General features: G+C 38.7%; 2 protein-coding genes across 7 annotated transcripts in view; both read left to right on the top strand.

The window, feature by feature from the left end:
- The window catches only part of U2AF1 (U2 small nuclear RNA auxiliary factor 1), a 22,339-nt gene extending 13,136 nt beyond the window's left edge, over positions 1-9,203 (top strand). For all 3 annotated transcript variants that reach the window (XM_026713599.2, XM_026713600.2, XM_026713601.2), the window contains 5 exons: positions 352-401; positions 888-986; positions 4,820-4,953; positions 5,087-5,179; positions 8,926-9,203. In XM_026713599.2, coding sequence (XP_026569384.1) covers positions 352-401; positions 888-986; positions 4,820-4,953; positions 5,087-5,179; positions 8,926-9,082 — 533 coding nt within the window. In that variant the 3' untranslated portion in view covers positions 9,083-9,203. The remainder of the gene's footprint in view (positions 1-351; positions 402-887; positions 987-4,819; positions 4,954-5,086; positions 5,180-8,925) is intronic.
- A 2,677-nt stretch (positions 9,204-11,880) lies between these two features.
- On the top strand, positions 11,881-52,078 carry LOC113444718 (cystathionine beta-synthase-like protein). Of its 4 annotated transcripts, XM_087937673.1 has the most exons (18): positions 11,983-12,025; positions 13,394-13,464; positions 22,547-22,757; positions 22,922-23,028; positions 24,485-24,619; positions 25,452-25,531; positions 25,818-25,952; positions 27,041-27,110; positions 35,511-35,602; positions 38,997-39,122; positions 41,110-41,194; positions 42,829-42,934; positions 46,073-46,150; positions 47,400-47,534; positions 48,765-48,873; positions 49,736-49,820; positions 51,372-51,416; positions 51,901-52,078. In XM_087937673.1, the coding sequence occupies exons 2-18, from the start codon at positions 13,452-13,454 to the stop codon at positions 52,008-52,010; spliced, it is 1,722 nt and encodes a 573-aa protein (XP_087793799.1). In that variant the 5' UTR covers positions 11,983-12,025; positions 13,394-13,451; the 3' UTR covers positions 52,011-52,078. The 4 variants fall into 4 exon arrangements, with proteins under 4 accessions (XP_026569361.2, XP_087793801.1, XP_087793799.1 ...); XM_026713576.2 differs by lacking the exon at positions 13,394-13,464 and having other exon boundaries at positions 11,881-12,025; XM_026713577.2 differs by lacking the exon at positions 51,372-51,416.
- The last annotated feature ends 20,011 nt before the right edge of the window (positions 52,079-72,089 follow it).

Here is a 72,089-nt window from a genome sequence, read left to right as displayed (position 1 = left end):
TTTAATATATTTTCTTATTTTAGTCCTAGAAATTATATTTGAAAGATTCGTACAAAAGCTATAATGTTGGAGTACTTAACATCAGATTAGTTTCCTTAGTTACCACTCATCTATTATGAAAGTGTGCATTTGGGTTGTTGATTGAAACTATAAAAATTGCTGTGTTCTTTTTTAGGGACTTGCAGAACTGCTCATGGTCTACATCTAATTTTTAGCTATATTATATATTTTTTACTCCAGTAGACGGCTTCTACTGTCATTTCACTAAAAATAATTAACAGTATGCCCCCAAAACCTTTGTATTGTTACAGTACAAAACAGGTTCTAATTAATGTGAATTGATATTTACAGGTGCTGTGAGTGATGTTGAAATGCAGGAACATTATGATGAATTCTTTGAGGTATGTTATACTGAATAACGTTTTTGACATTTTTGTAAATGCAAACATCAAGAACCCTTTCTGGTATTTATAATGGAGTAAAATATTTTAAAAATTAAATTTCTGCCCAGTGCTTTTTAGGCTACATGTTGAATGCAAACCTGAGTGAGTAATTAAATTTGAATTTATTATGGTTGATCACATAGTCAGCCAGATGTGTAAACTGGATTTGGCATCTCCATTTACCCATTGATTCTTTTCCAAAGACCTGGAATAGGCAGGTATTACTGTTTGATGCTATTAAAGGTATTGCAGGATGTAAACTGTTCCAAGTAAAGATGCCTTTTGAGTTTATTCTTATTATTTGCAAACCACCAAAGCCATTTGGTAACTGGTGGGAAAAAAAGTTTAAATGAAATAATTATTGTGATGGCCCTTTATATTTTTAAGAATTTTTGTGCCATATTAAAAATAATTCAGTGACAGTAAGCTTTTTGTCTTATCTAGGAGGTCTTCACAGAAATGGAAGAAAAATATGGTGAAGTAGAAGAAATGAATGTCTGTGATAACCTTGGAGATCATTTGGTTGGAAATGTATATGTAAAGGTAAGATGTAGAAATGAATATAGATGTAGATCAGAGAGGCATACTAAATGGAGTATGTGATTTATTTGGAACTTAAACTATGCTGCATTTGCTGGACTATTGCAGATGAGACTATGATTGGTCAGAAGACAAATATATTTTATTATTTCAAGACTAGAACAAAACCCAAAAAGATTGCAGGGTGTTTTACAGGAAGTACAAAAAACCTGTTGCTCATTGTCCTTTTTCAGCAGCATAGTATATCCCACTACCTTTTCTCCAGTTTCCCAACACTTTCCATTCCTCTAATCCTAACCCATGCCACACAATTTGAGAAGCAAATTGTGATTAAAAAAAATATTTATCAAATAGTCCTGTCATTCTGATGTTTATTTTTGCTCAACTGTAACATTAATCAATTCATTAATTTTATTCATAGGGAAGGCAGAGGGGTATATAAGTTTATACTTTTCAGAAATTGCTGTACCACAAAGTTTGAGCTACTAACGTAGTACATTTCAGGGCCTGAGTCCTTTATCAAGAATACAAAAAGCTCCATTTCTATCCCTGGATGTTTTCACTGCCCTTTATAAAGAACTTGGAATCTGAAATACATTAGATTAAACAATTAAAAAGCATCATTTTAGTATTTCCAGATCACTTCTCTGTCATAAGTACAGTAAATTTTCTAAGCGTATAAATGTATGTTTTCACAGTAACATGTCTTAACTATAGGCAAAATCCACTATAAATGACTGATACATTATGCATCTGAAGAGAATGCATACTGAATTCTGGTTAGAATACAGAAACGTTCTAGAATCATTAGGTTCCAATGAAACTTTGTTGTGGCCATCACACTTCATAGAGCGCTGAGTCATCTGGAGAACAAACAGAGCTATGTGAGGATGCTCTTTGTGGACTACAGCTCTGCGTTTAACACTATCATCCCAGATATACTAGTAACCAAACTGTATAATCTGCAAGTCCCCACCCGCTCCTGGATTAAGAACTTTTTGACAAACAGACCACAGTCTGTTAGACTTGGCCCCCACCTTTCTTCCACTATTACACCCAGTACTGGTTCCCCCCAGGGTTGTGTCTTGAGCCCCCTGCTATATGCCTTGTACACCTTTGACTGCTCACCAAGCCACGCAACAAACACCATCATAAAGTTTGCGGACGACACAACCGTGATTGGTCTCATCTCCGGAGAGAATGAGACGGCATATAGGGCAGAAGTAGAGAACCTGTTTATCTGGTGTTCACAGAACAATCTGTCACTGAATGTCCATAAAACCAAAGAACTGATTATGAACTTCAGGAGACATGGACAGGACCATGCCCCACTCATCAACGGAGAACGAGTGGAAACTGTCCCTACGATCAGATTCCTTGGCATCCATATTTCAGCTGATATCTCCTGGTCCCCTAACACCAAGGCCATAGTGAAGAAGGCTCAGCAGCGGCTGCACTTCCTGCGAGTTCTCAGGAAGAACAATCTGGATAATCTGTTGCTGGCTTTCTATAAAGCCTCTGTGGAGAGCACTCTGACATATTGTCTGCGTGTGGTACGCAGGCTTCACAGCTGAGGACAGGAAAACTGTACAGAGGGCGATAAACACAGCTCAAAAGATCATTGGTTGCCCTCTGCCTTCCCTGGAAGACTTAGCCAGATCCCACTGCCAAAGCAGAATCAAGGCCATTATAGAAGACCCCTCACACCCTGGCAATTATTTTTTTGATCTGCTGCCATCTAGACAGCGTTTTAGGTCAATAAAATCCCACACCACTAGACTAACAAATAGTTTCTTTCCCTGGGCCATCCGAACCGCCAATAAACATGAAGTCACTACCTCATTAAGATGTGAAAAGATGTGAAATCTCAATACCTCATTCAGATGTATAATAACATATTACAGTACAATCCGTCTCTTGTGTATTATACTCGGCTAAGCATTACAGTGTTGGATGTATATTTTGTGTATATTTGTAGATATTGTACTCTCAAATTGCAAATGGAGACGTATCTTTCTTCATTTTTAAGTGCTTTGGTTTTATTGTATTGCGAACAGTTGCTGGGGTACATCCACAGTTTTGTTGTACTTGTACAATGACAATAAAGTTCTTCTAATTCTAATTCTAACTCTAACTTTGTCTTGGTAACTTTGTTTTTGTGCTTTTTTTTCTTTTTTTCAAGACACAACTGGACTTTCTGGTTTTTCTTTGAAGACATTTTGCTTCTCATCCAAGAAGCTTCTTCAGCTCTAACAGGATAGTGAGAAGCAAAACTTTTTCAGAGAAAAACCAGAAAGTTTAATTGCCTCTTGAAAAAGAGAAAAAAGCACCTTTGGGGCAACCAAGACCCGGATGACTGAGAATCTCTATAGATATACTTTAGTTCTATTAAAATGCTAGATGCTATTAAAAGATTATATACTTTCTAAATCAGCAATTTCTGACAGAGTTTTATTAAAATCTTATTACAGTAGACAATTAGATTAGAAAAAAATATTTTCCTCTCCCTTTTGAAGCTTTAGTTCAGGGGTCTCCAACTTCGGCAACTTTACGACTTGTGGACTTCAACGCCCAGAATTCCTTAACCAGCCTTCTGGGAGCTCACGTCCACAAGTTGTCAAGGTTGCTCCAGTTTGAGCTAGTTTTTATGATCCCTTATTTGTGTTATTTTAGTATTGTCACAAAATATTGTTAGGTAGCTTACACTTTACATGTATAGAATTAACTGATTTTTATAATGATAAGATGACATTCTTTTTAAATTCATACTAAGGCTAGATTTTCAAAATGTTTTTGAAAACGTCTATTTTGTTCATGGAAAAATTAATATTCTACTATTAATTATTCTACCTTCTCCCCCGTCCCCAACACTGCTTCTCCTTTTCAACCTTCCAAAATATTGCCACTGTAGGTTGGTTAGGGTTTGCTGCTCCTCCCACAGGAAGATACCCCCACCCCCACCCCAATAAGACTCACAATTTATTCCTAACTGGAAAGGGAGACATTTGGGAAAAATTGGGTGGGGGAGGTGGGACTGATTTCTCAACCAGCCCCCTGAACTGGAGCATCCTGCCCAGGCTGCTGTTAAGATATTTTTTCATAAGCCTATTTTCATTTTGGAAAATATTTATGAATAGTTTTATATGATTATGTGGCTAAAACAGGGAGCAGATGAAAAATCAGGATAACAAAAGCCATGTCTTAGATTGCAGCAGCAAAATTCTATGTCTAAATGTTTCAGGCATGAAACTTAATAAAACATTTTAGCAAAAAACGTTTTATCATTTTAACATACAATATATGGAGACAACATTGGATAGAAAATCCCTCCCCCCCCCCATATGTCAAAGTTTGCCTTGCATCTTGGAAAAGCCAACCCCTGCGATATGAACAGCACTGAACTGAATTCGCACTGGCCGCGGTAGAGGCACAGGCAAGTGGGGCCAAATACCATCACCAAATCGTTACTGTGGGCCTGAAAAACAAACTATTCAATGTATAGTGACAGAGTACCAAAATAAAACCTATAATGGAGACTTTGTTGATTTCTTATCTGTGACAAATGAAGCAAAAAACTATTTAATCCAGACTTACATTTATACTATTCTAGATTCTATATTTTGTATATATGTTTTTTACTGAAATGTAATGTGAATGTGCCATGTGATCAGAAAATGGTGACGTTGTGGCTTGAAACACTTCTAGAATGTTTGGGAAAGCTCATTTCGTGCTCAAAACATTCTGAAACAAATATTTTGCGCATCTCTATTTTTTGTTCGGAATATTTCCTCTCTGATTCAATTCAGTTAAATAGAACCTTTTGTAAAACATTTCAGTTTCGACGTGAAGAAGATGCAGAAAAGGCTGTAATTGATCTGAACAATCGGTGGTTTAATGGACAACCAATTCATGCTGAGCTTTCCCCTGTGACAGATTTCAGAGAAGCTTGTTGCCGTCAGTATGAAATGGGGTAATAAACCTGTCTTTATGATTGCTTTATGTCTCTTAGAAATTATCTTATGTGACTAAAAGTAATTAATAAAATCAGAGAAAAAGTTGTAATGTTCTTCATTAATCAGTTTGATTAATTTCTTTACTCCCAGAGAGTGTACAAGAGGTGGTTTTTGTAACTTTATGCATTTGAAGCCTATTTCTCGAGAATTGCGACGTGAGCTGTATGGCCGCCGCCGCAAGAAGTAAGTATTTCTGTATTGTAAAACTTCAATAAGTATTTTTAAAAAGCATGTTATTTAAAAAGAACTGTCAAATTGTGCAAAGAGGCAGAAGAAACAATAGCTCATATACTCGGCTTGTACAAGAAGATTACAGAAACTGATTATAAACAATGACATAACACAGTTGCCAAAATGAGTCACTAGAGCGTCTGTAAAATTATCATGTGTCAGTAATGAAAAATTGATGGGAACATAAGAGTGGAAAAAGTAGTTGAAATGAGTAGGTTGAAATATTGTGGGATTTCCAGTTAGAAAATAATAAAATCGTGGGACATAACATTCCAGATTAATGTAATAAAAAATGTGTATGCCACTCAATTCCCAATGACTGGATGGTTTACAGCTGTTAAAATGCAACATTTAATGACAGCTATTAAAATGTAAAATGCAACAAACAGTAGAAAACACGCACATGGCACAAGACAAGAACAACTGCAAAGAAAATAAGAAGGGAACAGAAACAAAGATTTATCGGCTCCAAAACGTAGGCTAAGGGCCAGGTCTTTAAGGCCCATTAAAATACTAGCAGGGTGGGAGCCATTAAAGTCGGAGGAACTTCATTCCAAAGGATAGGTACTGCTGCAGAGAAGGTATGCTTCTAGCCTTGACAGATGGCTAAACAATGCAGTTGGTGGGTGCACTATTAATCCAGAGTAGACCAGTCTTGCCAGATCAAGCTGGTCAGTCAAAAACTATGGGAGACAGGCAGTTTCTCAAGTAACCAGGCCCTATGCCAAGTAGGGCTTTATAGTTACCAGCACCTTGAACTGCACCCAGAAATAAACTGACAACCAATGCAAATTGCAATTCACGGGTATTGCATATTGCGGGATGCCCATCATTCCCTGCACTGCTGCATTGTGGACTTGCTTCTGGTGGTCTTCAAGGGCTGACCCATTCAGAGCATGTTATAGTTATAAAGCTGTGAGGTGATCATGGCATAACTGAATGTCTCAAAGGGACCCACATTCTTAATGGTGTCTTAAGATATGTTACACTACAGTTGATAGCGATCACATTTGTATAGAGATTGAATATCAATAATTCAAAATCTTTGTTTCAGATTGATTGATTTAATTTTCTGTTCTCACAGGGTGGGGGTTTTTTTAGCATAGGGTGTTGCTGTAACTGGATAACTTTTACATGTGCCAAAAATAGATGAAATAGGTAATTTTTAATAAGTCTTAAATGTAAACAAAAGTTGAAACAAATGGCTCATGATGATGGCTTCTAAGGCCATCTTCATGTAGTATATTTGAATATTGTTATTCTTAATCTATTACTTACTGTTTTGTGGTTTCATAAAACTATAATATTAGTAATAATAAATGAATTGTTTGTATATTGACATTAGATTGAACAACTTTTTCATATCTATTTCTATAAAATACTGCTGGAAAAAATTAAGGTTGCAAAGCTTGAATTCTGCCATTTCCTTATCAAAGGAAATATGTGTAGTACATATGTAAGTGCTGTGATTTGTATGTCCAGCCAGTATCAAATTCCATGCGAACAAAAATAATCTTGTCTAGAATATTTAGGAAGAAAAAGTCACAACAACTGTCTGAAAGATCTTCAATCTCATCTTTCCCAATAAAGTCCAGGACACTTTACTGTTTTCAAAAATTGGATTAAGTTTATCAGGATATAAAATTAAAAAGAAAATGAAATTAGTAGGAAAATGAAGAGGAAAGGGGGAAGGGAAAAAGTTTAAGTTAAAGGGAGGGAAAGAAAGAAAAACATTGACTTTCAACACTTTTTAATACAGTAGAATAAGGTAACATTGCAGCGTCAACTTTTTATTTTTACATGGAAGTCCAGGATACTTTAAACAATTGCCCTCTGGATCTAGAATTTGACATGGTGCATGATAACAGATAACAAATAATCAGAGTTGGAAGGGACCTTATAGGTTATCTAGTCCAGGGGTCGCTAACCTTTTGGACCTCAGGGACCACCAAACTCATAATTTTAGACCACTAACTGGTTCTGTGGGCATGACCTAATTTGTGGGTGTGGCTTGGTGGTCATGTGACTGGCTGGGCATGGCTTGTATGTAAATATTATAAATATATAAATATTGAATTTATAAAAAAAAAGAAAGAAACTTTTACCCAAAATCAGGCAAAGCAGGCAGGCAGATTGAGTTGCTCACAGAATCACAGATTCATTCAGAGATCTATGTATCTGCCATCGCTAGCTCAGTCTGTCACATAAAATTTGCTTGCAAGCAAACTCATAAAATTAACTCACAACACACCATGCATGTAAATATTAAATTTTTTATTTAAAAAAAGAGCAACTTTTACCCAAAATCAGGCAAAGCAGGCAGGCAGATTGAGTTGCTTACAGAATCATTCAGTGATCTATCTGCCATTGGCTAGCTCAGTCTCTCAAATTTGCTTGCTGTGAGTCTGCACTGAATTTGCTTGCAAAATTCAGTCCTAAGGGAGGTTTGGCTGTGCTTCGCTAGAAAGCAAGAAATCCAACCATTTCCTGCTTCCTAGCTAATCTAAATCTCCTGGCACAGCAGAACAGATGATGGACAGAAAAAGGAAAAATAGCAACTTAGCAGACAAGTGTGCCAGGTAAGGAGTGAGTGGGCGGAGAGGGTTCCCGTGGGCCATGTGGGCTGCGCAGAGTTGTGTTTCTGCGCAGCCTGGATTAATTGCTTTTGGGGGGTGCTCTGGGGGTGAGATTTCTCTGCCACCCACCAAAATTTTCTCACAGCCCACCAGTGGACCGCGGCCCACCGGTTGGCGACTGCTGATCTAGTCCAACCCCCTCCCCAATCAGGAGACCCTACACCATTTCTGACAAATGGCAGTCCAATTTCTTCTTGAAAGTCTCAAGTGATGGCGCTCCCACAACTTCCGAGGCCAAGCTGATCTAACTGACTGCTAAATTGCTGGGGATTCCTAAAAGTGGCAGCTGAAAATTAGACAAATCCACGAGGAGCAATGTCCTAATGGCTCCTACTTCCCTAGGGAGGGTTATTGTGGCAACTAAAAAGTGGCTTGATATAATACTTTATAATTACAGATCACATTGCATAAATACCAGATCAAGAATATGACCACTTCATTATTTGGCCCCATGCTGACATGGGACAAGTCCATAATATTTATGAAATACCAAGTCAACTCTGACCTCAACCCCAGGGAAGAAAGGCTAACATCTTCTGACACAAACAACCCTGGAGAAACAACCATAAATCTTTTAGTGAGATCAAGCAGTTCATAAAAAATAATGATGTTGAGCAACCAGATAAGCAATTCAACAATACTCCTGTTGAGCTTACTTTAATAAACAAGGCTTCATATCTTGTTAACCTGTGGTACAGTGTATCTGATACCAATCAAACTCTCCCAAAGTATTGCCAGGATCTTTCTCCTACTTAGTACTCATGGAGAATATAGCAATGGAAGCCAGGGCCAATTTCAGATGGGGAAAGTCTTTTTCCTTGACCTATCTGCAAGGAACTGAATAAGAGGATAATCATTTCCCAGCAAAAGGTCATTCATCTCTGCACATTATTAAGAATACAGGTAAACAGCCTTCAATATTTATGTAGTTATGTAATGATGCAAATTATGTCATGTGGAATCCTTAAATTATATTTAATATTTTGCACTTATTCCTTGTATATTAGTATTGTGCATAGGCCAAAGTGAAGTAGTTACACATTGCTTATTTTTATTTTATAGGCATAGATCCAGGTCAAGGTCTCGTGAACGTCGCTCTAGATCCAGAGATCGTGGTCGTGGAGGAGGTGGTGGTGGTGGTGGAGGAGGAGGAGGAGGAGGGGGCCGAGAACGTGATAGAAGGCGGTCAAGAGATCGTGAAAGATCTGGACGATTCTGAGCCATGCCATTTCTACCTTCTCTGTTAGAAAGTGTTGTAGTTGATTGACCAAACAAGTTCATAATGAAACTTTTTTTAAAAAAAGATGGGCTTCTGAATAAAAATTTGTAGTGATACAGTTTTCTTTGTGTAACTGATTTCTTATAGAAAAACTCTTATCAGTTTTGACCCTGATGAATGATTTGGGTAATTGCAATGTACTGCAGATACCTGATTTTTACATTTAGATATGGATGAAACTATTAATGTGTATAATAAAGTATTATATACATTAAAATACAGTTAAGGCGTTTAATTTGTTCCTCTTCTGTTTCTGCTTATTTAGGTTAGCCTAGGCACATTAAACTAAAGCTGTGCAAGGAGCATTTCTTTACTCCGTCAAATGCTTAGTTACATTAATCTGTATGTTTCTTTGTTACTAAGAAAATTGTGCTCTGTGGATGTGGCATTTACAATAAATCCAATTTTTGACTTAAAAATTTAAAGCCTATTCTCTAAGCATTCCTGAGTAGTTGCAACTCCCAAGTATGCCTCCCCAGACAATCCAATAAAATCATTTTTAGTTATCATACTCTGTTTTATCATAAGTGCCGTAGTAAAGCTAAACTTGTTGGGGTAGGGTTATCTCATAAAAGGATAGCAAGAAGTTCTGTGTTGCAGTTTGGTTGTAGGAAAACTGATGGGCAAAAGTGATTTGCATTAGATTCATAATTCAGATTTTTACGAACTCCATAATCAGAGTTACTAGTTCACCCACAATTGATAATCATATTTGTATGCTTTCACTTAGTAATTTATACAGTATACCTTCCTACAATTGATTCCAAAAACAGTTAACATGATGAATAAATTATACAGAACAGTAGCAACATAAATATTGACAATTCCTGGCCATCATTAAAAACAATTTTGAAAATGTAACATTTAATGGCAGAAAATTTATCTTCATCATTAGAAACTTAATATCAGTGAGACACCAAATCTTGAATGCTGTTTTTGGCAACTATCTCATTTTAGCTAGTTCTGGAACGAATGGAACAAAATAATCCTTCCAAATTATCAGTTTGCCTAAACTTTGTTAGTTGCTGATGAAAGAAGCTGCCAAGGAGGCAGATTCCTACAGAAAGAAATATACAGTTGATTGCTTCCAGTTCAGAGTCTTGCTTTTCATTTGTTACGTTTATATATTTCCTATAGGACTCCTAAGGCAGCATACTAAAAACCTTGTTTTCCTGTATCTCACAAACACCTTTGGGAGATAGATTGGATTGAAACAAAAGAACGTCTTTCCTAGATTTTAGAGAATTTTCTAAAAATAAGACTAAGACACTTAATAAACCTGGGCTACTTTATTGGGAGTGCAAAAATCTGAGATAAGACTGCTGCAGCAATGAGAAGTCTGTTTTTCTTCGTTGCCATCTGGTGGTAATTCACAAACCGTGGAAATTTTCAGCAGATTGCCTATTCCATCGTTTGTAAAATGGAGCACTGCGGAAGGTGGGAACAGTACAGTGTTACCGACGTACGTTTGAAGAAACGGTTGCTTGAACTACGGCCGAGGATGAATCAGCAAAGGAAGAAACAGGTCAGGCGTTCGTGTAGAAATTAAAGAACCTGTCATGAGTCAGCAGACTAGCGAATCGCCGGACGGGAAGGGTGATCCCGTGTGTAGACGTAACTAGACGGATGTCACACTTCGCTCTTGCGCAAAAGCTCCGGCTTCCTTCTTCGAAAAACGAGCCGGAGGCGTAGCCAGCCTGACGCCTTAAAATAAATCCTATGGGGCGTCTTCCGATTGGAAGACGACAACCAAAAACTACAACCTGCGTTCCTCGCTGCTGTTGGGAGATTTTTTTTAAAAAAAAAGTATAGCGGAACAGGTTGAAAATGCTAACAAGCAAGCTTGACGCTCTGATGTTTAAGAAACAAACCTCTTTCGCTAAGCCGACCTCTGAGGCTACTTCACTGGAGACTTAATAAAATATACTAAAATTGCTATATCTGCAAAAAAATGGCAAATAGGTGGAACATGGTAAATGATGGAATTTTCTACCTCAAGATGAGGTAAAGATTGTCAGCTTGGATAACTTTAAAAGGAGAATTAGATCAATTTCTTAAATCAATGGCTACTAATCATAATAGGTTCATATTAGGTACATAAGATCTTGAATATTAGTTGCTTTAACATCCAAACTGGAGGGTGCCAAAGCATTTGATTTGATGGGTTCTTTGACCCAGCAGAGGTGAGCTCTCCTAATATTTTTATGCTTGTATATAGCATTTAACCGAATATTTAACGAAGCGTTTAAAATGCCTTCCAAATATTTCTCCAATTTTTTTAAAATATTATTTAAATTTTTATCTTGTCTCTCAAGGTTCTCAAAATGCCCAGCAATAGTACACAGAAATAATTAAACAGGTAAAGGAGCGCATCAACCATAAGTCAAATATCAGATGGTGCTGTAGCTGTCTCCTAAGCCCCTGCGTTAATAAAGGACAAAATGTATAGATGAGGCAAGACATTGTGAATTCCAACATTCAAGTTCAATCGGGAACTTCTGAGCAGGGCACCGGAGAAAAATCTCCCCATTAGTTTGCCTGTTGCTTGGCTTGGAGAAGGCGTGGAAATATGGCGTAAACCCAGAGTAACCACAAAATTCTGAGCTCCATCCTAACTCAACGTTGTCTCATTTTAACGCCCTGACGAGAAAGCTATATAATCCCACCCACCCCCAACAGAAAATCCAATCGTCGTCAATCGCTGTGCAAGACGAACAAGCAATGCGCGAACATTGCTGCACTGAGGCAGTACCTTCTCATTGGTTATTCTCATTGGCTATTGCCCCTCACGCCCTCCTTCCAGCCAATCACGGCTTACTCTTTCCCTAAAAGATAAGGTGGGTTGGGAAAGAGCTTCGCACATGCTTCGCTCCGGGTTGGCCGGTGAGTATCTTCTGCGGAGAGCGGTTTCCATCTACCCGCGTGAAATTTGTTGCCCCTTTTCTCATTTTAATAAAGCATGTAAGAATTAGTGGTGCAGTAGTAATAGAAGGAAACACACTTATTTCTGTAATAATGGTGTTTATGATACGGTTCCTGTGTTTATCAGGGCACTAATAAAGTGCAGTCCCTATCCCGAGTTCGGTTGCTATTTCCTATTTTTGCCGGTGCCGCCTAAGCCTGGTAGAAATGGGGAGTACATTAGCAGCTGGAAGGCCAGTTTCCCTACCTCGTAGTAAAGTTCCAGCTCAGGAGCTTATTTCATCTAATAAGGGGAGGGAGGAGACAAATAGTGAGATGTGGCAACTGCAGCTCTAAATTTACAGAGCTGGTGAGGAGGGTTCTTTGTTCATGAAATGCTTGGCGAGAGACCTCTATTTCTTCTCCCCCACTTTGTGGTTGCATCATCCTGTAGTAGGACAGATGAGGTGGAGGCAGAATCTTGAGGAAAACGTAGTGGCATTCAATAATTGTTTTAATTCTCCTTTTTAATATGTTCCCCAAACATTCTTAATGAGTAGTGAAGAATAGCATATTGGAAGATAAAGTTCTACTTTTCTTGACGGCTCCTATACTTCTGCTTCTTCTTTTAACATAAAATAGACATGTAAATTGAGAGCTAGAGCTGTGTAATGATATGTAACTCAAATGTCCTATTTGCATTTCCCAGGTGTGTTTGAGGGACCCCTAGCTGTGAAAGAGTTTTCTTAGGTTGATACAACATGGTTATGTTTACTCAGCACTAAGTTCTGAGTTTATTGAGTTAATTCTTAATTAGCTGTATGTAACTTGGGGTAGTTTAACAATTGATGAGACTTTAGTTCAGATTTAAAATATGTGAGATTAAGTTATAGTCACTTGTCTCTATTGTCTTAGCTCACCCTACTCAAACCAACAATGTTAGTGCACTCCGGGTGCCCTTTATTAGGCAGGATCATCTTGTGGGACCTAAGAATCATGCCTTTGTCATAGGATCCTCTTATGGAACAGGCTTTTGAGCATTATCTTGTTTTTCCCCATATATTTATAAAGAAAATGAGATCTGCCTTTTTTAATAATATGAATGTTTAAGCAGATGCAGAATTTAATGGTGGTATTGAGTTATATCAACCTAATATTAATTTGGATATATAGTACTTGTAAAGTTGGGGGCATATACTGGGATTCTTAATCTACAAACAATACCAAAACACAATAGGATGGAATTTTTTGTCAAGTGGAGCCAGAGCATATATGTATAAAACAATATGACTTACCTATACTTGACATGTGCTGAGTACATTTCTTTTTCTTTTTTTAATTCCTGTGAAGCAAAATAAAAACAGATCCGTCCTTGGATTCCTTTTGAACCAAAAAAGCAAATCCCAACATGAGTGGAACTGGTAATAGAGATGTTGCATGGAATTGCAGGGACATGTTTTAAAATGATTAAGATGATTTTGGAATGTAATTTACAAAATGTTTAATATGAAGGGATTTAATAGCCCAATTTAAAAGTATCTACCAATTTGGTGTTGCAAGGGGTTGCATGCCATACCCACCCTTCAGGCTAAATGTCAGTCTTTCTCAGTTAATATGCCAATGGTGGTGTTCTGGTTTTGTTCTCTGCAAACTACTTTCTGCCAAGAATTTAACTGCTGTCCCTCTGCCAAGGAATAATAAAGTGTAGAAGCTAGTATAATACAATTCTTTCAAGTTATAAAGATAACATAGTTATGCATAGTCCATCTATTTGTATATAAAATGTCATAAAGATGTTGTACATAATTGGTTTCTTTTCAGTAATTGGGAATCTTGACTAAGCATAGTATTATCCATAGTATTCTTTACAGCTTATTTATTTTTATTAGTTGGATAAAATGATACAGATCAATGAAATCCATTTTCTGCTCTTTGATAAAAAGTAACATGATGCTGTTGCATGATCTCTTCATATTAAATTTATGAACCTGTTACATGTATTTGTTTGTTTTATCCTGCCTTGTTATTAACTTATGGAAGTGTGCATGCCAAATACTTCTGTCTTCTATTTTTCCCACAACAATAAACCAGTAAGGTGAATTGGGCTGAGGAAAACTGAGAATAGGTCCAAAGTCTCCCTGTTGGCTTTCATATCTAAGGGAAGACTAACAGAGCTTCTAGTTTCTAGCCCAACAGCTTAACCATCGCACCCAACTGACTATCTCTTTTAAACCTTTTTACAGTTAAAGCAACTTTGGGTTGAATTATAGTAGTTTTAATTTTAGGATGAATGAAAGTATATCATAGATACCAGAATTCTTTTTTACTCCAATCTCTCTATTTAAAAGCAGATAACAGCAAATACTGTTTCAGTTTCCAAACAGCCCTCAAATCTGTCACTGACAGGACGCTAGCCAGATTAATAACATCAAGTACAGTGTTTTTCAAAAGTAGCAACTTTAAATTGCATGGGCTTCCCATATATTGACATGCTGATTGGAAAATTTTGGAAGTCCCCACATCTTAATGTTGTCAAGTTTGATAAGCACTGATTTAGTGGTTTTCCTGGTTTAATAATAATTTCTATGGTTTTAATCTTTTTTTGTTTTAGTGTATTTGAATGGTTTAAAATTCTGTATAAAACTGCCTGATAGGTTTAGAAAGAGTGATATGAAATGAAAAAAATACAATATTACAGTAATATAATAATTATGGAATTTATCACAATAATGTAATAGAACAGAGTTTTCCAACCTTGGCAGCTTTAAGACTTGCGGACTTCAACTCCCAGAGTTCCTTAGCCAGCTTAAAGTTGCCAAGGTTTGAGATCCCTGTAGTAGAATATGGAAAGATAACAGTATGTCTTATCTTCTGATAGGGCATCAGATAATTGAGGCCTCCACCTCAAAACCTTTTTGGCACTTGACTTCAGTTTCTCTTTTCATCTCCAGAGCTCACTAGTTCAGACCTCTTTTGCCCTCTAGACAAATCAGTCCCATCTTCTACCAGATAATAATTTCTCCTTGCACACAAGTAAGCTGTTTTACCCACTGAGTTCCTTAAGCTTTTTTGGGGTGTGTGTGTGTGGGGGGGTGTTGATGTGTTATTTATAATTGGAAATTAGACACTGAATTAGAAAAATGTAAAAAAGAACCATGAAGTATCATTTACACTATATACACTGACCAATGATTTCTGGTTATTTACAAAATTGAATAATTGTGGTGTTCATATGTCTGCTTTTGCCCCCATCTGCCTATGGATGACTGTATCTACCATAATCCTGTTCTTGAAGCTATGCTACTTTTTTCTAATTACCAATATGCTTGTAGTTAACTGTTTATCCCATAGATCCATCACTTCATCATAAAAATGTTACATTACTTGGGGCGGGGAGAGGAGGGAGAAGATACTCTAGATATAGGCTTTTGATTTTCTATAACTTAAAAAACGTAAAATTACTGAACTGGTAGTAATGCCAGTTGAATCCCACCCCTGCCTACTACCACCTCCCATCCTATATCATAAGCCAACAGCCCATTATAGTTAACTTATTCAGAAACTATAACTACAGAAAAATATGTAGACCCATGATCTGGTAACACTATTCAAATTGAGACTCCATGTAGTTTACTACCGCTATGCAACCAATATCCTGAAAGCCTTTGGGCAGCCTCTTTATCTCAGATTGGGAGAGTCTGTTCTTCATACTCCATATGGCTATCTATTAGCTCAACACCACACATCCGTCTGATCTTGATAATAGGAAAAACTTTCCATTAGGAAGAGTATGGCTAATAATCCATGTCAGCCCCACTAGACAGTGCAAATCAGAAAATCAATTCCACTGGAATACTAGAACTATGCTTTATTAACATAGGCTACATAACAATCTTCTAAGTCTAATTAAATCATTTATCTCCCCTCAGTGAATCAGAGAGATGTATGCCTGAGCTGCTCTGAATGTCATTTTACTTTTCTGGTCTTAAGAGAGTTTCAATCCTCTTTGCCTAAGTAACAGTTCTTAAATACTTCTGAGAATATCATCTTCCTTAGTTTGTAGAATGGGGATAGCCATAAGAGCCATAATCTGAACTGGTTATTTGTAGCGCTTCAAATATATAGACTCCCATGTAACCTGAGTGGAAAGAAATATAAGCCACCCTAATTTTTGAACCATCTTCCCTCTGTTTGGTGCAAGCATGTGGTATAGTGCCACATAGTCCCTAGCTTTGCCTTCCTTGTTTTGAATCTTCTGGAAAGAAGAAATAATTTTTAAAATCCCCACAGATTCAACCAATTTAAATGTCTACTATCACCACTTCTGATCACCGAGTCAGCAAAATCAGTTCTGTTGGTGATGGGTCTTCTAGTTGGTAGATCAGTACTCAGAATTCACTGTCCATGTTGTAGTGGATCCCTCCATGTTAATCACTTCATAAGAATTTTGAGGTCTTTGTAGTAATAAATTATTTAAACTTGCTTCCAATCATAAATTTGCAGCCTCATTTGGTCCATAACCTGCCCAAAAACTTTGTACATGTCCTAATCTTACAACTAAATATCTTTCTTAATAACAACAGATAAGCTTATTCTGATTATACCTCCGCCAAAACCTTACATCCTTAACTAAACTGACCAGTCACCAAACAATATGGGAAAACATTGTACATAACATTTGATGACCTAAATGTCCCATTCCAATTTTATGATTGTTACATAGGCTTTGAACATAGCACTCTCAATTGTACGCTGAACTAAAATCAGAATTTCTGGTACATTTATTAATCTGCAATAGAAAGGCAATTCATCTAAATAATTAACTGGACTCAAGTAGTCAGTTTTACGGTTAATATGTGAAAGGTACAAATAATTTCAAACTTCCGGCCATGAGAAAAGTCTGACTGTGGATATTCACCCACTTTGTAATAGAAAAGCAGAACTTTTTAAACTTCCCTGTGTAGCCTTCTTGCATCATTCATGTCCATCCTGTTTATTTTTCAAAATTTCTTTTCTTCCTTGCCTACACCTCTTTTCCCCCTTATTCCTATGGTGGGATTCAGATTTTTTTACTACCAGTTCTGTGGACGTGGCAGGGGAAGGATATTGTAAAATCTCCAGTCTGAAGTGGTATTTGCCGGTTCTCAGAACTACTCAAAATTTCCGCTACAGGTTTTCCAAAACTAGTCAGAACCTGCTGAATACCACCTCTGCTTTATTCCCCTTATCCTAACAGACAGGAAGCAGCAGGTAAATCTAAGCAAAATCACATTTGATACCTGTACAATTAGCACAGCCCCCCGCCCCCAAAGGCTGTGTGCTCTTTCCACTTCTCCCTATATACCAATGACTGCATCTCAAACGATCCATCTGTTAAACTACTGAAGTTTGCAGATGATACAACAGTGATTGGTTTCATAAGAGACAATGATGAATCCGCATACAGACAGAAGGTTGAACAACTTGCCTTGTGGTGCGACCGGAACAATATGGAAGTGAACACACTCAAAACTGTAGAAATGGTGGTAGACTTTAGGAGAAACCCTCCCATACTACCACCTCTTACAATACTAGACAACACAGTATCAACAGTAGAGACCTTCGAATTTCGAGGTTCTATCATAGCTCAAGACCTAAAATGGAAACCTAACATCAAAAATGTAATCAAAAAAGCACAACAAAGAATGTTCTTTCTGTGCCAACTCAGAAAGCTCAAACTGCCCAAGGAGCTGTTGAGACAGTTCTACAACGAATGATTGAGTCTGTCATTTGCACCTCTATAACTGTCTGGTTTGGCTCTGCAACCCAACAGGACAGACAGAGACCTCAGGATAATTAGGGCTGCAGAAAAAACAATTACTACCAACCTGCCTTCAGTCGAGGACCTGTATACTGCATGAGTCAAAGAGAGGGTTGCAAAAATATTTACAGACCCTTCACATCCTGGACACAAACTGTTTCAACTCTTTTGGCATGTGGCTTCTGATATATGTGTATTTGTGCATTATACTTGCTTATATGCACACATGTGTCAGATGCATATAATTATGCAAAGGAGAAGATCTCCAAGATTTGTTTCACCTGAAATTGGCAACCAAAGTTGACATGTTATAGAAGTTGAGTATTGTAAAGCTTTCTATCAAAATTTAAAAATGTATTTGGGATGAGATCATTTTCAACAAATGGTAAACACAGGTAAACAGGAACAGTCAGATTTCTTTTAGTTTAATCCATGAACAGTATTTAGTAAAGTAAGTTGCTTTATAACTGATATAGTATGTGTTTATAGCTAGTATTTGAAGAAGAGCAACAAAAAGCTTGTTCAGACATTTGCTAACATCATGGAAATGGTTCATTTAAGTCATCAAGTTCTGCCTTTATTTAATGTAGAATACAAATACAAATCTAACCCCTGCTTGAATATATTTAACAAAGGAACTAAAGAACTCTGTTTAATTACTTCCTCTTCCTGCCCTCTCATATCATGATGGTTTTCGATGGAAATGTTTTTCTGAGCATTCCATTGCAATTTTCTTGTAAGACAAGTTATGGCTTCTCTGGCAAGATTCTCAATTAGAACTGGGGTGGAAGTACTGATTTAAACCCATTAACCAAGGACCACTTGTCTAGGTATTATAAGCACTCTGCAATTACACCTGCAAGCAAACTGTTAACCAGTGCATCTTAATGATATCCAGTTATAAATCTCTAGGCTATAAGGTGATGCTATGAAGATTTTTTTTTTTTAGTGTCTGGAGGCAGTGTGGGTCTGGATAGAGAAAAACAGGCTTCGGTTCAATCCGAGCAAGATCAAGTGGTTGTGGACTTTTTGATTCCCTGATACTGGATGGGATTATATTCCCCTAGACAGATTTGCTGTGTAATTTGGTGGTCCTCTTGGACTCTCAGGTCCTATAGGAAAAGCAAATGGTAGCCATGACAAGGATAATCTTTGCACAAAACCATATTATGCATCAATTTGCTAATTCCTAAATTGGATGGCGCTATGCATACTCATGTCCTGTTCACCTCCTGTATGGACTAGTACAATATGATGCATATGGGGTTGTCCTCCAAAACCACCTGGAAACTGCATTTGGTTCAGAATATACTACAAGGATACAAGTGGTTATAAGTCCACTTTGGTATCACCCTGCAACACCGCTGCTTTACAAGCTGAATTGGTTAGTTTCAGCACCTGCACTCGATATTTTTGACAGATATATTAATCAAAGAGGATTTGATATAATCCCTTTGTGCTTATCTAAAACAACAGTTGGTATCCAATATAGCAGTCAGATTCCCAGCAATGAAAGTATGACAAGGTCATTTTATTACTCAACCACCCCTCCCACAAAAAAGGATCACAGTGCATTTTCCCTCTCAATAGTCTTGGATTTTGATTGGCAAGAATTCCGGTGCAAGACTCACCACTCATCTAGATCCTTCAGAGGAAAATCCACATGGATCATGGTGCTGCAGCTCGTCCCTCCCAATTTGAGTCTCTTCAGATGTATTGGGGCTACAGTTCCTGAAAGCAAGTCTGTGTGTGATCAAAGGCCATATAATTCTAAATAGCATCTACTTTGCTATAATATACTTTATACACCAGCTACTGTTTTAATACTTGCATTTACCTAGATGTATAAAAGTAAGAATGGAATTATCAAGCAGAAGTAACTGACAAAACCCTTACAATGCTCATAGAAGTCCTAAGAAGCCTGCATCAATGTTTACATTTAGCCTGAGAAATGGACAACCCCACAAATACAGGAAAGTCTCTTGCAATAAGCAGTTAGAAGAAATAAATTGATGACTTTCAAACGTCCAATTCCTCTTTCTCACCCTGCTCTACCCCCCCAATTTCCATATGATATGTTATAAAACTAGGACTGATACTGTGTGATGTGCGTGGTAGAAAAAATTAGAGATTATTTACCAGCCTTCTGGGATTATTTACCAGCCTTCTGACACTGGCAAGCATCCTGCTGGGGTGGGAGTTGCAGGCTTCAAAGAGATTGGACCAGATGAAAAGGCTTTTGGGCCAAATTTTTCCATGGAGAGCTAACAAAACTGATTTTGTTCACAAATAAGCAGCTGAGGGGGAGGAAGCTTTTATGCTGGATTGTGTTCCCTTAGCTTAGTTGGTTTTTCTTCACCACTAATCCCCCAAAACGTGGCCAAATAAATCATGTGGTTTTTTTTTTTTTTTTAAAGACATGCATATATAGTATGTGTTTGACCAGCAGATGCATTTCTGTATGAAAAAGTGTGTGTGCGTGCGTGTGTTTCTTCTTAGATGTCTTTTTTGGAATGTCAATGTACAAAGTTAAGCTGTTCCCCTTAATATTTATTTTATTTATTTGATTTGTCAGTTGCTTACAAGATAATAAGTATAAGGATAAACATAATTAGGAATCCATATAAGAAAAATAAAAGAAACAATAGGTTGGTAGGCACATTGGTGTGCTTATGCAGGCCCCCTACAGGCCTCTTAGGAAAGGGGTGAGGTCAATAGTAGACAGTCTAAGGTTAAAGTTTTTGGGGTTTGGGGAAGAAACCACAGAGTCAGGTAGAGTATTCCAGACATTGACCACTCTGTTGCTGAAGTCGTATTTCCTGCAATCAAGTTTGGTCCGGTTAACCTTGAGTTTGTATCTATTGTGTGCTCTTGAATTGTTATGGTTGAAACTGAAGTATTCATTAATAATAGCCTGGAAGGCCTCCAGCAGGTATAAGGAAAAACAGAGGGAAGAAGGGTAGCATTATTATTATTAACATAGACCTCAGCAATCTACAGTATCCTTCATAGATCTTTCTACTGTTTAGCTGTTGCTTAAAACATTGCTTGCAACAGATTTCCCTATGCTGGAATCCCTCAGAATCATGCTTGGCACTACCTTGTCTTTTTGAATCAAAGTAATGTCACTTTTATCCTTCTGAAACTTTTAATAAACCCTGTTTATGCAACAAAGGGATTTTTAAATTAATCACATTTCTGATATTATAGTTTCTACTAAACTTTGGTTGTTTAATTATTTATCCAACCTATTAAAGTTTTACCGGATAAGACTTGAGACTGATCTGAAAGTGGATTTAAAAGTGACAGGTTACAAGAATGAGAAAAGATGCTACACTGGACATACAAACTGGCTGATGTTTTAATATTTAAAAAAGATGTACAAATAACAAACCAAAATAATGACCTGGATAACTTTCCTATATTGGATTTACAAATGAGACTTGTCAAAGCCTTGAAGAGTTATATGGAAAGAGATCAATAAACATAGAAATCAACAGGGCATTAAAGAGACTAAAAATAAAGTTTATTTAAAGTAAAAGGAAGGAATGTAAAATTGGTTTATTTTTTTTAAGGTTAAGAGTAGATAAGATGTTATCTCTGATAACCCTTTAAGGACTTTTGTTGATTAGGACTGAACAATGAGGCTTCAAGGATTTCTTTACACGGGTAACCCTTGACATGCAATCTTTTGTTTAATGATTGAAGTTACAACAGCACTGAGAAAAGTGACTGACAAACCCTGCTCTCACTTACCACCATTACAACATCTCCACAGCGACATGATCAAAAGATAGGAACTTAGCAACTGGCATGTATTTTGGATGGTTGTAACCTCCCGAAGTCACACAGTTGCCATTTGTGACTTTCCCAAGATCAGTAGTTGTATTTTAAGAGAAGTTATTAAATTTGTTTATATTTTGATGAAGGAGAAAGTCACACACACACACACACACACACAATATTCTTATTTTTCTTTGTAGTTTTTCTTTTTTCCACATTCTATTTTTAGTTTATATTTGTATCTTTTTAATTGTAATTTTTAATAAAATTACTATTTTAAAAAGCGCCCACATGGTTACCACAGTTCTGAGATGTCAGCTCTTTCCATTCAAGTGAAGTATAACGAGAAATAGATGTGTTATGTATGCCTGTAAATTTATCTGCTAAATTTTTGACATATCTCAAATACCAACAATTTTATGTCTTTCACTCCCAGATGTTATCACAATAATTCTGTATCGATACCCTTGCTTTTATTTTGGAACCTGCATGAATTCTGAAACAAGTTGTACCCTATAGGTTATAAGATTATGGAATGTGAAATCAAGTAGGCTCAGAGTCAGCAGTCTGAGGAATATTGCTTTCTTAAATTTGTCTGGTTTAGAATTACCCGAAACATTATCCACATAGCTCAGCATCTTGGAAATAATGAGACAGTAGCAAAGCTATTTTTAAATAATTTATTTTGTAGTAGTATATGGGTGTAATCTGCCTGACTCAAAATAGTTTGGTCTACTTATTTTATTTAGCTTTCCAAAGGCCAAACCATTGGATAGTTACAGACAAAACAGAATTATAATTTATTGCCATGTTTTTTAAATTAATTTTTGATTGTCCGTGCTTATGTGCTTTAGTCATAATGACTGTTGTTAGTCCTGTATCGTACTACAATTGATCTCTTGTTTTCCCCTCTGGTCCAGATACAATGCCATCAATCCCTGCTGAAACTGAAATGGATAAAATGACTTGCACTCATGTTTCGGTTGACTGCATACCCAATGGAATCTTGGAGAAGGAATCTTATAGTTCGCCAGAAAAGGAGAGGAAGTGGATCAGGCCTGATGCCATCAGCAAGTGTACCTGGGAGCTTGGAAAATCTCCTTCTGAATCACCCCATCACCATGCTACATTGTAAGTGGTTGTTTGGTCAATAGACAGATGGAGGAAAGGCCTGATTGGAAGGTGGCTTTTATTGTAGGATGGCCATTCAGTTTCATCCATTCTGATGTTAGTTGGGGGTAATGAACTTTAGGATTATTTTCCAATAATATTGTATAACTTTCTTTCTGGTGTAGAATAAAGCCTTCAAAAATTATGCCGGATATCCTGAAAAACATTGGAGATACTCCCATGGTGCGTATCAACAAGGTTGGAAAGTTATGTGGCCTCAAATGTGAACTCTGTAAGTATTTGTTATAGTGATGCTTACTTGGAATTGTAAACATAAACATGTAAGGGGGCTCTTAATTTCAAAGGACCAAATCAGTCAGGAATTTAGTAGACTTTGTGACTTCATTATTTTTGAACAATGATGCTGTTTATGATATTATTTTGCTCTCAGTGCAGCAGTTGGAAACTGACATACAATCACCTGATTCTCCAGTCTGTATATTGCTAGTGAGGCTTAAAACCCTAAATTGTATAAGAACAATTTAAGACGTTGCATGAGGAACGTGATGGGTAGAAAGAAAACTTATTGGGAAAGAAGAGAAATAGCAATAACACTTATACTTATGTATCGTTTTACAATGCTTTTCAGCCCTCTCTAAGCGGTTTACAGAGTCAGCCTATTGCCCCCAACAATCTGGGTCCTCATTTTACCCACCTCAGAAAGAGGGAAGGCTGGGTCAACCTTGAGCCTGGTGAGATTCGAACTGTCAAATTTCAGGCAGCCAGCAGTCAGCAGAAGTAGGCTGCAGTACTGCACTCTTAACCACTGTGCCACCATGGCTCACATAATGCCTTGGTTCACCATGGCTCACATAATGCCTTGCCTTCCCTCACATTGGGAATACTGCATCCAGTTTTGGTTGCCACAATGTAAAAAAAGATGTTGAGACTCTAGAGAGCATGCAGAGGAGAGCAGCAAAGATGATTAGGGGACTGAAGGCTAAAGCATAAAAAGAACAGTTGCTGGAATTGGGCATGTCTGGTTTAATGAAAAGCAGGATTGAAGGTGACGTGATAGCAGTGTTCCAATATTTGAGGAGCTGCCACAAAGAAGAGGGAGTCAAGCTATTCTCCAAAGCACCTGAGGGCAGGACAAGAAGCAATGGGTGGAAACTAATCAAGGAGAGAAACAACCTAGAACTAAGGAGAAATTCCCTGACAGAACAATTAACCAGTGGAACAACTTGCCTCCAGAAGTTGTGAATGCTCCCACACTGGAAGTTTTGAAGAAAAGATTGGACAACCACTTGTCTGAAATGGTATAGGGTCCCCTGCCTGAGCAGGGGGTTGGACTACAAGATCCCTTCCAGCTCTATGTTCTCAGAACAGAAAAAGGTTCTGTATATGTCTGGTTTTGGGATCTGAGCTTATGGAAGAGGATTGTCAGACTATGTGGTTGCTTATGGAAGGTACAGGATACTGGGCTAATCCAAAACCAGCTTCAGAATTGATTCATCAGAGGCTGTTTGTTTAGTCCAATATTCAATTAGTATATGCTATCTATCAGCTATAAATATAATACTTATAGATATCTACGTATATGTAGATATCTGTGCATATATTCAGATATGCCTTTTCTTAGAATATGGATAGATGAAATGGCATTTGCCAAATCCCTTGCAGAAGGTTGGTGGGTGTCACTTTCTTGATTCATCTGAAACATATCCTACTTTAATTGTGGTATTCAGTGGCCAAATGCGAGTTTTTCAATGCTGGAGGCAGTGTGAAAGACCGAATCAGCTTACGAATGGTGGAAGATGCTGAAAGGGATGGGATTCTTAAGCCAGGAGATACCATTATTGAACCAACCTCAGGAAATACAGGTAAATAAATCCATTTGAAGTGTGGTATCGAGAAGTGAGTGGAATGGGATGTACTTTGCTGAAGAGGGTCTCCCTCCTACCCCTGGTCTTGTCAGAAAATAAGACTAGTAACAGATTTTAAATTTGTAAGGAAGTGACTGGATACTGAAGTGAGCAGGCATTAATTAAAAATGAGTAATGCAAGTCTTAGTTCTAACTGAATACTAAACACTGTTGGAACAAGTTTTACAAACTCGGGGGGGAATAACTGTTTTGCTTACCGTTTTTAAACAGTATACATTTCCTGTCTGCTATATGATTAATGATTTGACTGAGCAAATCAAATCATCCCTTTATGAAGGGATGAGGGAATGTTAAAGTGGTGTATACACAGTTTGGGACTATAATCTCATTCAGCCATGTAGGTGGTAGGTCAAGAGAAAAACATATGCATAGATAGAGATGTATGAAAAGTCTGTCTTACAGCTCAGCCATCTTTTTCTCCTGTTATCATTATGGGATCTAGCTGGTTCATAATGGCAGGACATAAAACAACTCTGGAATACAGGCTCTTGGGCAGCATTATCATATCTTGTTAGGATGGTCATTTTATACATTAGTCTTTCTCCCTAAAATACTATATTTAACTCAAACACTGAGAGCTGCTATCAATGCGTAACTGAGATCAAGTAGAATGATATATTTCCAGAAGTTTTATACCACATATCCCAATTAATATCAGCCATAAGAATTAACAGGGAGACTGGGAAATATCTGGACGATGCCAGGTTGTTTATTCTTGGTATATGTATGGCTTTTTTTAGTGACATTTTTTTTTTTTTTTTGGTTGCAGGAATTGGACTGGCCTTGGCAGCTGCAGTGAAAGGATACCGTTGTATTATTGTAATGCCAGAGAAAATGAGCATGGAAAAGGTCAGAGCTGTTTATCACTGAGTGATCTACACATGGTTGCATAACTTTACTGAGGCACCTTAAGTCAGCAGTGGTGGGTGTGAGAAAGTTGGACTCAACTTGCCATCTTAACATTTAACAAGGTTCTGCATGGGTTTTGTTAACGGAGCTAAAATAGCCGGTCTGGAACCACATTTGGTTTTGAATTGGCTCCATACCTGTAACTACTTTAATATTCTAGTTGCATAAGCATTGCCTATACACAGGCATAGACATTTTGGCTAATTTGATTATTGTTCGTAAACAGGTGGATGTACTACGTGCCCTTGGGGCTGAAATTGTGAGGACTCCAACAACTGCTAGATTTGATTCTCCAGAATCACATGTTGGAGTGGCATGGAGATTGAAAAATGAAATTCCCAACTCCCATATCCTGGATCAGGTAACTTATTGAACAAGAAAAATGGCTTCACTCTGGAAAATAGTTTTTTTTCATTTATTCATGCACTACCAATATAAAGCAGAAAAAATGCTTATATATTAAGAAATAGAATGAGAGGAAAAGTGGATGATGGAAACATGCTATCTTCTACTATTCATTGATTCGTTGTGACTCTCCCTGCAGATCATTGTAGGCCAATCACTGCTTAGATCATAACAAATTAATAGGGTGAAACATTGCTGTTCTCCTGTTTGACTGGTTTCAAGTGAACTTTTGTACAATCTCTTTCTCTCTGATGGACCTTCTTTATAGGATTTTAGCTATTAAAAAGGAGACACTCTTGGCACATAAGGATCAGCACAATACAATTTTTTCCCCAATATAATATAACAATACAATTACTCTACATACAAAGGAGGGGGGGGGAAGGTAAAAAAGGAAAGGAGAGGGAGGAAATTTGTGCTCTATGTTTGAGTTTAGAATGGTTTTCTTTGTGATCCTTAGTAAATTAATGTTAAAAGCATTACTTTATTTTCTGTTTTCTATACACACACACACACACACACACACACACACACACACACACACACACAATTTACATATAGAAATATCGAACACAATGTGACCATCCTGGAATTTCCTCCACCATATACACTAAAATAAAAGACAAATAACATATATGCTATTTATACATTGCTAGTCTTGTACAGTTGTTTTTGACCAATATACTCATTTTGACATATATATAGTGTTACATTCCGGGTCTGCTTAGCCTAGTTATTTCATGTTCCGACTCCCACCTCTCAATTCCAGCCATCGGTATTTGATTTGATTTTTCTGTTTTCTGATGCACTTTATAGTAAAAATAAAAATAGCATTGATATTAAAAAAAGCCAAAGGAAATAAAACAGCAACTCAAGCCATTTAAAATTCACTCTATTGGGGTGGGGGATGTCTGTTTGTGTCTTTGTAGGTGTGGTATATCTTGCATCTGCATTATTTCTGAATCTCACCTGCAGTGCTACTGAACAGATCAACCTGTTGTTGATCTTACATTTTCTCCATTCTCTCCCATTTGTTTTACACAGTACCGCAATGCCAGCAACCCCTTGTCTCATTATGACACAACAGCAGAGGAGATTCTTCAGCAGTGTGAAGGTACGTTTTATGCTTTACAAACAACTCTGTCATGGAAATGGGAGCTTCTTAGGAAACTGAAGCTATGTTAGGAGAGATTGATTAATAAGAATATGAGAGCATTCAGTCCAACAGACAACTAACTTTGCAGATAATTTGTAGGACTCGGCCAGTGGCCAAGTTACTTCCACACAAAATTTGTTTTAAGAGGTGGAATGAATAAAGATGTAAAAAAAATGCACAAATCTTAGATCTGAATGAACAATTGTTGAATTCCTAGATTGTTTAAAACAGATTTAAGAACCATAGATTTTCAAGGTAGAATATGTTCCGCAATCACAATAGCCCAAACCTGCAAAATAGTTGTCTAAACCCTATACTGCAAGTTCCCTGTAACATGAGTATAAGTCAACCCAAATCTATATCAAAGCAGCTTCTTCCACACATATACACAATTCCCAAATCAAAGTTTTACCATCCTCCTTTCTCTGCTAAATGTTGTGAGTATACCATGAAGAGAGGGCTTTCTTAAACCTCACCTGACCTTTTTGGGCAATATTCAGTTGAATACCTGCTTTGAACCTTAAACTGAGTACTCCCATGGTACAGGTGACATTTTTCTATAACTGGTAGCATTTGTTTATGATCTTGCTTTGGAGCAAAGGGGAAGGCTAAGATTCCCATATTGGCATAGCCAGTAGATTAGATTGGTTTTGTGGGTGGAGATGCCCCATACATGCTAAAGCTTTGAGGTCATGAGATCTTTCCATTCTTGACTCATTTATTCTTAAAATAGTATTTGTGTGCAACAGGTTCAGTTGAAGCCTACTTAATGAGATAGTTGCAACAAGTGTACATGCTAACCATATATGTATACAGAAGTATCTATGATAGACTGAAGAGATGGCAGAATACCAAAGAGTGCTGTAGAACCTTTATAGCGAAACAATAATTTTGATTTGGTTTACATGAGATATCAAACCCCATACAAATGATATTATAGCTTGGTATGTTGTATGAACAGGAGTCTGACTTTCCCATTAACAGTGACCAATTTAGAAAATACATCAGTCATTTTCTTTAGACATTACTAAAAATACCCTGAGGACAAGTTAGGGGAAGCCATGCATACCTTGAAATATGTGAATTTGGGTGGAGGCTCAATGTATTTTGGAAAAAATAATCCAGTTACAGCTGCTACTCATTTAATAACTATCTTGGTTAGTGGTTATTCACAACTCAACAATAATAAACAGTAATAAAAAATAAATTCCTGGCCAATGCCTGCTAATAATTCTGTTACTAACTGGAAACCAGCAGAGGGAGCTCCTACATAAAAAGTCCCTTTTTGCTTCTGGGTAAGACAGAGCAGAACATGCTTTGAAAATAAGTCAGAAGAAGCACTAAGAGACCCTTTTCAAGTTTCCATGTGAACCCAAAGGAAGGTGTTGCTGTTTTAAAATTTGTCTTAGTGTTATTGAATGAATTCTTCAAGCAACAGCATCTGTTTCTTTGAGTCACCGAGCTTGAAAAATATTGGGTTCTTTTCATGACCAGCAGAAGGTGCTGCCCTCATGCAAGATCCAAAGCATTTCTTCCAAATAAGTTTTAAAGTGTGACCACCTCTAATGTAAAGCAATTCTTCTTAGATTTTTTAAGTGGACCCACTTCTAGAATACTTACCTTAATTTTAGGATGTATTGGGAAGTATTGGGAAATTGTTTTAAACTTCATGTTGCAATTTAAATTAAATAAGATGCATGGGGATGTTTAATAGATGAAATTGATAAGAGGACAGAGACTCAAGTATTTTGGAAGAAATCCAAAATAAATTTAGTCATGTCAGGGAAAGGAGATAAATACAGGCTTCTTTTGCAAAAAAAATTGACCAAGAAATTAGAAGATGGATCTTTGCATCTTATGTTAGCAACTGCAGGAACTTTCCAGTTGCAGCCTAAGAGTTTTGTACCTAAAAATGAAGACACCTTAAACATAACCTATTATTACATAAAGTTTTGTGGATCATTATTTCATATGAGATGCAGAGAATGCAGTTCTTAGAAAGGAATATTATATAACCCCAAGCTGTAGCTTGGACAGGAGGAGAGAAAAGGCAGAAATCATATAAGGAGAGGGTAGAGTTTTGAGAGAGCTAACTATTCATTCTTGCATTTGCAAGCTGATTATAAAATGTGATACAATAAGAACTGATTGCTTTATCAATGTTAATATACAGGTAGTCTTCAACTTACAGTAGTTCATTTGATGACTATTTAAAGTTACAATGGTGCTGAAAAAAGTGACTTATGACCATTTTTCACACTCATGACCATTGCAGCATCCCTATGGTTATGTGATTTACATTCTGATGCTTGACAACAGACTCACATTTATGACGGTTGCAGCATCCTAGATCAAGTAATCACCTTCTGCACCTGTGATGACCCGTAGTCTCTCAAAATAACCCAAAACCCCAAACATATATTTAAGTCCAGTAAGGCCTTCAACTTAACTTCACTGTTTTATTAGGCACAATTTAAAGTCACAAAAGTAAATAATGAGGCTAATAGAAAACCAAAACAAACCGCATTGACGAGAGTTCTGAAGCAAGCCAAGATAATTAATCATACATTCCAGGAAGATAAGGGAGGAGAGTCCATGGGAAGAACGCCAGCAAAGATAAACCTCTTTCAAGGTAAACACTAATTGACTCCAGCAATTCTAACTAAAACTTGTATACGTAGCTCCCACCTGCAAGCCACAAGGAGGATCATGGTAATCTCCTCTTGAGTAGACCTTGCTATTCCCTGATCCTCTCCTCCCTGCATGACCTAGGATGGATAGGGGATGGGCCTGGATCCTCTTCTGATTGCTCAGCCAGCCTCTGCCCTTCCCCAGCCTCCTCCACCACCTCTGGAGCCAAATTCCCACTCCCTGTTGGCTGTTCCTCATCTTCCTCAGAGTCAGACTCCATCAGGGGCATGACACTATCCCCCCCCCCTCAGGGCCCCCTCCCCCGGGACCAGGTGGACGAGGATGTTGAGGAAACCGAGTGTGAAAGTCCTGGACCAAACGACGAGCGTGAACATCAGTGGCATCAACCCAGGTGAAGTCCTCTGGTCCATAACCTTTCCGTGCCACCAAATACTGAAATCAGCCCCGCAACTGGCATGAATCTCGGATGCTATCCACTTCGTACTCCTCCTCTCGCAGAGGGGCTACTGGGGCTGGCTGTGATAGAGCCGGTCTATGTGGACTGTCGGGCGAGACAGGGGCTAACAGGGAACGATGAAAAATAGGATGGATACTCATGGTCCGTGCAGGGAGAGATGATAAGCCACAGGATTGATCACTGCCTCGACTGGAAAAGATCCCAAGTAACGGTGATTGAGCTTTTTTGATGGTTGCGTCGTTGGTAAATATCGAGTAGAGAGCCAAACCTGATTGCCAACCGCCAAAGGTGAAACATTGCGACGATGTTGGTCTGCAAACCATTTAGTCTTCCTTGGCTCTCTCTAGTTGATTGTGGACCATGTGGTGCACAGCTTTTAACTCCTGCAAAAATGTATCCACTGCTGGAACTGAGGAATCAGACGGGGCTAAAGAGAAAAGTCGTGGATGAAACCCATAGTTAGCAAAGAAAGGGGACACAGGTGGATGCATGTTGAGCATTGTTATAAGCGAATTCTGCTACCGGCAGCACTTCCACCCAATTGTCTTGTTGAGTATTGCTGAAACAGCGGAGGTACTGCTCCAAAATAGCATTCACTCTCTCTGCCCCCCCATCAGTTTTGGGGTGATGAACAGACGACAGAAGCCTCAACCTGCAGTTTTGCGAGTAGGGTCTGCCAGAAGCATGCCGTAAATTGTACCCCCCCAATCTGATACCATGTGGTCTGGTAACCCATGCAACCGGAAAGCATGGGAGATAAACAATTGAGCTGTTATATTGGCCGATGAAAGACCTGCACACGGAATAAAGTGGGCCATTTTAGTCAACATATCCACCACCGCCAAAATGGTTGTGGCACCATTCGATTGTGGTAACTCAACAATGAAATCCAATGAAACTGCCCCCCATAGTCGTTCTGGCGTGGGCAAGGGCTGCAAGAGACCAGGGGGTGCACCAGAAGCATACTTGGCTTGGCGACAGATCCCACAGGACACCACATATCCCGACACATCATGTTTAAGTCTCGGCCACCAAAATGTCCTAGAGATGAGGTGCAGTACTTTGAACACCCCAAAGTGTCCTGCTGCTGGACTATCATGACATTGATGTAGGATAAGGCCATGAAGAGGACCTCCAGGCACATAAATGCGACCACGGAACAGCAACAGGTCCCCAGTATAAGCCCAAAGAGTTGTCTTCCATTCTCATCCAATTCTCGATGTCGAGCTGCCACAAATGGGTCCTGCCTCTGCGCCTCCTGAATCTTCACTTGAAGGTCCACAGGTTCCTCAGTGGCTGCAAACCACTCCAACGGAATCACCGTTCGGGGCAAGATTTTATCCTCCCTTCGGGTATACTCGGGCTTCTGAGATAGGGCATCGGTGCGTTGATTCCTTCCACTCGGAACATAGGTCAGCCAGAAATCGAATCGAGAAAAGAATAAGGACCATCTCATGTGATGCTGGTTCAGTGTCCAAGCTGTACGGAGGTGTTCCAAATTGCGATGATCCGTCCAAACCTCGATTTGGTCACGAGCCCCCTCCAGGTGGTGCCGCCATGTCCCAAAAGCAACCTTAACCGCCAATAGCTCCTTGTCCCAAATCGTATAGTTGCACGCTGGAGCTGACAACTTCCAGGAATAATAAGCGCACGGGAACAAGATGCCTGCGGGAACATAGGCCTGGAGGAGCACTGCACCAACAGCCACATCGGAAGCATCTGTTTCCATCACAAATGGCTGACCTGGATCAGGGTGTTTGAGGATAGGCTCAGAAGCAAAGGTGACTTTCAATGCCTCAAAAGCTGCCTGCTCCTCAGCACCCCAATGGAACTTCTCCCCCTTCTTGAGCAGATTAGAAAGGGGAGCAGTCAATGCAGCAAAGCGGGGAACAAATGTACGGTAGTAGTTTGCAAACCCAAACAGTCGTTGCACATCCTTTACCCGCTGTGGAGGTTCCCACCCCTGCAATGATCAAATTTTTTCCAGGTCCAGTTCCACCCCAGCAGGTAAAATATGATGTCCCAAGAAGTCAATCGTGGTTTGTGCAAACTGACACTTCTCACGTTTAGCAAACAGATGGTTATCATGCAAACGTTGCAACACCAGCCGTAGATGCTGCCAATGTTCTTGCAGGGAGTCTGAGTAAATCAAAATGCCATCAAAATAAATGACCACGAATTGATCCAACAAATCACAGAAAACATCGTGCATGAAGTGCATGAACACAGCTGGGGCATTGGTTAATCCAAAAGGCATCACAGTATACTCAAAATGCCCATACCTCGTCCAGAAAGCTGTTTTCCACTCGTCCCCTGCACAAATGTGAACCAGATTGTAAGCCCCACACAAGTCCAACTTCATAAAGATCTTAGCTTGACGAAGCTGCTCAATCAGTTCGGGGATGAGGGGAAGCGGGTACTAATTCCTCACTGTGATTGCATTCAGCTTGCGGTAATCACAACACAAATGTAGCTCCCCCGATTTCTTTTTTACAAAAAGCACCAGTGCAGCCAATGGGGAGGTAGAAGGCTGGATAAACCCTTTCCGGAGGCTCTTCTCAATAAAATCCCGCAACGCAGCCAACTCCGGTTCTGACAGGGAATATATCCGACCCACCGGCAATTTTGCATTGGGCAACAAGTCAATTGGACAGTCATACGCCCGATGCGGAGGCAACTGATCCGCCTTCTTCTCCCCAAACACATCAGCAAAGTCCAACTCCGCAGGTAGATCCAGGTCCACGGGCGTAGCCACACTCCCTGCACAGGAGAACAAGCAATGGTTGGCACACCTATCAAGGAACTGCACAGCTCCAGGCGACCAGACAATCTGTGGATCGTGGGCCTGTAACCACTCCAAACCCAGCACCACCGGAAAATGAGGCACTGCTGCAACGTAAAGCAGTTTCCTCCACATGCTGTCCATTACGCATGCAAAGGGGTTTGGTTGCAGCAACCACAGGTCCCGAAAGAAGGGGCCGACCATCAATCGTCTCCACCGTTACTGGTGGAGATACCTGTTGCTGAGGAATGAACCACTGCTTGACAAAATGAGCATCCATGAAATTGGCTGTGGCCCCTGAGTCGACCAGAGCTGGGATCTCCACCGCTCCCACACCAGGCATGAACACACTTGCTGGCAGCACAAGATGCTTCACCAGTGGCGACTGTGGTGGAGATGTCAAAGGTGGCGAGGATGGCAAGGTTGGTGAAGATGGCGGGCCTATGGACTTTACACCCTGACCTGCAGACACCCGTAGGCCGAGCGATGCTCGTTTCCTGCCACCGCAGATGTCACTGCTGTGGATGTCTTAACAGGACACTTGGCCGCAAAATGGCCTCGAATGCCACAATAGAGGCATAAACCATCACCACAACATCTATTCTTTTCTACTTGAGTCAGGCAAGGGCAGCCAGCCCCCAATTGCATGGGTTCCTCCAAAGGCACTTCCACCAAGGGCGCCATCTTGCTGGAAACAGATACGGTCTCTGTCCGTCATCTCACCCGTCACTGCTGAAGTCTAGCGTCAATACGAAGACACAAATGCATGAGCTAAAGGGTGTGAGGGATTCAGTGCACACCAACTCATCCAGGAGCTCCAACGGCAAACCCTCCTGGAACTGGTGTAATAGTGCTGCCTCATTCCATTGTACATCCTGAGCAACCATCCGAAAACTAGCAATATAATCCATGAGTGAGGCACGCCCCTGCTTCAACTCTCTTATATGTCTGTTTGCTGTTTGGCTTCGAACAGGGTCCTCAAACATGGCCTGAAACTGACGGCAAAACTCGGCATAATTGTCCAACACCTGGTTGGGCTGGGTCAGCAGAGGCATCGCCCAACGTGCTGCAGAGCCTGACAACAAACTAATCAAAAACCCCACCTTATCCCGGTCAGTGGGAAAGTCCTCAGGCCGAAGGCTCATGTAAAGCTTGGCACTGCCCAAAAAATGCTGGAAATTGGGCCAGCGAACCATCAAATTTATCTGGCACTGCCACTGGGCATTTTTGGCGTGGCCAGGGAGCTTGCACTTGTGCCACCTGTGCAGTCAAAAGAGCCACTTGCTGAGTTAACTGGGCAATCTCTGCTCTGAGCTGGTCACCCCACAAAAAGCAAAAATAAGTTGAAGGGGTGGCTAGAGTCAAAATGTGATGACCCGTAGTCTCTCAAAGTAACCCAAAACCCAAAACATATATTAAAGTCCAGTAAGGCCTTCAACTTAACGTCACTGTTTTATTAGGCATAAAGTCACAAAAGTAAATAATGAGGCAAAAAGAAAACCAAAACAAACCGCATTGACGAGAGTTCCGAAGCAAGCCAAGATAATTAATCATACACTCCAGAAAGATAACAGGGACAGTCCATGGGAAGAACGCCAGCAAAGATAAGCCTCTTTCACAGGAAACATTAAACTTTGACTCCAGCAATTCTGACTACGCAGTTACAAACTTATATACATGGCTCCCACCTGCAAGCCACGAGGAGGACCACGGTAATCTCTTGAGTAGACCTCGTTTTTCCCTGATCCTCTCCTCCCTGCATGACCTAGGATGGATAGGGGATGGGCCTGGATCCTCCTCTGATTGCTCAGCCGGCCTCTGCCCTTCCCCAACCACCTCCACCACCTCTGGAGCCACACTCCCACTCCCTGTTGGCTGTTCTTCCTCTTCCTCGGAGTCAAGTCTACACCAGGGGCATGACAGCACCCTTCTGACAAGCAAACTCAATGGGGAAACCAGATTCACTTATCACCCATGTTACCAATTTAAGAACTGCAGTCATTCACTTCACAAATGTGGCAAGAAACGTTGAAGAATGGAACAAAACTCACTTAACCAATTTCTCACTTACCATAAATTTCTGGCTCAGTTGTGGTTGTAAGTTGAGGACTACCTGTAATTGCCACAATTTATATAAGCCATATTGAGTAAAGTATGAATGGAAAAAGAAGTAGGTCAGTATGTTCTTATACATAAAATACCTAAAATATGAAATGCTCATCAACATTGATAGGCTGCTAAAAGTAGGGATTGTACTAAAATGACACATGCATAGAGCTACTTTTTTTCCAATGATAGCTTTCAGAATGTATAATAGGAACGTGAGACATCCCATTATTGTATCCTCTTTTTCAGAGTTACTAATATGAAACCATCTTGACTTAAGTAAGAGCATAATAAATGTTTGTTATAGCTCATCTAGATACAGCTTTTTAATATTAGTAAAATATTTCTGCCTGTTCAATAGGTCAAGTAGACATGATTGTGGCTGGAGCTGGCACAGGAGGCACCATCAGTGGTATTGCCCGAAAAATCAAGGAAAAGTGCCCTGGATGCACAGTAAGTCCCAAAGAAGAACATCAGGTTCACTTCTGAAGTTACTGATAGGGGTTTCTCTGTGTGTGTAAACACCTGTACACATGCCTTGTAAATTACCTTACAGACACTTACAAACGGCAGGTGATTCAAAAACGCTATTTCCTTCTCCATGGAAACTACAAGAGACAAATAAAATGTTTTATCTTGCTGATTACAAAGGTGATTTACAGTCATTCCTTTATGACTGAAATCTTGTTTGTAGAAATGGCTATTTTTTATAAACCTGATTGCTCTTGAGTTCATTTGCTACATTTAGCCATGGGAACATGTCTGCAGAGAATTTGGACTCTGTGTATGTTCAGTTCATTCCTATAATGATTACACTTATTTTTCAAGCACCAAAGAAATACTATGACATGTTACCACATGGCAGAACCTAGTGGATTTACAACCGTATTAAATGAGTGAACAGACATTCTTGGTGTGTCTTATGTATTACTACATATGTTTTTTGGTAATTTCTTCCCTTTGTCTCAACATTAGCTTCTGGCATAGCACTATCCAATATGAACTTTCCCATTTATTGAGAACACTACAGATGTTATATTCAGTTTCTGAGAAATAAAATCAATGCAGAGAATTTGTTATTAGTTGTAAAGTCGTGTCCTGTGGTGGTCTCTCATGAAAAGAAGACACTTCGCAAAGTTGTCTTGGGATGAGAGTGCAGAGAGAACTCCAAAACCCTCTTTTATTAGAAGCAATCTTTGTTAACGTAGCAATTTTGTTAATGTCCTATCACAAACGCATTACATCACACAACATGCACTGATCATTCGCATAAAGCATACAAGGCTGCAGAGTTTAAGTTTGCTACAGTTCTGGTTAAGAAATGGCAACAATTTGTCCTTGCTCCTTGCTTCGTGTTCCAGCCAACTACCAGAAGGCTCCGTTGTCCTAGCACGTACACAAAGAACAAAGAATCATAGTTTCCACAGTGTCCAACCCATTGCGACCCCATGGACAATGTTCCTCCAAACCTTTCTGTCCTCTACCATCTTCTGGAGTCCATTTAAGCTCACGCCGACTGCTTCAGTGACTCCATCCAGCCACCTCATTTTCTGTCATCCCTTCTTCTACTGCCCTCAATCTTTCCCAGCATTAGGCTCTTCTCCAGTGAGTCCTTCCTTCTCCTTAGGTGGCCAAAGTATTTGAGTTTCATCTTCAGGATCTGGCCTTCTAAAGAGCAGTCAGGGTTGATCTCCTCTATGACTGACCGGTTTGATCGCCTTGCAGTCCAAGGGACTCACAGGAATCTTCTCCAGCACCATAGTTCAAAGGCCTCAATTCTCTGGCGCTCAGCCTTTCTTATGGTCCAACTTTCACAGCTATACATTGCAACTGGGAAAACCATTGTCTTGACTATATGCACTTTTGTTGGCAGGGTGATGTCTCTGCTTTTTAGTATGCTATCTAGATTTGCCATAGCTTTCCTCCCCAGGAACAAGCGTCTTTTAATTTCTTGGCTGCAGTCCCCGTCTGCGGTGATCTTGGAGCCCAGGAAAATAAAATGTGTCACTACCTCCATTTCTTCCCCATCTATTTGTCAGGAATTGAGAGGGCCAGATGCCATGATCTTAGTTTTCTTAATGTTGAGTTTCAAGCCAACTTTTACACTTTCCTTCTTCACCCGCATCAAGAGGCTCTTTAGTTCCTCTTCACTTTCTGTCATTAGAGTGGTATCATCTGCATATCTGAGGTTGTTGATATTTCTTCCGGCAATCTTAATTCCAACTTTTGATTCATCTAGCCTGCCTTTCTCATGATGTGCTCTGCATATAAGTTAAATAGGCAGGGTGACAGTATACAGCCTTGCCGGACTCCTTTCCCAATTTTGAACCATCAGTGGTTTTGTGTCCAGTTCTCACTGTTGCTTCTTGACTTGTATATACAGATTTCTCAAGAGACAAATAAGATGGTCTGGTAGTCCCATCTCTTTAAGAACTTGCCACAATTTGTTGTGATCCACACAATCAAAGGCTTTAGCATAACCAATGAAGCAGAAGAAGGTGTTTTTCTGGAACTCTCTAGCTTTCTCCATGATCCAGTATATGTTGGCAATTTGATCTCCAGTTCCTCTGCCTCTTCAAAATCCTGCCTGTACTTCTGGTAGTTCTCAATCCACATACTGCTGGAGCCTAGGTTGTAGGATTTTAAGCATTACTTTATTAACATGTGAAATGAGTGCAGTGGTGTGATAGTTTGAACATTCTTTGACATTGCCTATCTTTAGAATTGGAATGTAAACTGACCTTTTCTAATCTTGTGTCCACTGTTGAGTTTTCCAAATTTGCTGGCAAATTGAGTGTAGCAATTTTATTGCGTCGTCTTTTAAGATTTTGAATAGCTCAGCTGGAATACTGTCACCTCCGCTAGCTTTGTTGTTGCTCAGATTTCCTAAGGCCCATTTCACTTCACATTCTAGGATGTCTGGCTCAACGTCAGTGACCACCTCATGGTGGTTATCAGGGACATTAAGCTCATTCTTATATAGTTCTTCTGTGTAATTTTGCCACATCTTCTTAATCTCTTCTGTCTCTGTTAGGTCCCTGCCATTTTGGTCTTTTATCGTGCCCATCTCTGCATGAAACTTTCCCTTCATATCTCCAATTTTTCTTGAAGAGATCTCTGGTCCTCCATATTCTATTGTTTTCTTCTATTTCTTTGCACAATCCTTCTGTTTGTTATTATACCTAATGCTTTTGGAAATAAGGTTTTGGATGCTAGTGTTGTATTGATAAGAGTGGAGTGGGTTAACATATTTCTGGATAAACTACTGCTCTCACATTCCAGGTAAACATTTAGAAAGGAAAAAAAATGAACCAGAGTTCTATAAAGAGTGGGAAAAATAAGCATCTAGGAAAACTTTTGATTAAAAAAAACTGAGAAAAGTAAGGTGCTCCATCCCCACTGTACATCTATATTAAAACTCATTATCTCAAGATAATTTTCTCTTTTGGAAGCAAACCCAAGAAGTTGTACTTTCTTTATATACGCTTGCATGATTTGCTGTCTTAAGATGATGAGTACGTATACATTCTACTTTAATTTCTTTTCTTAAATTAAGAAAAACTATGCTAAATTTGGTGGGAAATCAAAATTTATCCAAGTAGGAAATTTTTCCATAGGACAATTATTTTAAAATTGTCCCAGATCATAGAATTACACAAATACCAAATTAATAAGGGCAAATGGTTTTTATTTATTTATGGTTCCAGACTGAAAAATGGAATACCTACACAATACTTAACTTTTAAATGGAAGTACCAAAAGTTCCATTATTCAGTTTAGACATTGTCTTTTTAATTTCTGTGTATTTAACATCAAAATACTATTTCAATAACAAATTGCTCTGCAGATTGTAGGTGTTGATCCTGAAGGATCTATTCTAGCGGAGCCTGAAAAATTAAACGTAACTGACAAGACAACTTATGAAGTGGAAGGTATTGGATATGATTTCATACCCACAGTTCTGGATAGATCGGTAAGGAAGGTTTCATATATACATACTTATATATATATTTGCTTTATTGCTGTGATTTTTAACCTTGGCAACTTTAAGACTTTGGACTTCTATTCCCAGAATTCCACACCTCTTAAAATTGTCACAGTTGAGAAATACTGCTTTAGTGTGAACCTCATTGAAATCCCTTTTGTTCTTAAGTGCAAGACTAATCTTTTTTCTTCTTCTCTGATCCAAACTTAGCCTTTAATCTTTGTGATATTCAGGTTTTATTTTGATTCCTGACCTTTAACAGATCTGATCCTACTTTTGTCAATTTCTGAATTTTGGAAGACAAATTATTATTACATGGATTTTCCAATATTTATAACAGGACTTATTCATAGTAAAACATGACTTAGGTGCTCTTTCTTAAAAGCAGTCTGCTTGCTTTATATAGCTTGTGTAGATTAGCTAAACTTTTGAGCAGTGAACAGCACAGAAAAAAATGGAAGATTCAGAAAGGTATTGTAAGGTACTTAAATGGGAACATTTGAGGATTGATGAGGGTGCCCTGTTGACAAAAGGGAAAAATCCTGGATTACTGTACTTTAATTGTACTGTAATTTAATTGTATTATTGGATCCAGATAATATTTTTTCCTGACATTTGTATCAGTGGACCTAAAAATCCACTGCTAAATCCATTCCTCCTTTCCATACATTTCTGACATATCTAATCAATTCTGGTCATCCTAAATGAGATTGAAGCAATAGCAACCAGCAGGTTTTCAACAGAATAGCTTGCCTCCTAGGGTTGTGGGTGCTTCATCACTAGAGGTTTTCAGAAAATAGACTGGACAACCACTTGACCAGGATGGTATAAGATTGCCTGCCTGGAGCAGGACGTTGGATTACAACAGTGGTCGGCAACCTGTAGTCCGCGGCCCACTGGTGGTCCACGAGAAAATGTTGGTGGTCCGCAGAGAAATGTCACCCCCAGAGCAACCCCCCAAAGCAATTAATCCAGGCTGCATGGGAACATAAGGCTGCGCCACCCACATGGCCCGCGGGAACCCTCCCCACCCACTCACTCCTTACCTGGCAGACTTGCCTGCTAAGTTGCTATTTTTCCTTTTTTTTTTTTCCCCCCGACCATCAGCTGTTCTGTGCCGGGAGATTTAGATTAGCTAGAAAGCAGGAAATAGTTGCATTCTTGTTTTCTAGCTAATCTTTAGATCTTCGGCTGTGCTTTTAAGCAGAGCTGAACCTTCCTTAGGACTGAAGGTTCTATTATTCAGTGCAGGTAGCTGATGGCAGAATGGTAGATCTCTGAGTGAATATTTGATTCTGTGAGCAACTCAATCTGCCTGCCTGCTTTGCCTGATTTTGGGTAAAAGTTGCTCTTTTTTATAAAAAAAATTCAATATTTACATACATGGTGCTTTGTGAGTTAATTTTGTGAGTTTGCTTGCAAGCAAATTTTATGTGACAGACACAGATAGCCAATGGCAGAAAGATAGATCTCTTAATCTGTGATTCTGTGAGCAACTCAATCTGCCTGTTTTGCCTGATTTTGAGTAAAAGTTGCTCTTTTTTATAAAAAAAAAATCAATATTTACATAAATATTTATAATATTTACATACAAGCCCTGCCCAGCCAGTCACATGGCCACCAAGCCACATCCACAAATTAGGCCCTGCCCAAGAACCGGTTGTTAAGAAATTTGAATCCCACCCCTGCCTCTGTGTGTGTGAGAGAGAGGGAGAGAGGTTAGATCAGATCTCTTTCTCTCTCTCTCTCTCCCACCAACGTCAGCAAACCACATCAATCAAAATTCATATTAGTGGTCCCCGGGATTTAAAATTATGAGTTTGGTGGTCCCTGAGGTCGAAAAGTTTGGTGACCCTGGGTTGGAAGAGCTCCGAGATCTCTTTCAGCCTTATGATTCTAAGTTCCAGTACCAGTGGATGACTTGTATGAAACAACAGGTCTAGAATAATGTTTTTGTGTCCTTTCTTCCTTCTAGGTGGTAGACAAATGGTATAAGTGTAACGATAAGGAATCTTTTACCTTCTCACGCATGCTAATCAGAGAAGAAGGACTGCTGTGTGGTAAGCATAGTATAATTTGTAGTCAAGACAATAATAGGATTGTGGACACCTTTTTACTCTTGATATCAGTTGCTGCATTTTACTTCCACACCTGACAGTTTTTATGAAAAATATAAACAGTGAATTTGGATCTCATGGATTCTACTGAAGTCTAGTTCTGCAAATCATCCAATATGCATCATATCACTTAAAGCAGTTCTTATAAGCAGAGAGCTATAAAGTATGTAAAACGCTGCTTTCACCATTAGATTTCTTTTTTTTAAAAGTTTTTAAATACACTTTATTTACAAGAATTAAAAACATACAAATTTAAAAAATACAAAAACAATAGCATGTAAATAACACATTCCTCTTTATATTTGATGTCGAATTTGAAAAGTCCTAATAGTCAGTACTAACTGATACTTATCAGTTTTTCATTTACTATGACATCTTAATCACTAAGTAACTCACAATACTCTATTAATCTTCTCGTTGGTTTATAACTATTATGTAATTGATAATACATTCATATTATTTAAATAATGAATTAAAAATATAGTAAATATATAATTATAATAATATAAAAGAGAATTTAAAACCTTTATTATTCTTATACATTTCATATAGACAACTGAATATAATTTGTTTCTTGGGTTCATTTACATGTTTTTCCCTTGTAATCTACCCAATTGTACCATTTATCCCTTATCCTGTGGTAATCTGTATCCTCCTTCCCATTGATTTTGAGCATGAGCCTCTCCAATTGGGCACACTCATACGTTTTTTGAATAGCAACATGTATCGGTGGTACATTTAGTTTCTTCCAATATTGTGCTAATGAAATCCGTGCCGCTGTTAATAAGTGGATGGTCAGATATCTTACTTTAGAGGTATAATTCCCAACAGGAACAGTTCCGGTTTCCACTCCAGCCCACGCTCTATTATTTCTTCTATACACTCTTTTATTTTTAACCAATATTTCTTTGTCTCAGGACAAGTCCACCATAAGTGAAAATAATTTATCATGCCACTGTTTACAGTCTGTGTGATTTTCTTGTAGCAACTAACTAGATGTTCCAACTGTTTCTTCATCTTGTTTGCAGAGACGGCATTTGCTGTCTCTTGCATATTATTATCATACAACCATGTGAAACCACAGCTGCCAGTTCTTTAGCTGGTAGGGTCCTTCATTCACATCAAGGCCTTTCCAAGTCCTAGGATGTCATAATATACTGGCGTAGAATTTGTGTGGATCCAAGTGGTGTGGCCTTTTCAATTGACAAATGGAAATGCTGTCAATGAACAGATTTCCTAAGTGCTGTCCAAGATTTGCAGGAGGAGAATATAGCTCTGCTTCCAACTTAAAGCACTTCAGAGACATCTTCATGGCCAGTGTGAGAAACAAAATGCTGGACTAAGATGCCCTGCGCATTATATTCCTATGTTATTGAATAGTACCTGCCTTTAAAAGAATATATATTTTATTATGACAGAAGTTTTCTAAGAAACTATTACAGTGCTTTAAACAAATTTTCAAAGTGTGCTTAAGTTACTAATTAAGAGACTTTGGCCCCACTTTCCTTTTTCTTTCCTATTCATACTGTGGGTTCCAATATACTTGAATTTTGAGAATCTCCTGTGTCTTTTGACAGGTGGCAGCTCAGGAAGTGCCATGTCTGTTGCCGTCAAGGCAGCCCAAGAGCTAAAAAAAGGCCAGCGTTGTGTTGTCATCCTTCCTGACTCTGTCAGGAACTACATGTAGGTACCCTGCCTTATATGTCTCTTCCTTCCCTGCACTGATTGAGATATGGCTGTCCAGAGATCCAAAGTCAAAAGGGAAAAGATTATTTGGAACTCCTTAGATATATACACTGATAAAAAAAAATAAAGGGAACACTTAAACAACACAATGTAACTCCAAGTCAATCACACTTCTGTGAAATCAAACTGTCCACTTAGGTAGCAACACTGATTGACAACCAATTTCATGTGCTGTTGTGAATAGACAACAGATGGAAAGCATAGGCAGTTAGCAAGACATCCCCAATAAAGGAGTGGTTCTGCAGGTGGTGACCACAGACCACTTCTCAGTTCCTATGCTTTCTGACTGATGGTTTGGTCACTTTTGAATGCTGGTGGTGCTTTCACTCTAGTGGTAGCATGAGACGGAGTCTACAACCCACACAAATGGCTCAGGTAGTGCAGCTCATCCAGGATGACAAATCAATGCGAGCTGTGGCAAGAAGGTTTGCTGTGTCTGTCAGTGTAGTGTCCAGAGCATGGAGGCGCTACTAGGAGACAGGCCAGTACATCAGGAGACGTGGAGGAGGCCGTAGGAGGGCAACAACCCAGCATCAGGACCGCTACCTCTGCCTTTGTACAAGGAGGGACAGGAGGAGCACTGCCAGAGCCCTGCAAAATGACCTCCAATGGGCCACAAATGTGCATGTGGCTGCTCAAACAGAAATAGGCTCCATGAGGGTGGTATGAGGGCCCGACATCCACAGATGGAGGTTGTGCTTACAGCCCAACACCGTGCAGGACGTTTGGCATTTGCCAGAGAACACCAAGATTGGCAAATTCACCACTGGCGCCCTCTGCTCTTCACAGATGAAAGCAGATTCACACTGAGCACATGTGACAGACGTGACAGGGTCTGGAGATGCCGTGGAGAATGTTCTGCTGTCTACAACATCCTCCAGCATAACTGGTTTGGCAGTGCGTCAGTAATGGTGTGGGGTGGCATTTCTTTAGGGGGCCACACAGCCCTCCATGTGCTCGCCAGAGGTAGCCTGACTGCCATTAGGTACCGAGATGAGATCCTCAGACCCCTTGTGAGACTATATGCTGGTGCGGTTGGCCCTTGGTTCCTCCTAATGTACGACAATGCTAGACCTCATGTGGCTTGAGTGTGTCAGCAGTTCCTGCAAGATGAAGGCATTGATGCTATGGACTGGCCCGCCCGTTCCCCAGACCTGAATCCAATTGAGTACATCTGGGACATCATGTCTCGCTCCATCCACCAATGCCATGTTGCACCACAGACTGTCCAGGAGTTGGAGGATGCTTTAGTCCAGGTGTGGGAGGAGATCCCTCAGGAGACCATCCGCCACCTCATCAGGAGCATGCCCAGGCGTTGTAGGGAGGTCATACAGGCACGTGGTGGCCACACACACTACTGAGCCTCATTTTGACTTGTTTTAAGGACATGACATCAAAGTTGGATCAGCCTGTAGTGTTTTTTTCCACTTTAATTTTGAGTGTAACTCCAAATCTAGACCTCCATGGGTTGCTAAATTTGATTTCCATTGATAATTTTTGTGTGATTTTATTGTCAGCACATTCAACTATGTAATGAACAAAGTATTTAATGAGAATATTTCATTCATTCAGATCTAGGAGGTCTTATTTTTGTGTTCCCTTTATTTTTTTGAGCAATGTATATCTCACCTGTCTGCAACTCCTTAAAGTAGCTGTACCTTTTTCTGGGCTCATAGGCATAATGCCAGGAAAACAGATTTGGTTTCAGGAGGTATGATGTGCAGGAATGAAATGCTCACATACGCATGCTCCAAATGACCCTTTTGATTTTGAATTCAAATTGTTTTACGGGCCAACCCTACTCTAAAGGAAAGGTTCTTACTCTGCTCGTTGTTTTTTGAGATCTCTAAAAACCTATTTTATTAGAACTTGGGGATTCATTCATAACTTGGATGGGTGAGTAGATTGGTTGGTTTTGGCCTATCATCTATAATCCACTGCTAAAAACACATGAATGGTTTGTTTGAAATCTGGCTCCCCTACGTGCTTTCTTAAAATATATTTTATTTCACATACTGAAATAGCCTGCAGGTAGTCCTCAGCTTACATCCACTGATTCAGTGACAAAGTTATGCCAGAGCTTTAAAAATGGACATACAGTATATAAAGTCACTAAAGTTCCAGCTGTGGCAGCACTGCTGCAATTACATGATCGTAATCTAGGTGCTTGGGAGCCCAACTCACAATTATGACATAGCAGAGAACAATGGTCATGTGCTTACCATTTGTGATCTTCCCTGGCAGCGGTAAACTGGTGGGGACAACCTACATTGGGCTTCCCAAGCTGTCCCCAGCCTCCCTTGATTCACAGGTGGCCTGCACTGCGCCTCCCAAACCTTCCAGCCTCTCCCCCCCCACATTACACTCCCCCCCTCCACTGCATGCACTTGCCTGGGGTTCCCATCAGATAGATTCTGATGTCTGCTACAATTGCTGTTGCTAAGCGACATCGCTTAGCAATGGCAGTCCCAATCCCATTTGCTATCATAACTGAAGGACTACCTATATTTATATTTAGAGTAAGCCTTGAGACAAGGACATTCATGAAGAGGAGTCAACTTTTAAATGCAACTGTGACTGAACTCCTGTTCCTTTTTTCCCCATGCATCACACATTAAAAATTACTAATTTTTGATTGCAGTCACAGATACTATCTTGACTTTTTAAATCCCCACGGGAGAGCTGTGGGCAAGTGAGACCAGCTTCTTGTGCATTCCAGTGTGGCTGTTGCTTCTCTCAGTTATGGCAACAAGAGGTTGCTACTGCTCCATTCTACTTTGCAGTCTAAAATCAAGTTTTTCAACATCTCAGCCTACCCTTCCCATTGCTGCTGCTTTAGATGCTTTTGACTATCAGAAAGAAGTAATAGTAAAGGAAATAGTCCTGTAAAAAGCTTGTTTGATCTGTGGAAGAATAAATCAATAAAGCTTTTCTGCTAGCTACATGTTTAAAATGAAAATACTTTTATCATTTTCTATGACATTGTATCTCACATTATCCTTATTGGTTGTTTACATTTAAAGCAGATGTCACCTGAATTGATGTTTATGTCTTAACTGTCTTGGTGATTTTTAGGTCTAAGTTTTTAAGTGACAAATGGATGATCCAAAGAGGATTCATGAAAGAAGAGGATGATGATATTAAGAAGCCTTGGTGAGATGATAAGATCTATTATAATTTAATAAAATGCAGCACGTTTCCCCAAGTTTTAAACCTAATGAAACCATCTTGTTGGCTTCTTTTCTTGTTTTCTCCGAGTATATGGGTATAGTTTAATTTTTCTTTTCTCTCAGTCTGGATCTGTACATGGTAACTGAAGGCAATACTTCATGTGTCATGAGAAAGTAGACACTAATAAAGTGTTAGTTTTTAAGCCAGAAGGAGCCTTTTAACATATTGATAGTTTATCCTTTCAAACTAGATTTAAAATCCAAGCCAATAATTCATTCATAGATTGAAGATTCTTGAGGGCGGCTAGTTCATTCGGGTCTCCATTCCAGTTGGTAGAGAGCATGAACAGGAAAGGGCTGTTGTGAAAGTTCTTGATTGTGAACTTCCCACAGCATCTAAATGGCTGTGGTGGTGAGAGGCAGATAGGTCTTTGATCTGAACCAGGGTTTAACTTAGCTTTGATTGATAAAAGGAAACATGCTTTTTCGGCCTTGGTACCCTGTACATTCTTCCCTCCAAAGTTAGATTAGTTCCATTCCTTTTGATATTCTGAAAGGCCCTCAAGTCCTGGTAATGTTATCAGGTCTGAAGCTCCCGGGATGCTGGAAACCTGCGGAGGTGGATTTTGTTGTTGAGATGGCCATTTTTATTCCTCTAATTACCTACAGGTTGTATCATTGGCTTTTTATATTTATTAGTATGGAAGGCTTACACTTTATATCTGCAACTTTTTTTATTTTATGGTTGTGCACCTTCCCTAGTCACTTTTGGTGAGATGATACTATATAAATTCGATAAATACATAAATAAAATTAACTTTATCAGAATTTATATTTATTCCTTATTTAAAGAATAATCTATAGCTAAGGACACATCTGAGAATGTAGGAAATGTTGTAAAAATATATCATGTTTATTTCTCTTTCTTCCTTTGATGTCAGCAACAATAAGCTGTCTATACAAACTGTGCAACTTCCTGTTTGGCTTACAGCAGCACTGCTTTCAGTGATATGGTGATGGTATACACAAATGCAAATAGAAGGGATATCTGAATCATACATTCAGTTTAAATGACCTTTCCTGGAAGTCAGTCAGGGTTTAGCTGCTGTATATTTACTCTTGAATACAATATAACACCATATAGTCTTTTCAGAAAAGCTTAAGTTTAAAAAAATGCAATGCAGTTTGTTCTTCTGTGCCTGAACTGTTAATGATACTTGCTCATTTCCTAGGTGGTGGCATGTGAAAGTTCAGGAACTATGCCTGTCTGCCCCCCTAACTGTACTGCCAAGTGTTACCTGCGAAAAGACTATTGAAATACTCAAAGAGAAGGGATTTGACCAAGTACCAGTTGTGGATGAATCTGGGTATGTACAGTCTTCAATATTTTCTTCCTTTGTTCCAAATAAATCAGTTTTCTAAAGAGTATAATGCCTATCTCTGTCCCATTGGCAAGTTATTTGTCTTTTTTGATTTTTTTCAAGTAACATCATGTCAGTCATGCTATGGGTTTTCTGGTACAAATTGCTGCAATGTGATTAAATGGCAAAAGGATACCATATAATGTTGCTCCTTTGGCTCTCTGCTAATTGAACTTGCATTCAGTTAGCAGAACCTAAGAGGCCGATATGGGTAAAGGTTAGAGCCTGATGCAGGCCCTTGGCATAAATGAAATGGGCTAATCAGCTGAAGCAACAGATTCTCCAACCTTATTTGTGTCAAGTCACAAGGACTGCATGATAGAATGGTACTTCCTTAAGTTTAAGGGGAAAGTGGAGCTAAGGTTGCTGCTTTTAAAATCTGCTTTTAAGGTTGTGACATGTTTATTATCTTTTGGTAGAACTGTCAAAAGAACTAAAAATGGCCCATAAAATGATTAACCGAGTTCTTATTGCATAGCTAGGTAAATAAAAAGTCAGTGGGATGACCAACCTGTCCAGGACAAATTGTGATCTGAGCAGGGTTGTTCCCAAAGTTCACCCCAGTTTAATAAACAAGGTTTGTTTAGTAAGTCTCTCATATAATCGGTTCTAACAGTAGCTCAGATGTAAAATGTCCTAGACACTGTCTGACCCAGACAGTGTAAATTATAGTGAAAGGTAAACAATGAGGAAGATGTAACAAAGAAAGAAATATCATTGTACTCTCACCTAGTCTGGCAGATCTATTTCAAATTATCAAAAGCTAACTCCAAAGTTTTAGGAGCTATGCAGACACAGTCATAAACTTTGGTTTAAAACAGGGATGCCCAACCTTGGCAACTTTAAGACTTGTGGACTTTAACCCCCAGAATTCCTCAGCCAGGTTTGTTTGCTACCGTTTTCATCCTGAAAAAATTCAAAATAGATATTTATTTTTAGAGGACAGTAATGTAAGTGGAGCAGGTCAAGGTGGGGAAGGATCAACCTCAAGCAAATTCGGAATTTCAAAATTCTCCCCTCTGAAAATGGTGGTTGGGTTGATAAAAGAAAGTAACAATGTGAGATCGGTGTACTTGTCATCTGAATTTGTGGAAATGTTGATGTGAAGCTTCTAATTTTTAAAAAAAGCATTGATACTACTCATTCAGTGCTCTGCTTGGGGTGTCCTTTTTTTAGACTGATTCTGGGGATGGTTACTCTCGGCAATATGCTCTCTTCAGTGCTTGCTGGTAAAGTACAGCCTTCGGATAAAGTCAGCAAAGTCATCTACAAGCAGTTCCAAACGGTATTGTGCCTTCTGTATATGTGTTTGTTTCTATTTCCTCCCCCACCTCCGTGGTATGTAGAAAAGTTTCTGAAAATCTCACACATTGAATGCAGGTTAAGGAAAGTATACACACTTATCTCACTCAGAGCAACATTCAGAAAAGATGTTTACATGCTTCAAATATTGGGTTCTAAAAAGAAGTTTTAGTGGTACCAGTGAACACAGTGTTGAGTATTCAGCTTCTAAAGCCTGACAAAAGCGACCTTTCAGTCTGGAATACCCTTTCTGTACACTGAAAATGCCTTTTGACAGAGGTTTTAAAATTATTAACAATACTATGGCGAATATATAGAAGCAAAATACATGTAAATTTAAGGGACAGAAACGGTAGTAGGAATCATTGTTTTTGTTGTACAAAATAAATTGAAATCACATGAGATAAAAAATGTATCTCTGTACTTTTTAATGTGCGAGTGTTAAGAACTTCCATGTATAGTCCCATCCTGCCTTCACTATGAAGCTACAACACACATGTAGATAGGTATTTTATTGCTGGAATGATAGTTGGTTGATGCTATAAATTGGTTATTGTGGAGGTCCGTGCAGTGTCTCTAGTAGACAAAATGCTTAAATCGCAACCCCACACAGGGTTGATGGTATTAATTCACGTATATCCTGATTTGCACAGAAAAAACACCCCATAAACATATAGTACCTGTGATTTTTTTTAAAAAAATCGCTCATGAATACATACTCTTTTTTTTTTAGTCTTGTTGGAAAACTACTAGGTAGAATGAGGATCAGAGTTCTTATCTAAATGTGAATGGCATGTAAGAAATAATAGCAATGTCTTTTAAAATCATGCAACTTTCTGTTACAGATTCATTTGCAGGACAACTTAGGAAAGCTCTCTCATATTTTGGAAATAGATCATTTTGCTCTGGTGGTACATGAACAGATTCAATGTGAGTATAAGGTTATTATTTATAGACTGTTCCAAATCAGATTTTGTCTTTTTAACTAGCATGGTTAGGACTGTAAGTTACTGAATTTCTAGTAACTTACAATGATGTAACATTTTCCATTAAATAAATTCAAATAAACCCATAGCCATGAAATAATGTTACTTCCAGCTTCTCCAATCCAGTGGGTTGAGCTGTTTGAAATCTTGGGTTGGACTGAAAAGAGTAGTCTATAAAATATAACATCTATATTAATAGTGGTACAATCAAAACTTTAACTGAAAGGTGTTTTTTAACACCTTTTTTATTGATTCTAGCCTTGCACTCATTACAATGCTATGCCTGCCTGTCATATATTTTTAGAGAAAATGGATTGTGCACTGATTTTTACCCCAATCTTCCATAACAGAACATAATTTCTAGAATCATCTATTATATATATGTTCTGGAGTATGAAAAGCCTCTAAGCTCCCAATTTAAATCCTGGGATGAATCTGGATTTCTTCCAGCTGCTTTCCATGATTAATACATAGCATCAGAAATTAATGGGTGAGCAACTCAAGACAAGGAAGATTAGAATCTCATGACTGATGTATATATAAAGAAATAATAGCATTAGAAGTAGTCTGCTGTTTCTTCAAAGTAACCCATATAGTTACTAAGTGACTTTGTCTTCAAGGTCATTGTTAATGTATACCTATCTATTCAATACATTTTTGCTAAGAACTCATAACTGCACTTTATATTTAATTGATATCTTTCAAATTTAGTAGCATATGCTGTAACCAAATGATTTCTTTGCTATTTATGGTTTACTGAAATTTTCTGGAAATGTTGCAGTGAAAATAACATAATTCTTAAGAATAACTAATTTATTATCCTTTAAACTTCATTGTAAAAGCTTGTATGATAATAAACTGATTATACCTTAAAAACTCAGAAAATTCTCTATTATGGCACTTTTTGCCACTGTTGATCCTTGATTTATTTATTAGTTTACTTTAATTTTTATTAATTTATATAAAATAAAAATGCTTTCATGCAGTTAATCACTTGAGATTTAGAAACTCCGTCTATCTCCATGTATTTACTATCCTTTTGGCAGAGTTTGGCAGAAAGCCTATCTTTAAAATATGTGTCAGGAGTGTATCTTCATGTGTGTGGGAGTCCATTTGTCCTTGTTCATTTAACCTACACTTCCTAAAAGGTTTTTGCCGTCCAGTGGAAGGACACAATCTTTTCATTAGATAAAAGAAATCTTTTGAATCAACTGTTAGATTATGAAACTGTTTCAAATGTTCAATCGGAATGTCCAACTTTGTTAACAGGGTTGCACTTAATGTTTATTTTTTGAGGGAGGAGGATTGAGGTCTACAATAAATGGAGTAATATGAAAATTGGGCTGATGTACTGCCATGTACATGGGCAGAGCCAGGGTTTTCTGCATTCCCTTTCCCAGTGTTTTATGTTAAATCTTGTCTTGTGTCATTGTTGTTTTTAATTATGCTCTAAACTTAATATTAAAATATTTCTGTATCTTCCTCAACAAAATAGCAGGAAACCAAAACCTGGGGTGGAGAGGGGAGACTATTTGGAAAGGTATGCAGAAAATCATAGGCCACTTGTAGTCTTCTATCATGACTTGTGGAGCCTGGTTTTACAGTGACAAACAAGTCACAAAAATAAAATTCACAGAATAGACAATATTTCTCAACCTCAACAACTTTAAGACATGTGCATAAGTTGAGCCAGTGGCATCACAGAGATGCTAGCAGACACCTATCAATAGAATAAATAGACCCAGTTTCCAACAGCAGAACAAGGAACAAGGCAATTCCTTAGTTGCTATCATCTTGGAGTACTTTCTTTGTTTCTCTACACGGGGCGTTCTGACTAGGAGCTCTGGTAGATACTCATCTAAGACATTAGGAAGGCATCTGGTTAGGAAAATCTAATGTTAGATAATTATGTGCATGTATAATTTATTGGTCTGTAAATGTAAGATAGGAATTTTATGTTTTAAAGTGCTCATTGGAAACAGTTTCACAAAATCAGACTTACTGTGTTCTCTTGTGTCTTCTAGATCACAGTGATGGTGAATCTAGTAAAAAGCAAATGGTGTTTGGTATTGTTACGGCAATTGACTTGCTGAACTTTGTGACTGCTGAGGAACAGAAGAGAAACACAACCTAAGTTCAAGAAACACATCAATGGGGCTTATTTCATTGGTTTTTCACATTAAAAAAAATCTCTCTCTTCTTCTTCTTTGCTCCTTTTGTTAGAACAATCTAGAAAAAAATCCTTTTGGACAAAATGAATATCATCAGAGTCATTATAAACCATTGTTAGCTTTTAAAAGGTAATTTCTGGAATGTAGCAAGCACGCTGAAATATAAGGACACTGGAAAGTTTTAGGATGAATAGTTTCAGTGAAGAATTGCTTTGTTTGCACATACAGGTTGTGAAGGCACAGCTGAGTTGGAGAGGACTAAGGCCTGAATGATCAAGCCATCATAATAGGATGGCTATGTGACAGCTTCTCAAAGCCCACTGCTAATCCTGCTTCCACATTATGGTGTGGTCTAGAAAGTCTTCCATTTCCTACACTGTACTGTTTTGCTGCCTAGAATGGTAGATAACCTTAATCTTTAATCCTATTAGAACTTGACCACTGTCAAACACATTGGCTGTCTTCTAGTGCACGAAAGAAAACACAACCACTTCCTAACCCAATATTCATAAAGGAATTGTCTTCATGTGTATCAAGAGGTTGAAATATACAATTACATGAGCAATAGGGAACGTGGTATGAAAACATCTTCTCCATTATGATTATTTTAAGCTCTTTTTACAGATGCTAGTTTATCCAGCTGTTTCTGCTGAATTCGATATTCCAACCCTCAACATTAAGATGACAAAACATCCTTTATTCTCCCTATTTACTTTCTGAATTCTTAATAGCAATGCCTTTCCTTATTCTGGTTAAATTATTGGTGCAAGGGGAAGTAAGTAATTGCTTTGACAGTTAGTAAAAAATGAGGGGGGAAATTCTTTAACTCATACATGCTGTTTCTCCTCTGTATACATTGTGTATAATCAAAGATAATTTTGTGTACTTGAAATACTACCAGCTCATAGCCCAGCCTCTGGCAGCATCAGAAAACACTGTATTTTCTCTACTGTTAAATATTCTAATGTTCTATTAAATCTATTGTTGGCTAACTTGATTACTAATATATTTGTTCCACAAAGACCAAATCAGAATATTTAATATTAAAGTATTATATCGGCACATTATTTTAACTGTCCAGCATCACATTGGCCAATAATTGTTATCTCTGCTTTGTTTATGGGTATGCTATGTTACTTTAAATGATACTTGTTTAGCTGGTCTTAATAGGGAATCAGTGCAAACAAATTTAGCTGTTTTCTGTTTCTTTTGGTAGTCTCCTTTACTGCAGGATTTTTTTTCTTTTCTGGCTCACTTTAACCTCTACTGGAAGTTTTAAAGAAGTGTGATACCAGTATTAATACTGTACTTTCTCTAGTCTCTTGTTTCATTGCAGAAAAATCTTGACACAGATCAAGGACCCAGTTATCTGTACAGAAGGTTCCTGCATGTGTATGGAATTCACATTAAGATATAAAACCACTAAAAGGCTACTGTAATATAATAAATGATGAATTACTATTTGGTCTCAAAAATATTGCTCAGCATTCAACATTCCAGTAAGCATTTCTGGTTCTTTAGGACCATGAAAGGGTCTTCTGTCTGTTTTTAAAGTTTGGATTCTGTGTCATGTTTATTCCAAATTTACTACAAATAATTAAATAAACGTTTTGGTAAGCTAGTAAAGCTGGAGTCTATCTAGTTTGTCTTAGAAATAATTCTGATATGTTGGGGGTGAGGGACATGTTGGTTTATGTGTGAGTGTTTGTATAAAAGTATTAGTTAATAACTATTAAATTGTTTTAAAGGAAAATGGTGTTATAAAATAAGGACAGAAAAAGTGAAAGCTAAAACTGCAAAAAGAGGAAAAACAAGAATAGGTAAAAAGATAATCTTTACAGCAGCTTTATTCTGTTTAGAACATAACTCTTCTTTCTATAACCTTGTCTATTCATGAAAACTATATGTTCATTTTTTTTCTAACAAAATTCATGAGGGGTTTCCAGTCAGTAATAAACAGACATTGTAGATACTGTTTTTTCTCTGATCAAAGAACCCAATCTTTCAAACACAATATCTTATTGCAGTTATCATATACAAAAATAAAGTCCCATGACTTTTTTTCAGCTATTTGTCCGTCAGTCCTAAAGATAAACCTTTGGTTTTAATTGTTTAAAATCCTCTGAATCTGAGTGTATTTGGATAAAAAAAAATAGCATTTTTACATGTCCACAAAACAAAATAAATGTCCTTTCTTGTTCACATTTTCAGTATGAATTTGAAATGCCTGTATTCTGAACTATTTTTCTAATGGTATATAGCAATGGTAAATCATTATCTTCTCAAATTCTTTTGAGATTATAACATAAAATATATATTTATATAGACATTCCCTCAACTTCTGGGCAAAATTCAGTTGAAACCTCTGCTGTTTAAAAGTAAAAAAGTAAAGTAAAATCACGTCTTCCCGATTTGAAATGGGTTTTTTTTTTATGCTTTAATCTTTCAGTCAAACATTCTCCTTTTTGCAAGATACTAATATGAATCTGTTGTGGCTCTGGGCTTGGATTCAGCTCCTGTGATTGATATGAGTTCAAGTGAGGAGGTCATGGCAGAAAAATATGAGCCGGCCTGGCTTACTGATTGGACTGATAACCAGGATGAGGAGATGGACGTGACAAAGGACGACAGACCTGATGTATTAGAATTGTCAGGACCTTTGACCTCCTCTGGTTCCTTATCTGATCAACAGCCGGGAATGGCTGACAGGGAAGTTTTGAGAGAGTCTTCTAGTGGAGATGAGAACTTGGAAAATTTGTGGTTAAATGTAAAAAATAGAAGAAGGCAAAATCAGCTGAAGCGAATGAGGAGAGCGAGTCAGTAAATTAGCACGTTGCCTCAATGAATATAAAAGGACACAGCTGGGCTGGTACATTTTGCCAGGAACAAAATAACTATTTGAGTGAGGACGTTACAGCAAGAAGCTCTGAGACTGGAGATTTATTGCCAGGACTGGTTTGCCAGACAGAGTAAAGATTTATGCTGTGGTTTCTGCCAGCCGTTATCTTGTAAGACTTCTTTCCGTTTGATTTAATTGTGAAATGGCTGCTTTCTGTTTTGTTCGTTTGAATTTCGAAGGGGAGTCATAACATGAATCTAAGAATAATTACATCTACAGGTGAAACTCGAAAAATTAGAATATCATGCAAAAGTTCATTGATTTCAGTAATGCAACTTAAAAGGTGAACCTAATATATGAGATAAACTCATTACATGCAAAGCAAGATAGTTCAAGCTGTGATGTGTCATAATTGAGATGAAAACTGCAAATCCACAATCTCAGAAAATTAGAACATTAGAACATTGTGAAAAGGTTCAATATTCTAGGCCAGTGGTTCCCAAACTTTCTCAGTCCACCGCCCCCTTGGATCCTCAGTGCCCCCCACCCAAGGGTGGGATTCAAATTTCTGTGGGCGTGGCTTAATTTGAGGACATGGCCTGCTGGTCATGTGACTGGGTGGGCGTGGTTTGGTGACTGGCAAATCAAATACAAGTGGTCCTCATTTAACGACAGGTTGCTTAGCAAGTGTTCTAATTTATGACTGGCCTCCCCAGAGCTACTTGACCTATTTTTGGAGTTTTGACAGCCATACAGACACACACACACACACACACCCTTCTAACCCAGCTGGTTGGACTAGATATCTCATTCACTTTCTCCCTCCCTCCCTTTCTCTTTCTCTTTCTTTTCAGTCCACCTCCCCCTTGGTGCTACAAACTCATCCTCAGTGCTCCCCACCCCCTATAAACAGCATTATTCAGAATAGCGGTTTGCACGACCCACCAAAGAAGATAGTAACAGTAAAATTCAAAGTTGTAACAATTAATTGCACATTTATTCAAAATCCAATTTAAAAATCTTTTAAGTTAATGTTAATTCAACAAAATGGTTGAACATGATCCAGTGATACCAGGTTTTCAAAGTCTGATAGTCATTTATCATTTAAGAATTTACTGAACAGTGAAGCAGTTACTAATGCGATGAATGTGCTTGATGAATTGATACCAGTTTCCTAATGTCTGGTTTTAAGTCATTTAGCAGGAGTCTTAAATCACCATATTCAGTAATCTGGAGTTGATTTCTTGCTTGGAGAGAAGTTGGATGACCACACTGAAACTACGTTCCACCAAATATGATGTTGGAAATGCAACAAGGAGCTTCTTTTAGTGCAGGATAGCAATCAGAAATTTCCTTCTGTAACCAAAACTCTTGGTACGATTTCTTAAACTTTGGCTTCAGTTCAATGTCATTTTTCAGTTCTGTTAGTTGTTCCTCCACCACCCCATCTTCCTCAGTATCTAAAAATGGATTTATCACCCAATCTGGAATTTCCATCCAAAGAAGATCCTGATACCGCTCAGACATATCTTTATGCAGCATGTCCAAATGGTCACAAAAAACATGCAGATCATCATCTTGTATCCCACCTTTCTTTTCTAGCTCAGACAAGCTTGGAAATTGGTATAGCTCACAACGGCCTATATTGCGCTTGCATAGAGCTAACTTTGAAATAAATGTAGAGATGACAGATTTGGCCTTAAAAAGATTGACTTGATTTCCTTGCAACTGCAAATTCATTTCATTGAACTTTGTAAACAGTTCTGATAAGCAATGCCACGCCTGACCTTTTTAAGTTCATCACTGAGCAAAGCATTCTTGCCTTCAAAAAACTCCACAACAGTGTCAAAAAGATTGTAAAAGCGTCTCTAAACAGTTGCCTTTTGAGAGCCAACGAACTTCTGTATGAAGCAGCAAACGATCAAAATCTTCATCATTCTCAACACAGCTCTCAGAATAGTCAATCATCGAGAGCATGTACTTTTAATTTTGTTCACTGCAGTAATGACTGTGTAATGACTTGTTGAAGCAATCACTGAGGTTTTTTGCAATCAGATGTTGGCGATGAATGACACAGTGAATGGTAAAGACATTTGGCACTGCCTTTTTCAAGTAAGCAACACATCCACGGTAGCAACCAGTCATTGATGGCGCTCCATCAGTTGCACAAGCAAGTATGTTGGTTAGTGGAATTTCCTTGTCTTTGAAGAACTGCTCAACAACATGAAATATTGACTCCCCTTTAGTATCTGTATTTAGTTGCCTTGCAAATAACAACTCTTGAGTCAAACTTTCATCTTTAATAAAGTGCACATAAGCAAGAAGCAAAAATTCATTGCCTGGCAAAGTTGATTCATCCAGCTGTAATGCAAAGTCTGTTGTCCGTAGTATGCTGCACAATACATCTTCCACATTCTCAGCCATTTCATCTATGCGTCTTTGAACTGAATTGTTACTGAGAGGAATCGGCAAAGCATCTCTGATTAGATTCTAGTAGTGAATAGAATCAGAGATGCTTTGCTGATTTTTGTCCTTTGTTTTATGTCCGAGTGGAGTGGTGCACCAAATGAATGGGGTGAGCCTGAGAGAAGGAAAGAAAGAGAGAGGTAGAGAGAGAGAGAAAAGGAGGAAAGGGGAAAGAAAGAAAAGGGAAAAAGAGTGGGGAAGGGAGGGGGGAGAGAGAGAGAGAAAGACAGAGCTGATGTATCAGATTGAAATGAGGTCTAGTTTAGAGGCCCTTTCCCATATTGAAACATCTTTGCCAGCACATTGAAACATTATTGGCTTCTATTAATTAAAGGTTTTGTGGACGAAACATGGCCAAGACTATCAGGAAGCTCTCACATTTTGTTGAGGATTTAAACAGGATCCATTGGACCAGATCTCCACCTTAAAAATTACTTTTCCCCAATGTATTACAATGCCAATTCTGAAGAAGGCAAAACCAAAATGTATTGGTAAATTACAAGGAGAACACACACACACACACACACTCCCTTCTAACCCTGCTGGAGCAGGTGATTGGACTAGAATAGATAGCTCGTTATCTTCCTCCCTCCCTCCTTTATTTCTTTTTCTTTCTGTCCCTTCCACCACCACCCCTCTTTCTTTGTCCCTTTTTTTCTTTCCCTTTTCTCTTTCTTTTCTTTCTCTTTCCCTCTCTCAGGTTCACCCCACTGACTGCTGCACACTCCGGTGCAAGGGGCTTAATGGGGTGAGCTTGTGGGGCCTCACTTCAAATACAGCTGCGATGGGACGTTTGAAAAGGAGAGCAAAGCCACTCTGGCTTTCCTCCCCTTTTCAAACATCCCGCTCCCGCTGCGTTCAAGGCAGGCATATTGGGAAAGCGGAGGAAAGCCAGAGTGGCTTTGCTTCCCTTTTCAAACATCCTGCTGCCCTTGCATTTGAGGCGAGGCCCTGCACGTTCACCCAATTGACTGCTATACACTCCAAGGGGTTCAATGGGGTGACCTGCGGGGCCTCACCTTGAACGCAGCAGTGGCGGGACATTTGAAAAGGAGAGCAAACACACTCTGGCTTTCCTCCATTCCCGCCACCACTGCATTTGAGGCAGGCACGTCAGGAAAGTGGAGAAAAGCTGGAGTGGGCTTGCAGAGTATAACCTAGATCAGACGGTGGTAGAAAGGTAGGGCGGGCTGGCTGGTGCTGGTAGCGATGGCGGGCAGGAAAATGGAAAATGAGCGCACATGTGCTACATAAGGAGTGACTGGGCGGGGTGAGTGGGAAATGCTGTCAGTGATTGTTGCGCATGCGCGCAATGTCATGCATGCGCAATAAGGACTGACAGCAGAAAATGGAGGAGGGGGCAGGGCCAGGCAAGGGCTCTTTTTGTTGGTTCTTCAACCTACTGAAACGTTAACAGTTCTTGCGAACTGGTAAAATCTCACCCCTGAATTGTGCCCTGCGAGTGGCCCACCTCCAGCACCCCACTGCTACCTCTTAGTGCTCCCCTGCTGGCCCCCTTGCCTCTTACCACCCCCCTAAGGCATCCCACCACCCACTTTGGGAACCACTGTTCTAGGCTCGAAGTGTCCCACTCTAATCAGCTAATTAAGCCATAACACCTGCAAAGGGTTCCTGAGCCTTTAAATGGTCTCTCAGTCTGGTTCAGTAGGAAGCACAATCATAGGAAAGACTGCTGACCTGATAGTTGTGCAGAAAACCATCACTGACACCCTCCATAAGGAGGGAAAGCCACAAAAGGTAATTGCAAAAGAAGTTGGATGTTCCCAAAGTGCCGTATCAAAGCACATTAATAGAAAATTATGTGGAAGGGAAAAGTGCGGAAGAAAAAGGTGCACAAGCAGCAGGGATGACCGCAGCCTGGAGAGGATTGTCAGGCAAAGCCCATTCAAAAGTGTTGGGGACTTTCACAAGGAGTGGACTGAGGCTGGAGACAGTGCATCAAGAGCCACCACACACAGATGGATCCTGGACATGGGCTTCAAATGTCATATTCCTATTGTCAAGCCACTCCTGAACAACAAACGTCAGAAGAGTCTTACCTAGGCTAAAGAAAAACAGACCTGGTCTGTTGCTCAGTGGTCCAAAGTTCTCTTTTCTGATGAGAGCAACTTTTGCATCTCATTTGGAAACCAAGGACCCAGAGTCTGGAGAAAGAATGGAGAGGCACATACTTCAAGATGCTTGAAGTCCAGTGTGAAGTTTCCACACTCTGTTGATTTGGGGAGCCATGTCATCTTCTGGTGTTGGTCCACTGTGCTTCATTAAGTCCAGGGTCAACACAGCTGTCTACCAGGAAGTTTTTGGAGCACTTCATTCTTCCTTCTGCAGACGAGCTTTATGGGGATGCTGACTTCATTTTCCAGCAGGACTTGGCACCTGCCCACACTGCCAAAAGCACCAAAACCTGGTTCAATGACAGTGGGATTAGTGTGCTTGATTGGCCAGCAAACTCACCTGACCTGAACCCCATAGAGAATCTATGTGGCATTGCCAAGAGAAAGATGAGAGACATGAGACCGAACAATGCAGAAGAGCTGAAGGCCGCTATTGAAGCATCCTGGTCTTCCATAACACCTCAGCAGTGCCACAGGCTGATAGCTTCCGTGCCACGCCACATTGAGGCAGTAATTGCTGCAAAAGAGGCCCAAACCAAGTACTGAGTACATATGCATGCTTATACTTTTCAGAGGTCTGATATTCTATGGACAATCCTTGTTTTTTTGATTGCATGTAATAATCTAATTTTCTGAGATTGTGGATTTGGGGTTTTCATGAGCTGTAAGCCATAATCATCACAATTATGACACATCACAGCTTGAACTATCTTACTTTGCATGTAATGAGTCTACCTCATATATTAGTTTCACCTTTTAAGTTGCATTACTGAAATAAATGAACTTTTGCACAATATTCTAATTTTTCACCTGTATATTATCAATCTTTAGTCTTGTCTTAAAATGCTGCTGCAAAACTTTATCCCGTCTTCCTGACATCTTTTGGAATAGGTAATATTCTCACAAATCTTGTATTTATTCAGCATAATTTATCAATTTTTGCATCTGTATTGCCCCCAACACAATCCAAAAGATATGATGGAGTGTGCAGCTAGAGAAGCATTGTTGGGGGGATTTCTGTCTTCCTCCCAAAATTCCTACTTTGTCATTAGTTAGTTTTACACAGTGTTTTATACGACTTTCCATCTTCTTTTATCTCCTCTTTTAATTTTACAAGTTTTTTATACATTCTTTTTTTCAAAAGCAGACAATTTAGCATAAAGTGATTCAACTACCTTTTTACCCAGTTGCATAAACATTTTCAGAAGCAAATCTGCCCATGCCCTTAATAGAATAGAATAACAGAGTTGGAAGGGACCTTAGAGGTCTTCTAGTCCAACCCCATGCCTAGGCAGGAAACCCTACACCACTTCAGACAAATGGTTATCCAACATCTTTTTAAAAACTTCCAGTGTTGGAGTATTCACAACTTCCGGAGGCAAGTTGTTCCACTGATTAATTGTTCTGTCAGGAAATTTCTCCTTAGCTCCTTAATTTATCCTAAATTGCTTCTCTCCTTGATAAGTTTCCACCCATTGCTTCTTATCCTGCCCTCAGGTGCTTTGGAGAATAGCTTGACTCCCTCTTCTTTGTGGCAGCCCCTGAGATATTGGAACACTGCTATCATGTCTCCCCTAGTCCTTCTTTCATTAGACTAGACATACCCAGTTCCTGCAGCCGTTCTTCATATGTTTTAGCCTCCAGTCCCCTAATCATTCTTGTTGCTCTTCTCTGCACTCTTTCTAGAACCTCAACATCTTTTTTACATCATGGCGACCAAAACTGAATGCTGTATTCCAAGTGTGGCCTTATCAAGGCATAATTCATCTCAAATGGCACTCTATATATACAAGCAGTGTCATAATTAGTATCTCTAGTTACAGTCAGCATCACAGTCTGGCTCATATTTATCTTTCATTTTGTAAAATCCAATTGTCTGCACACTTTAGAGAAAACATCAGTGTCAATTTGTTTGCCTGTTTTAATTCCAATGTGTTCAAAAGGACGTTTGTTTTGTGCTAAGGCACAAAAAATGGAGAAATTACATAAATCAGGAGAGTTTCTTTAAGTCCAGAGGGTATCTGATAGATTTATTTTTCTGGGAGCAGAGGCCCATCTTTTGAGAGGAGAATTTGACCTCAGAAAGGGCAAAAAGGAGTCATGTCTGGAGAGACTGCCAAATTCAAAGCCCTCATAGAATGGAATGGAATGGGGAATGAAGAATGGGGAATAGAATTTGTCTCCAGTGCATAAGTTCTCAATGTAAAGTAACATAAGATACCAAAAGGAAAAGATATTAGAGAAGAATAATAGTAATACAGCCATACTACATGAGTAAATATTCTCTTATATGAAAGTGCTGTGGTAATTGGGTATTATGAATATTTTGAATATTATGAGTATGAATACTATGATTCAGAATGGCAAAAATTAGTTCATTAGCTGGCAAGGCTTAGTTGCTTCCCAGTAGGATTGGTATGACAAAAACAAATTGGGAGAGAAGGGAAGGGAAGGGTGGAACGATGGTCTCTCTGATAATGGAAGAAATAGCAGTTTTTCCTTGGATTCCCTTCCTCCTGCATCTGATAATTCTGGAAGGTCTCAAAGAAGAAGCCAGTAGGTGACTTTTTGTGGCCTAACAAGCAGATACAAATAGAACCATTGACTGCCCTCTTTTATTCCTAGTGCAAGTACACAAAACACTGGCTAAGGTGAACTCAGCATGTTCCATTCAGAACTTGAATGATAAAGAACTTTAATCCAGTGCATTACTTTCATAAAAAGTAATAAATACCCCTCAATGTCATAAAAATGTAGCACAGAATAAAATTGCAATAAAGAGGATCAATAGTTCTGCCTTTACTTTTCAGGAACTAGGTTAACTAGAGAACCAGAGCTCAAAAACATTACAACTTTTTGTCACATCATCAGGAAAACTTATAACTAGGCTTAAAACCAATGAGTTTTGCAGCAAATATCAAAACACAGATTCCTATATTACTATTCCAAACTGGAAATTTGTAAAGAAAATCATTTTGCCATTTTTGGGGAACAAAAGTCAGAATGACATTTGTACTGTGGATAGAGCTGTTTGTGGATCTTTGGTGAGATGTTGAACAGAACTCTATCACAACCCAGCTTTCATTTCTTGGTGAGTCTCCCTTCATTTGAAGTAATTAAGATTATTCAACATCATCAATATTGAAGTAAATTTCAGATGCCTTCAGTACCATCTTGGCCGTTGCCCAGGTAGCAAAATATCTTGGATTAGACCTGCAGATCATTAGCCTTAAACTGCTTGGGAAGAGAAGAAACAGAGAACTCATGAGGAATTATCTAATTGGAATCTCATCATTTAATTGCAATTATAGTCATGGTTTCTATTCAGGAATTTTTTTAAAAAAGATCTTGTACAGAAATAGCTTAATATGGGTTATCTAGATCAGTGGTTCTTAACCTTTTTGAAAGAATCGCCCCCTTGAGCCATTGAGGAAGTTATCATCACCCCCCTTGCCCAACATAACCTCTCAATCACAACACAGGGAAATAATTCTTCAATTTATGCAAACACATTTTTTGTTTTCTTTAAAATTGTCATCAGGACATATCGGTGCAAATTATTTATGTCCAGTCTTTTTCCCATATCTCAACGGTGTGAAAAATTTTGATACCACCCATCACTTTACTCCCAAACTTCATGATACATGTATTTCATTATTATCTTATTTATTCAAGACAGTTAAATGCAATGACCACTGAAAACAAAATTCAATTTCAAGAAAATGAAATGCCCGAAAAAAAACAGTAACATTTAATGATTTAATTCCAAGTGAATTTTAAGACTCAAAAAGAAATATAAAGAGGGCATAAGAACAGACCGCAATGCAGGAACTAAGAATTTCAAGATGAAAACTCTGAAACTAAATTAAGATTTGAGGAAAATAAAAAATAAAAAAGATTTTAAAAAACTAGCAATTCTATTATCGACAGTATGTGGTTCCTTGTTTATTATCAAATTTTTACAGAAGGAAAGCAACAAAAATCAGAGCAACAAATTTAATGGATAGAGTGATAGAGGCTGCTGCGCAACACACATGAAAATGAGTGATGCCTATTCACATATGTACGGCGTTCTGTACTGAAGCTAGCTGGAAGAACTTTTTAAAACACAGTTCAATCCACTAATAGCAAGCAATCTGGTGTTTTTGTACGACAGATATACAGTGGTTCACTGTACGAAAACGTCTCAAAAGTGTCACCAAGACTTCTTTCTCCATCGCCCCCATATTGCCCCCCTTCCATTCCTTCACCCTCACGTCACCCCTTTTTGTTCCATCAACCCCCTGAAAAATGAAATCGCCCCCTGGCGGGCAATATCGCCCAGGTTAAGAACCACTGATCTAGATGTGAGGTCAGGCAGGACGCTTAAGCCAAAAATGAACCAAAACAAAGACTTAAAATGGAGGCTTGCAAATCAAAGAAAGCAGACTTTATATTTGATCAAAGTTAAAGCTGGGTAAGAAATTCCTAACAAGAGACATGGGAGGAAAATTCTACATTTATTTATTTATTATTACTATTCCCTTCAATTATCTTATATTTATTTGGAAAATAAACTTTTACCTTCTTGGTTACTTGGAAATATGCACTGTCAGGGTTCCGGCAATTGCCCTAATTAAACCATGAGCCAAGCTTTAAAAGAATCCAAAAGATTTATTAGGAGCAACATGTCAGCATTGACCCATATGAAGCCAACTCTGACACACTTGATTTATGGTCACCTGTGACCCTGTTTTCCCCCACCCCCTTGGGTGTGTCATAAATCAGATTCTTCAATGAAGCACGTTCATGGGCTAAGTGTCATCAATCAACTTCTCCAGTGAAGATTTTTGTGGGCAGAAGATCTGGTAGCCTAGCTAACAATCTTTGTAAGAAAGCATGGAATGTACTTCTGGTTTTAATTTCCATACTGCTCCTTCAGGCTCCCCCCACCCCAACTGCTTATGGCAGCTCGAAAAAAAGCATAGGAATGCTTTACAAGTTGACATGCACCTTATAGAAGCTTTGAAATTTAGAATGTGCCTTGATGCCTTGAACAACTGGATAGGCAACTAAAAGTGCAGTAGATAAGACCTCTCTGGGCATGATTACATAGAACACGTATTTCACTTTTGAGACTTTTGCCTGTAATCCAGCTGTCTGGATTAGTCCCTGCAATTTTCTTGGTGAGATTTTTCAGAAGAGGTTTGCTATTGCCTCCTTCCTAGGGTTGAGAAAGTGACTGGCTCAGAGTTATCCAATTGGCTTTGTGCAAAAGATGGGACTAGAATTCATGCTATCCTGATTTCTAGCCTGATGCCTGAACCACTTCACCAAACTGGCTCTTGTGACACTGAAATGAGGATTATGCCTCTCAATGAGTACGCTACCCAAGTCATCTCAAGGAATGGCTATAGTTCAGCCCAGTATCCAGAGGGCAATGGCAGAATGTGTGGCAAGAGATGCCTTTTTATTTTTCTGATCTTCCATCTTCCTCCCTTGCCACCAGATCAGTACTGTTTTCACTGCATATCGTACAATTGGATGGGCACTCAAAAGGTAATAGTTTTATAATATAATTGCACTATTTGCACAATTAAAGTCATTGAGTTGGCGGGAACTGCCTCTGAGGCTGGGATAGATGTTTTAGACTTAAAATGCCCTTTTACATCTATTTCTTGGCAGCCAATGAAGAAAGCAAATTGACAGAAGGAAACAAAGCTAGTTTTAACATGACTATCACCAGTCTGGGTTTTATGAAAGAGCTTTATGGTTTTTACATTCATTATGGTTTCACTGAATTTTATTACTGTGAACCTGATACAGTTGCTTTGAGTTTGACAATATATGGGAGAAAGGAAAGAGGGTGGGACGGGGTTAAAGGTCTTATCTTGAGTTACAATTGGGATTGTCAAAATTCCCCTTACTTTCTGTAAGTCCCATGTTCCAGGATTTAGGAATAAAGTCTTTGTAGTATGAAATTGTGTGCAATTATACTGCAGATTCACCAACTGCAGGATCTGGAAGTCATAGATAGCAAATTAATAAGAATACTGTATTCTTATTAATTTGCTATCTATGACTTCCAGATCCTGCAGATAGAAATGAAGTTGTTATCACTATGTTTTCCTATTGCCAATATCTGAAGTAAGAAGCTTGGTGTAATGATGCATTGCTCGCTTGCTCTTTTGCTACAGGCAGCATCAGGCATTTAGCTACTTTGTTCAGCTCTGATTTTGAAAGCAGACATGCCCTTTTGCCAAGAAATGACATGACAAATTTTGAATATATTTGTACATTATTTGCAGTCACAAAAATATCACAGAGCAGAGAAGCTATTTCCCTGCAGATGTGCTCACTTGTAAGCTTATTTACAAGTCACAGGTTTGATACATCCATTTATAGAATAGAATAGAATAGAGAATAGAATAGAATAGAATAGAATAGAATAGAATAGAATAGAATAGAATAGAATAGAATAGAATTCTTTATTGGCCAAGCGTGATTGGACACACAAGGAATTTGTCTTGGTGCATATGCTCTCAGTGTACATAAAAGAAAAGATACATTCATCAAGAGTCAAGAATCATAACGTACAATACTTAATGATAATCATAGGGTACAATAAGCAATCAAATCATACTAGGAAACAGTCAATATAAATCATAAGGATACAAGCAACAAAGTTACAGTCATACAGTCACAAGTGGGAGGGGATGGGTGATAAAGAGCGATGAGAAGATTAACAGTAATAGTTGTGCAAGCAACTACAAGCAACTCAATCTGCCTGCCTGCTTTGCCTGATTTGGGGTAAAAGTTGTTCTTTTTTTTAGTAAAAAAATCAATATTTACATAAATATTTGCAATGTTTACATACAAGCCATGCCCAGTCAATCACATGACCACCAAGCCATACCCACAAATTAGGCCACACCCACAGAGCCCAGTTGTTAAGAAATTGGAATCCCATCCTTGACTATCCCTATTAGCAAAAACAGTCAAATAGATTGAGTTTATTTAACCTAGACCCATGAAGAGATAATATCCAATTTGGAATCCATAAACTGTGCAAAATAAAAATGGTTAATGTACAAGTCAGAAGCATGATTTGTGCATTCTATAGGTAATTCATGTCGTATGAACTTTTGTTTAAAAAGGCCTTACGTGTTGTCCATCTTGATAGTTGTCTATACTTAATGTCTGCATTGCCATCATGGTTACTGAGAGATGCTTTGAAGTCAAATCATGTCTTAGTTCAATTTTTTTGCTGCAAAGAAACCATCCAGTCACATGACCACCAAGCCACGCCCAGTCAGCAAGCCACACCTACCCAGACACATGACCACCAAGCCACACCAACGAATTAGGCCACGCCCACAGAACCGGTTGTTAAGAAATTTGAATCCCACTCCTGAAATACTTAGGGATCATTCATACTCTGGTCAGTGTATCTTTTCACTTTTACCATTGGGCAGAAGGCACAGAAATATAGCCAGCCAGACAAACATGTTTAAAAACAGCTTCTACCCATGGACTGTCAGACTCCTAAACACAATATAGCACCACAAACAGATTAATATGACAGATTTCACTGGTGCCAGTGTAGTGGTAATATGTATATACCATGATATTTTATTTATTTATTTATTTTTATTTGTCAATTGCTTAAAAGATAATAGATATAAGTAAAAACATAATTAGGGATGGTAGGCACATTGGTGCACTTATGCATGTCCCCTACAGACCTCTTAGGAAAGGGGTGAGGTCAATAGTAGACAGTCTAAGGTTAAAGTTTTTGGAGTTTGGGGAAAAAAAACCAGAGTCAGGTAGAGTATTCCAGACATTGATCACTCTGTTGCTAAAATCGTATTTCCTGCAAGCAAGTTTGGTGCGATTAACCTTGAGATTGTATCTATTGTTTGCTCTAGTGTTGTTATGGTTGAAGCTGAAGTATTCATTGATAGGTAGGACATTGCAATGTATGATTTTATATACTATACTTAGATCGGACCGAAGGCAGCATAGTTCTAGGTTTTCTAGGTCTAGAATTTCAAGTCTGGTGGCATAAGGTATTCTGCAACGAGTAGAGGAGTGGAGAACTCTTCTTGTGAAATATTTCTGGACTTTCTCAACTGTGTTAATATCAGATATGTAATGCGGTTTCCAGGCTGATGAGTTGTATTTGAGTATAGGTCTAGCAAATGTTTTGTATGCTCTAATTATTAGTGTAATATTACCAGAGAAAAAGCTATGTAAGATTCGGCTAACAATTCTTAATGCCTTTTTGGCTATGTAGTTACAGTGGGCTCTAGCACTTAGGTCATTTGAGATGAGAATTCCAAGGTCCTTGACAGATTTTGGATCATCAACAAGGTCTTGACTATTCAGCCTGTATTTTATTTTCTGATTTTTTTTGCCAATATGTAGGACAGAGCATTTATTTGTTGAGATTTGAAGTTGCCATTTGTTTGACCATTCTGATACATAGTCGAGGTCTTTTTGAAGCGTAGCAATATTGTCTGTGGCATTGAATAGTTTTACATCATCAGTGAAGAGAACGCAGTTGCTCTTGATATGATCACAGAGGTCATTTATGTAGAGTATGAAAAGAGTTGGTCCTAGAATGCTGTCTTGGGGGGACATCACTGTTGACAGGTACAGAATTTGATAGGACGCTCCCAATTTTGACCATTTGTTGTCTGTTTGACAGGAAAGCTTCTACCCAACAATGCAGGTGTCCAGAGATACTGTAAGATTTTAGTTTTAGGAGTAGTTTGTCATGTACCACTGAATCAAAGGCTTTACAGAAGTCTATGTAGATTGCGTCTATTGCTTTGCCCTGACTGAATTGTGTAGTCCATATGTTTTTGCAGTTTAAGAGTTGCAGATTACATGATAGTTTTTTCCTAAAACCAAATTGTTTATTAGAGAGTAGGTTGTTTGTTTCTAAGTGGACGATGATGGATTGGTTAATAATTGATTCCATGTCTTTACAGGTGACGCAGCATAAAGAGATTGGTCTGTAATTTTCAACTAGGCTGGGGTCTCCCTTTTTGAAGATGGCTTGTAACCATAGTTTTGGCAAAGAGCTGGTCCTGAAAGATTTTTCAAAGATTATGCTTAGAGGTTCGGCTATGGCAGTGGGTAGCTTTTTTAAGAAGTAGGCACATATTCCGTCTGGTCCAATAGATATAGATGGTTTTAGATTGCGCAGTGCTTTTTCAACAATGTCTTCTGTAAAATTGATATGTATTAGATTATTGTAGTTGTCTGTGGCTCGACTAGGAAATAATGTGCATGATCCACTGCTGTTTACAAATACTGAGCCAAAGAACGTGTTAAAGAGGTTGGCTTTAATAGTGTCGTCGTTGCAGTCTTTACCATTAGGTCGTTTCAGGGGTGGGATGGACCTTGAGTCTTTTAGTTTGCTGTTTATAAAATTGTAGAAAGTGCGGGTGGAATATAAGATCATGCACCAGAATAATATATATTTTGCACAGAATATGACATCCATATGGAAACATATGACTAGTTTTTCCCCCCTAACTACTTGTATAAGAATTATTATTCATGTTTACAAGTATTCTTGTATGGACTGCATCAGTCGAGGCTAAATCAACTTCATGGTATACATGATGTATAATTACAATAAAAGCTTTGATCTTGAACTTTGAATTTATGCACCAGAGACAAATTCCTTGGCCAATAAAGAATTCTATTCTATTCTGTTCTGTTCTGCTCTGTTCTACCCCTACCCCTACCTCTGATCTTATCCCATCCTAGATTGGAATGTTGGGGGTGGGTATCCTTTGATATTGTTGCCAAGAAAATCTACATGGAATTAGATTCAATTTGAAGGAGAGGATAGCTTCACTGACACAACTAGAATAATAGAGTTGCAAGGGACCTTGGAGGTTTTTGAGTCCAATCCCCTGCTCAGGCAAGAAAAACATTTCAGATAGATGGTTGTCTAATCTTAAAATCCTCCATTGTTGGAGCATCCACATCTTCCAGAGGCAAATCGTTCCACTAATTAATTGTTCTCCTTAATTTCTCCTTAATTCTAGGTTGCTTCTCTCCTTGATTAGTTTTCATCCATTGCTTCTTGTTCTGTCTTCAGGTGCTTTCGAGAGTAGGTTCACCCCCTCTTCTTGTGGCAGCCCCTTAGAAATTAGAACATTGCTATCATGTCACCCCACTAGTTCTTCTTTTCATTCCTGCAACTGTTCTTCATATGTTTTAGCCTCCATACTCCTATTTTTGTGGCTCTTCTCTGCACTCTTTCTACAGCAGGGGTGTCAAACTTGATTTCATTGAGGGCTGCATCAGGGTTAGGTTTGACCTCGGGGGTCTAGGGTGGGCGTGGCCAGGGTGGGCATGGCCAGCTCAACATCACTCATGTCAGGGGCACTGTGATGGCCTGAGCACTCTGCCAATGAAAAAAGGCTCCCAAGCTCTGTTTCAGCTGCGATGGCCTCCTGAAATCCTCTGCCAGCAAAAACAGAGGTCGGGGGGGCTGCACACAGCCCTCCTGAGCTTCGTTTTCCCTGGCAGAGGCACCACGGCCCGGTCCTTTGCTGTTCCCAGGCATCCCTGCAGGCCAGATGTAAGCACCCTGTGGCCCGGATCCGGGTCCCGGGCCTTGTGTTTCACACCTCTATTCTAGAGTCTCAACATCTTTTTATATTGTGGTGACCAAAACTAGATACAATATTCCAAATCTGGTCTTACCAAGGCATTATAAAATGGTACTAACACTTCACATGATCTTTTTTTAATATTTATTTTATTTTTATTACAAACATCTTTTCTTCCATTTGATTACATGTTGTCTGAGTACAAATATCTTGTGCAATACAATTAGTAATTACAATCTTATTCATTACATTGGTATTGTTCTTTATTCTTATCTTAATATATGCTTGATATCTCTGTCCCTTCAATCTTTTCCTTGACGTATTTACTTATTTTAAATTATCTACTATATTTCAACATTCTTAATTAATCCATTAATTATGTCTAATTTTTATATCTTTTCTCTAACAATTGATAAAATAATTCCCATACCTTATAATATTAAGTTTTTTCTCTGTCTTTAATTGCAAGTGTTAGTCTATTCATTTCTGCACATTCTAGTATTTTCCTAATAACATTTTCTACAACAGGGATCTGATCACTTTTCCAATTTTGAGCAAATACAATACTCACAGTTAGTACATGAATAATCAAATATACATTCTCTTTACTATATGTTTCAGGTAAAATCCCCAACAGGAATCTTTCTGGTTTTAACTCAACACACTGTTGTATCATCTGTTCCAACCATAACCATATTTTTGTCCAGTATTTTTTAGCTTCTACACATGTCCACCACATATGGTAGTATGTGCCAGGTGTTTGGTGACATTTCCAACATTTTGCTGATTTGTCTTTAAACATCTTTGCCAACCTCGCTGGTGCATAATGCCATCTATAAAACATATTATACAAGTACTCTTTATATGCAGTTGACATTGTTACCTTATAGTTTCTATTCCATAGTTTCTGCCAATGATCAAGGGCTATAGATGTCACATGATCTTGATTCTACTCCTCTGTTCATGAAGCCTAGGATTGTGTTGGCTTTTTTGGCAGCTGCAGCACACTGCTAGCTCATATTTAAATGATTGTCCACTAGGATCCAAGATCCTTCTCACAATTACTACTATTGAGCCAGATATTACATATTCTATACCTGTGCATTTTGTTTTTCTTGCTTAAATGTAGGACCTCACTTTTCTCACCACTGAATTTCATTTTGATAGATAGGACCCAGTATTCAAGTCTGTCAAGGTCCTTCTGTATCTTAAGCCTATTTTCTGGAGTGTTAGCTATTCCTTGTCAGCTTGATGTCGTCTGCCCTCAGCTTGTACTTATTTGTCTCATATTTATAGTCACATGTTCATTTCCCACTCACCAAATCACTTTGTAGATGGGTGTGACACAATAATTCTGAACTTCTGGTGACAGTTCCAAAATGGATTATTTTCTTCAGACACACCTATATGCCAAGTGGTTTCTGGCTACATCTGAGAATGTTAAAAAAGGTCAACATTTTGAAAACTGATTGTATTCTTTTCTTTGTATACCATTTGTAGAAAATGGAAATGTGATTATTTGATAGAATATATTTCTAAGATAGAAAAATGTGTTTCCTCACCTCTAAAACTGTAATTTAAGGTACCCCTTTATGAATCTGTGAGAAATTAAATCATCATTTATAAATATATTAATTTATTATGATTGGAATATTAGCAAAATGATTTCAAAAAAACCCCAGATTTTGCAGAATGAGGGTACCATTCATGTGTGAATAGATATGAGTTGTTCCTCACCAAATCTCAGAATTGTCTATAAAAATCCATGCCTTGAACTCTTCCTTTTTATTTGAATCTAATTTAGATACTTTTAACAAAGTGCCACAATTAAACAGATAAATCCATATCACCCTTACAGCAGACTTTTGCCTTTTTGAAAGTGATTGTACTTCAAGTCCGAAAAACAACCTAAAAGAAGCCAGAGGGTCAACTGCCATCTCACGTGTCTTGCTCCAAGGTAATTTATTGGTTTCTGGAATCATAAAG

This window comes from Pseudonaja textilis, chromosome 7 (genome assembly GCF_049901715.1).
Source record: "Pseudonaja textilis isolate UNSWEBS1 chromosome 7, rPseTex1.2, whole genome shotgun sequence".
Taxonomy (NCBI): Eukaryota; Metazoa; Chordata; class Lepidosauria; order Squamata; family Elapidae; genus Pseudonaja; species Pseudonaja textilis.
This window is presented reverse-complemented; position numbering and strand designations above follow the sequence as displayed.

Coding starts and splice junctions, on each gene's coding strand:
- LOC113444718 (XM_026713576.2), top strand. CDS start 12,004: ATGCTTCGCTCCGGGTTGGCCG. Junction 42,935..46,072: donor GACTCTGTCAGGAACTACAT/GTAGGTACCCTG, acceptor GGTGATTTTTAG/GTCTAAGTTTTTAAGTGACA. Junction 51,417..51,900: donor AGGGGAGACTATTTGGAAAG/GTATGCAGAAAA, acceptor TGTGTCTTCTAG/ATCACAGTGATGGTGAATCT.